This window comes from Capricornis sumatraensis, chromosome 1 (genome assembly GCF_032405125.1).
Source record: "Capricornis sumatraensis isolate serow.1 chromosome 1, serow.2, whole genome shotgun sequence".
Taxonomy (NCBI): domain Eukaryota; kingdom Metazoa; phylum Chordata; class Mammalia; order Artiodactyla; family Bovidae; genus Capricornis; species Capricornis sumatraensis.
Window position 1 is genome coordinate 259,136,009 of NC_091069.1, and position 68,468 is coordinate 259,204,476.

Below are 68,468 nucleotides of genomic sequence, written 5' to 3' on the forward strand. Positions count from 1 at the left end.
TAAGAATGTATAGCTAGGATATTCTAAGGGAAGCAAAAAGAGAAAGGGCATAGAAGAAGAAGAGGAAGTTGGGAGAGGCGTTCCCTGCTTCTTTAGCATACATTCTGGCAAATTCTGGAACAAAGGCTTCCCATAGACCTTCCTGTGATGATGAAAATGCCCTTATCTTGGACTGCCCAATATGCTGCGAGCCACAGAAGCACGTGTACATGAGTGCTTGAAATATGGTAGTATGGCTGAGGAACTGACTTCTTAATTTTATTTCATCTCAGCTTCAATGTAGATTTTACAAGCCTCATGTGGCTAGTTTCTGCCGGTTGGACAGGGCGGATCTGGAATGCAAAGGCTGTGCTAAGTGTGTCTTGAGATGTTAAGGCCAGTAACTCAGTTCAGTTCAGTTGCTCAGTCGTGTCCCACTCTTTACAACCCCATGAACCGCAGCATGCCAGGCCTTCCTGTCCATCACCAACTCCCAGAGTTTGTTCAAACTCATGTCCATCGCGTTGGTGATGCCATCCAACCACCTCATCTTCTGTCGTCCCTTTCTCCTCCCGCTTCAATCTTTCCCGGAATCAGGGTCTTTTCCAATGAGTCGGTTCTTTGCATCAGGTGGCCAGGACCTAGTGGGCCACATCTGCCACAGACCTGGGCTGAAGGGCCCGCAGGCGGCATTCGCATGTGGTAGCCTGCTCATTTGGAGAGAGGACACGGGGCCAGGGAGGTTTTGGTGCACCTAAGGCGGTGGCACCCCACTCCAGTGCTTTCACCTGGAAAATCCCACAGACAGAGGAGCCTGGTGGGCTGCAGTCTATGGGGTCGCTAAGAGTCGGACACCGCTAAGTGACTTCACTTTCACTTTTCACTTTTCACTTTCATGCATTGGAGAAGGAAATGGCAACCCACTCCAGTGTTCTCACCTGGAAAATCCCATGGATGGAGGAGCCTGGTGGGCTGCCATCTATGGGGTCACAGTCCCGCCAGCGGGTGGGGCCTGAGCTGCCCACACCCATATCCCATAGGGCTCTGGCTCTCCCACAGGCCCTGATGACTGTCACTCAGGGTCACTCTTGACAGGCTGTCCCCTCCCCTGCTCTCTGTTTGTGCCCTCTCCCAGCCCAGGGCACGGCAGTCACCTCCAGGTGGCCCCTTCAGGTTGCCAGAACAACTTCATTGGAGTCTGAGAATAGTCACCTTATCAAAGTCACAGCAGAACAGAGCTGACAGACCTCTGAAATCCTTCATGCCCCTCTCGCGTTACAGCAGAGAGACTAAGGCCAGGACAGGTGACCAACGCCGTCCTTGGACGCTTTGCCCAGGGCCCTGCCACACGGAGCCCACAGACGGGAAGGAACACGTGTGAGAGCTAGGAGAACAGAAGCCATCTGGCTGAGATCAGGGCCCTTCTGCTTCATTATGTTCATACGGTGCTTAATGCCTCAAAATTTCTGAGGAGGAAGGGGTGTGTTCGGCAAAGAGAGCAAAGCTTCCAATCATTTATAATAACTGCCAACACATATTTGTCACATTGGTGAAAAGCATTTCCATTCTGTTCTTAAACTGTCTCTGTAATATAATTATTTTTTTAAAATCCCCCCTTGGCAGAGAGATTTGGCCCAACTCATAAACAAAAGTGCTTACAGCATCTTTATTGATTGAGTGACATGGCTTATCCAATTTGGTGGCTGAGTAACTACTAATAACCTTAACATTTTACAAGCAGAAAGTCCTTTTCCATGTCTAACTTCACAGATTTTTTTTCTCTAGACCTCAGCATGGTATGATGAGTGCTTTGCCAAGCCAGATGGACAAGTCATAAGTAGGCCGTATTTTGCCAGGAATATATAAACAATAGCTGGCAGGTTCTGTTCAAGGTCCAGGTTCAAGGTTTCAGACCATATCAGACGTGACATGTGAGCTTCTCATCCGATTTTAAACAGCCTGGATAAGAAACTGTTGGGCGCCACCGAAATGTATCAGGGAATCCATTGCAATAAAGACACTCAAAATGGGTCACCCCCAATTCCAGCAACCAGGAAACGACACACCAGTAAGATTCCCAGGGGTATTAGATTTCACTTTTAATGACATTGTATGACCATATATCCCATTTCTCTCTATAATTAGAGCTCATGTATACCTACCTTCCGGAGAAGACAATGGCACCCCACTCCAGTACTCTTGCCTGGAAAATCACATGGACAGAGGAGCCTGGTAGCCTGCAGTCCATGGGGTCGCTAAGAGTCAGGCACGACTGAGCAACTTCACTTTCAGGCAATGGAGAAGGAAATGGCAACCCACTCCAGTATTCTTGCCTGGAGAATCCCAGAGACAGACGAGCCTAGTGGGCTGCCGTCTATGGGGTCACACAGAGTTGGATACGACTGAAGCGACTTAGCATACCTACCTTCACGTGACTATATAGAGCAGACTTTGAAAATATTAACCTAAATTGGTGCTTTTGAACTGTGGTGCCGGAGAAGACTCTTGAGAGTCCCTTGACAGCAAGGAGATCCAACCAGTCCATCCTAAAGGAAATCAGTCCTGAACATTCATTGGAAGGACTGATGCTGAAGCTGAGACTCCAATACTTTGGCCACCTGACGTGAAGAACTGACTCATTGGAAAAGACCCTGATGCTGGGAAAGATTGAAGGCAGGAGGAGAAGGGGACGACAGAGGATGAGATGGTTGGATGGCAGCACTGACTCAATGGACATGAGTTTGAGTAAACTCCAGGAGTTGGTGATGGACAGGGAGGCCTGATGTGCTGCAGTCCATGAGGTTGCAAAGAGTCAGACAGAACTGAACTGATTATTTAATACTAGGGTGAAGTTGCTTTAAATTTGAATACAGAAATCACAGCCAAAGCCTTGCTCATCTCACAACATAAGTGTACCAAAAATTAATCCTACAGGACTGTTGTCTGATGTCTGGCCAGCAAAAGAGACTGACAACCTAGTATTTCAGTTAATACGGGGATGATGAAATCAACATCACAGTGTAATCTAAATGACATCATGCTAGGATCAGTTTACCTGCTTAACAACAAAACAAGTGTCCCATCCCTGCCTTGGCTTCCCCAACCTTGAGTATGGTGACTGACCTGGGACTACATTTCCCAGAACTCCCTTCTCTGTATGGTCCTGGGTGAACACTGACCTCCTGGCAATCCAGTGGTTAGGACTAAGCTCTCTTATGGCTGGGACCTGGGTTCAATCCCTGGCTGGGGAACTAAGTTTCCACCAGTCATGTGGGCAAGAAAAGGGAGCAAGAAGGCAAATGGCAGACGTGTTTTTACGCTCAGAAGGTTGGAGAAGGGCCCCTGCAACAGTGAATGGCCGCAAACACTGTTCCCATCTACTAGCTTGCCTTGTTCAGGGCTAACTACTTGCACAGCTCCCTGGGGAATGGTGCCAGTCTCCCTCGAAAATCACCCACGGTGCCCAGGTTGGCAATGAGGAGACAGTTACACCTCCGTTTGTATTTTGTCTTCTGCACACCAAGCTTTTCTCTCCTCACCTACGTGTTGGGCTGACCTGTAGGTGGCTTTCGTCTCAACATCAGGCGCAAGATGACAGGCTTGATACCTCCTTCTCACTCCTGCAGTCACGTGAAGCCTGCCTGATCCTCTAACAAACCCCCCATTCTCTACCACTCATGGCTCTTCCACTTCTCCGGATTGAACCCTGACATGTCACGGCTAGGTTCCCTGTGGTCTTGGCCTTGGAATTCAGGCAAGTTTCTCAAACCGTGGTCCTGGGTCATTTCTGATGCAGCAAGAAATACGCACAATTAAACGCTGTTTACTGAGCCCTTACTGTGCGCAGACACCACGCTCCCTGCTGTGTGCATCATCTCACTTAATCTCCTTACACGGTTCAGAGTCCCCTCCACGCTGCTTGACTCTTTCATCATCACCGTTTGGTGGCTCAGAGTCCTGCTGGGCCCAGTAATAGTCCAGGCTTTGGCATTTGGGATTGTAGACCGGGACCCACTGCTCTCTGGGGTGACCCTGGGTGCCCTGTCCCACTTTCATGGAAACAGCCTGGAACACAGGAGCTGCCTATTAAGAGTGCGTTTCCCCTCTTCCACACCCTCAGTCTTGGCATTAATTACTGCCCAAATGGACAAACTTTGGCCCTATCCAAGAACAAAGAATGAAGTATGGACTCAAATCTCTGCCTGGGGACTGGGTCCTGCTTGCCTGTCGCAGTCCCAAATGTTGACCCCCTGAAGCGGTGTCTGGGCTCAGGGCCGCTTACTAGGATACCCCAGCCCTTACTAGACAGTCACTCTATTTGGGAGTCACTTTGTATGGAACCCTTTCCCCATCAAATACCCTTCATCTGCCAGACCGGGGTGGCTGCCTTCCTTGGATGTATCCCTCCTACATTTTAAGCATGCTGTGAGCTACGGGACAGTATTTTTAACTGTGATTTCTTTTTCATGTGTCCTTTGTTTTAAACCCTTAAAGAGGAATAATTTGAAAAATTGTTTCCCAGTCAAATATATAATCATGAACAATTTGCTCTGTAGGAAGAAGGGGATGGCAGGCGCCCTCGAATGCATTAAAGGAATCCTAATTTCTTACACCTGCAGAAGCTGTCACTTCTGTAAGGTGTGCAATTAGCTGCCCAAGTGTGTGCTGGGGAAATGTGATTGTTTAAGCCTGGGGCACAGCTCAGAGCCCGCCCAGACTGAGGCTCTCCTACTGGGGTCATTAGCCCAGCGTGGGCTCTGCAGGCATTTGTTAAGGTGTATTGCATGCCTGGACATGAAAGCAGGTGGCCGAGCGAGCCCACACGCCTGTTTCACATGCAAACAAGCTGTGACCATTGAAAAAAACGGAATCCTTCTTACTTTGTGATTGTGAATTCTCTTTTCCAGCTGAGTCTGGTGGTTCACAGTGTGGCTGGCACGTTAGAATCACCAGGGAGACTCTACAAACCCTGATGTTCAAATTGCACCTAGACCAAGTAAATCAGCCTCTCTTGAGCAGCAGTTTTATCTTCTTTTTTTTAAGTGCAGGAAAATTGCTTTATAATGTTGTGTTGGTTTCTGCTGTACACCAAAGAGAATCAGTCAGAATTATATATATTCATATCCCCTCCCCACATCCCACCCCTCCGGGTCATCACAGAGCGACAGGCTGGGCTTCCTGTGTTATATACCAGCTTTCCACAGCTACTGTGAAATGGAGTATTTCCTGCCATATCAGTAAACAAGGATGTCACGTCATTGCGATTTCAGGCCTCCAAACATAAATTTCTGAGTCCAAGGGGCACCCAAAAGGGAGAACAATGCCTGCGATCCAGCAGCTGTCGGCTGCTGCCACTCCCTGCGGTAAGCGAGGACCAAGGATGGGCAAAAGCAAGAAGCAGGACGCTGGCCCTTGACAGCTGAGATGCGTATGAAGGGAGTGACGTCAGTGAGATCACTGAGTCACTGAGATCACTGCTTGCATCTTCCCGTACCTAGACGAGCGCTAAATTCCTTAGTTTCAGGTATCTGGTTTTCCTTAATTATCAGTAATCTCTAATGTCCAGAATACCTGCCCGCTTTGCTGCCAAACTTAGATACAAACTGACTCCTCCGTCTGCCTGCTCAGTTCTCTCAGTGTAACTTGCGATGCTGTCTCCCAGGCTTGAAGTCCTAAGAATGACCACCAAATAAAACGTAACTCTCAACTTCTGGGCTGCAACTCCTTTTTAAGTCGACACTGTCTGTTTTACACACGATGGTGGGTATATGTCAACACTGCTTTCTCAGTTCATCCTACCCTCTCCTCCCCGTCCTAATTTGTCCACAGCAGGGCCGAGTAACACGTCATTGTAAATGTGCACCACATCTTCCTTATCCGTCCATCTGCCAATGGACATCAAGGTTGCTTCCATGTCCTGGCTATTGTAAATAGTGTTGCAATGAACATTGGGGTGCATGTGTCTTTTAGAATTGTGGTTTTCTCTGGGTATACGCCCAGTAGTGGGATTGCTGGGTCATGTGGTAGATTTATTCCTAGTTTTTAAAGGAACCTCCCACTGTTCTCCATAGTGGCTCCATCAGTTTACATTCCTACCAACAAAGCAGGAGGGTTCTCTTTTCCCCACATCCTCTCCAGCCATTTATTGTTTATAGATTTTCTTTGATGATGGCCGTTCTAAATGGTGTGAAGAGAGGCCTTATTCTAGTTCTGATTTGCATTTCTCTAATAATGAGAGTCCCTTGGACTGCAAGGAGATGCAACCAGTCCATTCTAAAGGAGATCAGTCCTGGGTGTTCATTGGAAGGACTGATGCTAAAGCTCAAACTCCAATACTTTGGCCACCTCATGCAAAGAGTTGACTCATTGGAAAAGACTCTGATGCTGAGAGGGATTAGGGGCAGAAGGGGACGACCGAGGATGAGATGGCTGGATGGCATCACCGACTCGATGGACACGAGTTTGAATAAATTCCGGGAGTTGGTGATGGACAGGGAGGCCTGGCGTGCAGCAATTCATGGGGTTGGAAAGAGTCGGACATGACTGAGGGACTGAACTGAATTAATTAGAGATGTTGAGCATCGTTTCGTGTGTTTATTAGCCAGCTGTATGTCTTCTTTGAAGAAATGTCTGTTTAGGTCTTCTGCCCATTTTCTGATTGGGTTGTTTTTCTGATATTGAGCTGTATGAGCTGCTTATATATTTTGAAGATTAATCCCTGTCAGTTGTTGCATTTGCAGTTATTTTCTTCCATTCTGAGAGTTGTCTTTTCATCTTGTTTATAGTTTTCTGTGCAAAAGTGTTTTATTAGGTCCCACTTTTGTTTTTATTCCTATTAATCTAGGAGGTGGGTCAGAATCTTGCTGTGATTTATGTCAGAGTATACTGCCTATGTTTTCCTCTAAGAACTTTATAGTTTCTGGCCTTAAATTTAAGCTTTTAATCCCCTTTGAATTTAGTTCTATGTATGGTGTTAGGAAGTGTTCTAATTTCATTCTTTGACATATAGCTGTCCAGTTTTCCCAGCACCACTTATTGAAGAGGCTGTCTTCAAAGACTCAAATTGTCTAAATGACTATACTACCCAAAGCAATCGCAATTCCTATCAAAACAAAAAAATTCACAAAATATATGGAAACAGTTCAGATCAGTTCAGTTCAGTTGCTCTGTCATCTCCAATTGTTTGCCACCCCATGGACTGCAGCACGCCAGGCTTCTCTGTCCATCACCAACTTCCGGAGCTTGCTCAAACTCATGTCCATCGAGTTGGTGATGCCATCCAACCATCTCATCCTCTGTCATCTCCTTCTCCTGCCTTCACTCTTTCCCAGCATCAGGGTCTTTTCCAATGAGTCAGTTCTTCACATCAGGTGGCCAAAGTATTGGAGCTTCAGCTTCAGCATCAGTCCTTCCAATGAATGGTCAAGGTTAATTTCCTTTAGCATTGACTGGTTGGATCTCCTTGCAGTCCAAGGGACTCTCAAGAGTCTTCTCCAACAGCATAGTTCAAAAGCATCATTCTTTGATGCTCAGTTTTCTTCACAGTCCAACTCTCACATCCATACATGACTACTGGAAAAACCATAGCCTTGACTAGACAGACCTTTGTCAGTAATGTCTCTGCTTTTTAATATGCTGTCTAGGTTTGTCATAGCTTTTCTTCCAAGGAGCAAGCGTCTCATAATTTCATGGCTGCAGTCACCATCTGCAGTGATTTTGGAGCCCCCCAAAATAAAATCTGTCACTGTTTCCATTGTTTCCCCATCTATTTGCCATGAAGTGATGGGACTGGATGCCATGATCTTCGTTTTTTGAGTGTTGAGCTTTAAGCCAGCCTTTTCACTCTCCTCTTTCACTTTTATCAAGAGGCTCTTTAGGTCCTCTTTGCTTTCTGCCATAAGGGTGGTGTCATCTGCATATCTGAGGTTATTGATATTTCTCCTGGCAATCTTGATTTCAGCTTGTGCTTCATCCAGCCCAGCATTTCACATGATGTACTCTGCATATAAGTTAAATAAGCAGCGTGACAATATACAGTCTTGAGATACTCCTTTCCCAACTTGGAACCAGTCTGTTGTTCTATGTCCAGTTCTAACTGTTGCTTCTTGACCTGCATACAGATTTCTCAGGGAAACACTAAAGACCCCGAATAGCCAGAGCAATCTTAAGAAAAATGGAGCTGGAATAATCAACCTCCCTGACCTCAGACTATACTACAAAGCTACAGTCATCAAAACAGTATGGTACTGGCACAGAAACAGGAACACAGATCAGTGGGGCAGCAGTTTCAAAAGCTCCTCAAGTGATTCCAGTGAGCTGCTGGGCTTGAACCCCAGTGCTCAACCAGTGGTTCTCAAGCTTCAGCTGCATCAGGACCACATTGAGGGCTTGTCAAAACCCATGCCAGAGATCAGTAAAGGTGGAGGGTGTTCAATATTTTGCATGTTTCATATAATGTTGTCAGTGCTCAAAAAAATGAATTCATTTTGCATCAGAATAGGTTACCTTTTTGTTTTTGCACATACAACGGGCAGTATTGAATGCTGTCATTAGCTAATGTAGTCATTTTTACGGGACTGTTTCATTCTTATCCTTCAGGTCTCAGAAAAGGTGCCAGACTGAGATGCCTTCAGTATGCCCTTCAGAAAGGCACCTGTATCACATCACCTGGGCCCTAAACACAGGCTGCTCTCTTTTTTCCTCTCTTCTTGTTGCAGGTAAGCTCCATGATGACAGAAGCCTACCTGCCTTCTTCACTTAGTGGCAAGCATTCCATAGACCCTTGCTGAATGTGGGTCTGTTGCCCCCTCAGAGCAACCCTGGGGAAAAGGCACCATTATGGCCTATATTTCAGACTAGGACATAGAGATACACAAAGACTAAGAAACCTGTCCAAGATCACAGTGGAGAAACTGAGATTCAACCTGTGTCCTGACCAGAGCTGGGCTCTTAAACCACGATAAGAACTACCATGTCTTAAGCAGCAACCTTCCTTCCCAGCAAGAAACTGAATCACTCACCTAAGAATGTCAATTATATCTGCCTTACTGCCACTTACTCCGAAGCTTATTTTTTCCCAGATAACTATTAAAAATCCAGAACCAATACCCATGTGGCCCACCTGTGGTAATCACGGCAATTTCTTTCCTATTTAAAAACTGTACCGTCCACAACAGAAAGCTACCTCCAAAGTCCCAAAGCAGGTTAAAGATTTTCCATCTCATATATAATCACATTACAATATTTAAATACATAATGCTGGTATCTAGAGGAGGAAAAATCACATGAAAACAAATGGATGTGAATAATGTGACTTTATTCAGCATGCTAATACAGTTTAAACTGGTAATAAATTAGTACATACAGTTATCAAAAATGTTGGGGGCTTTCCAAGAAAAGGGTTTCTGAATGTGTATAGTGAAGTATCTGCAGAAGCCTCTGATGTGGAGTTACTGAAGAATGGAGTCTTTCTCTGTAACTCATCTTTAGCATTTAGTTTAGAAAGGTTTCGATTACCATTCCAGCTCCTGCAAACTACGAAGCCTGAAATTACAGTACTGAATTTAGAAATCCCGATTCAGTCTCCTGATTTTAACAGATGAGGAACCCACTGGTCTTGCCGAAGATTACAAAGCTAGCAGGTCATGGAGCTGGATTACAAATTAGTCCTCAGAGGGCTCTGAAATGTCTGTGAAGCCAAGCAAGGGACACCACAGAACCCTAGTCATATCTGCAAGACCCTGGTTTTACCTTCTGCTTAACAAAGGATTAAATCCTGATGTGTTCTTTGTGGTTAACAGACGTAGTGACTCAGTTGCTTCTGGGAATGAATCATGCCCGCGATCACATTCCTGAGTATCATTGATCACGAGTGCCTTCAATGTCTCCTGGGACGTTTGGACTTGGGCACCTTTTCTTCCTGCTCTTATGCTCACAGCAGAGGTGACATTAAAGATATCTATTCTTTTTCGAAATTCATCATTGGTTATCGATATCGACAAAGCCATCAGATCTGAGTGTGGGACAGTCTTTTTCTCTTTGCAATTCATCCCCACCAGTTAGCACACACCCTGCTCTGTCCACTTGAGCCACCACTGGTTTCAAAGCAACTGTGGATGACTTCTGGGGTGTCAGTGACCCCAACAGTGATTTCTCAACACATCAAGAACATGCCGTACACTTCTTATAACGTACCAAGCAGTTTTGGCATACAATTTTTGGTGATTTACTTCTCAGTCTAATGGCTTCACGTAGCTATGCTACTGGCAGGAGAAAAAAGGCCACTGGCCTGTTTTAATTTAAACCCCCAATGAGTGTACAAAATATTTATCAGTTAGTAATAAAATGCTCACATTCTGGCAAGCTATTTTTCTTGTTAACTGCAGGAGCCAATTCCACAACCCACCAGACACCAGTTAATTTTATGTACACACAACAAAGGTGTGTACATAAAGGGAAATTTGCAATTTCCATGCAAGTGATTCTATTTCTTGCTACTCTCACGGCTGTGGCAAAGGAAGACCAATGGCCTATCTTTGTATTTTTTTCTCCAGGGCAACAATTCTCTACAAGAGTGAATATATGTGTGGTTGCAGCTTATAAAGGCTTACTATACATGCCCTTAGGCTTTCCTGGTGGCTCAGTTAGTAAAGAATCTGCCTGCAATACGGGAGACTTGGATTCAATCCCTAGGTTGGGAAGATCCCCTGGAGAAGGGAATGGCAACCCACTCCAGTATTCTTGCCTGGAGAATCCCCATGGACAGAGGAGTCTGGCAGGCTGCAGTCCATGGGGTCAGAAAGAGTCGGACACGACTTAGTAACTAAGCGCAGCACGTCTATGACCTCAGGGGCATATTTAATTAGAACAGGCATCTCATTTTCAAGTTCATCCTTAGTAAATACAAGGGCTATTATCAAAGCTTTACCTTTTAGGACTAGTGACTTGATTTGGTGGTAGTGCTGAAAGCACGGCCGCCAGCCATGAAGACTTGATGTTAACCCGTCTAGAGTAAAATTTCATTAGCCTTATCGAAAAACAAATACACACACAAGAACCCAGATACAGAAATATTAGTTGCATCAATCTCGCAAAACCACTCAAGCATTTAATTAAATAACTAAGTAGGCCTAGTTTTCTCTTCTCGTTACCAGTTTCACTTCCTTTTGCTGTTTTTTATGTCCTGATTTTCAAGGAAAACGCAGAATATTGATAAGGAAAGTCCATATCCTCTGACTGTTTTGTTTTTTGACTTTTCTTCTTAACTCACTAACTTTGTGAGCTCAGTATATGTTTTCTTTGCACCACCACCAGGACCCAGTATATGAAGCATAATGAAACGGCACGTTTAATGGAACACAGATCCCTGATGAAGGTCAGCATGGTGAGGGCATAGAAGGCACAGTCCCAACGGACTAGAGGCAACTGACTTCCTTCAGTTTATAACAGCAAAGCTGACGTCAAATTGCACAGAAACGGCTGATTTTAAAAATCTTCATAAGCGACTAAAATAAAAATCTTTTTTAAGTTAAAGAAACCTAATGCTTTGAGGTAGACGATGCTGTTGTCAGATAATGAAGTAATAGTGTAAAGATATAAAAATAAAACTATGGGAAAAAAGCACTGATTTGAAATTATCTTCTTTTATGTTTGGATGGAAACACTTCCAATTCAAGGTTTTAAGCACAAAATCCAGGTATGTCATGTGGTGGACTTGCTTCAGCTGGAGATGAACTTGGCACCCGATGGAAAGAATCCAGACTCTCATGAACAGCAAACCACAAAATGACTGTCCCTGTGAAGAAGCCAGTGACTCCACATTTGACTTTTCCAGCTTGCCTCATTCCCCAAGTTCAGGTTCTAGAACCTAAAAGTCTTCTTCAGCATTTAACCAGTTCTTTGCTGGTGGAAGGGGCTGGGACTGTCTCTCCACACGTGAACTGATCCTAAGACAGAACAAGAAATCACATTACTCACCGAGTGTCTGTCACAGGTGCACCAATAGTGAGATTTCACCTTGTTACACAGTCAGTCTTGCTCTGTTAAGGTGTTCCTTTGCTCTATGACTTCATCCTTGGTCAAAGTCAGCACTAGAAACATGATCTTGCCCAGGTTTAGACCCAAATTCATATTTAATGCACCATATTATTATCTTAGGTGGCGCTAGTGGTAAAGAACCCACCTGCCAATGCAGGAGAGGTAAGAGACATAGATTTGATCCGTGGGGCTGGAAGACCCTCTGGAGGAGGGCATGGCAACCCACTCCAGCATTCTTGCCTGGAGAATCCCATGGACAGAGGAGCCTGGCGGGCTGAAGTCCATACGGTCACACAGTAAGACACGACTAAAGTGATGCCGCACGTACACGCCTTACCTTAGAAACAAACATGTCCATCTTCACGACAGAGCTCCCACTTCTCAGAGATCACATTTATGAAACACGTTACATCTCTTAAGGTTCTGTATTAATTACTATGTGCACTATCACTTCTCCACGTCAATATTTGGTCGCTCAAATACCTGTTCTCTTCAAATTAATTCTTCCAGCTAAAGTGGGTAGCTCTTTATGTTTCCCAACACAGATAATCTGTAAATTAGCTACTCTGTAAACGAAGTTCAACCTCTGATGATTTATCCTGGCTTATGCCAGCCATCCTAGGAAACCTCTGCCTCCCAGGTTACTCCTCATCTCCTGTAGTCTGATCCCTGTTAAGGATCAGCCTTATTCTGTCCCTGTCAATCTCTGACTCCTGCCCAGCCCCTGGAACCCTCTCATCGTGCTCTTTGAAACTTATGGTCCACCATCAACATGAGGCTCCATGTTCTCAACCTCTGTAAAACAGCCTTCTTGCTCTAACACAGGGTTCTCAATGGGTGGTAGAAAGGAGGCGTTACTTTTATCTTTGGGGACATCTGGCAATGCGCAGAGACATTTTGCGGAGAAAGCAATGGCACCCCACTCTAGTACTCCTGCCTGGAAAATCCCATGGAGGAGCCTGGTGGGCAGCAGTCCATGGGGTCCCGAAGAGTTGGACATGACTGAGCGACTTCCCTTTCACTTTTCACTTTCATGCATTGGAGAAGGAAATGACAATCCACTCCAGTGTTCTTGCCTGGAGAATCCCAGGGACGGGGGAGCCTGGTGGGCTGCTGTCTATAGGGTCGCACAGAGTCGGACACGACTGGAGCGACTTAGCAGCAGCAGCATGAATGGCTCTTTAAAATTCGTTTAAAAAACATAGCATTTTCCTAACACACCATTAGAAAACAATCTCCTGCACTAACATATCACAGGCAGACTGCTCAAGGTTCCTGCAACCCTCTCCCCCCTCACCCATTTTAGAACCTGACTCCTTACCTTGTCATAAATCACTTTTATAATGAGAGAGCAGCTAGGGCACGTTGCCACATCTTCTCCATTTTCCAAATCTTCCTATAAATAAAATTAAACACCATATGGTCAGCACAGCCTTCCCTTGGCGATTTCCTCCTCCCCAACCCTCTCACTTCTGTGGGCAAGCTCCTCGGAGGTTGGCCTACCCACAAGGCAGTTCAGTTCAGTTCAGTTCTGTCTGACTCTTTGCAACCATATGGATCACAGCACGCCAGGCCTCCCTGTCCATCACCAACTCCTGGAGTTTACTCAAACTCATGTCCATTGAGTCAGTGATGCCATCCAACCATCTCATCCTCTGTTGTCCCCTTCTCCTCCCACCTTCAATCTTTCCCAGCATCAGTCTTTTCCAAGAAGTCAGTTCTTCACATCAGGTGGCCAAGGTATTGGAGTTTCATTAGAGTCCAAGGTATTGGACTATTCATAGTCCTTCCAATGAATATTCAGGACTCCCTTAGGATGGACTGGTTGGATCTCTTGCAGTCCAAGGGACTCTCAAGAGTCTTCTCCAATACCTCAGTTCAAAAGCATCAATTCTTCGGCGCTCAGCTTTCTTTACGGTCCAACTCTCACATCCAAACATGACCACTGGACAAACCCACAAGACACGTGAGGACCAAAAGCACCTCCCGAGAGAAACGCCAGCCCCATTCTTCCCTGGAAGCGTCACTTGGGGAAAAAACACCCAGGAGGGTGAGTCATGGTTCAGTCGTCTAAAAACTCACCCCCACCTCGGAAGACAAAAACACACTCCTTCGTCCAAAAAGCATCCTAGGGAGGGGAAGCTTGAGTGGCGGGGGTTGGCGAGAAGATTGGTACTCGCTGCCATCCACCCTCTTCCCGCTCTCCTAAGGCTTGACTGAAGGCCAGAACCACAGACGGCGCAAGTCCCGACTCTGGGAAAATTCAGAAAGGGATGAAAAAAGGAAGCGTTTAACTCTGAGCCGCGCGGGTCCGCGGCAGGAACTCGGCAGGCGAACGCGCGCCCGCTCAGAGAAGCCTCCTGTTACCTTGGTGATGCAGAAGTTATCTCCACACGGGCAGGGGTAGAAGTAGGTCTCCGAGTCCTCGTCGTATTGGAAGTCCTCGATCTCCACCTCGTCGTGAAATACCGCCATTATCACTGGAACGGGCACAAGTCTGTCAACTTCGCCGTCCGACGCAAGCCGGGGACCCGGGCCAACTTAGCTGGCGCCCGCCCACACGGGCGTCTGCACAGAGCACCGGCCCGCGGAGGCCCGCTTCCGGCCCACGGAGGCCCGCTTCCGGCTCAGGGACAATGACGCAACTCCGGGCGTGAGGCCCAAGGGGTGACCGGGCAGCGGTCACCATGGAGATGGCGCCTCTAGGGGGCGGAGACACGGGCGGATAGAGCGCGTGGCTCGGGGTCGGTCGAGCGTCGCTCCGCCCATTGGGCGACAGCAACCAATGGAATATGGGTTTTGCTCGCGCGTCTATGCGTCACATCGAGGACGCCGGAAGCTCTCCGGCGCCGGGGCGGAGCTTGGCGCTAAGCAAGCGGCTGGGTTGGTGCGGCGGCGGCGGTGGTGTGGAGACGCCTCACTGAGGCGTAGTGTCCTGTGTCTCACGTTCGTGGGCCTCAGGCCTTAAGCAGACTCCGTAGGAGGCCCCGGTCGGCCTAGGTAGTGTCAGCCCTGCCCTTGGCGCCGCTGGCGGAAAGCGCTTTGCGGGGTAAGAGGCGGCGGCGGAAACTGCTCAGCCCCCTTGACCTCCGGGGTGAGGGACGGAAAGCTCCTCAGAGGTCTTGATTCACCGAGTGACTTTGAGCTCCGAGCAGCGCGTGGCTTGTGATCGGGCCGCGCTCGGCTGTCCAAGTACAGTCGGGCCTCTCCCTCAGCCCAGCTTCTCTTCAGAGGCCCGTGAGGTGTGTGGTCGAAAGGACTAAGCGAGGTCTGTTACGCGGGGTTGACGCTCAGTATCATTCTTCCACCAGTGCTGGGAAGCTAGGTGTCATTCATTCCGTGTTAGTAGTCTTTAAACGGAGATACAGAGAGTCAGATGTCTTGGCCCAAATCGCACACCTGGGAAATGAAGAGCCTGGCTGTCCCCAAAGCCTAGGAACGAATGACTTAACTAGTGTTGAACCACAGCTCCGGGAGTTGGTGATGGACAGGGAGGCCTGGCGTGCGTGGGGTCGCAAAGAGTCGGACACGATTAAGCGACTGAAGAACCGAACCACAGTTTCTTCTTTGAAAGAGAAATGGAATCAGCACGCAGAGTTATTATAATACCGTGAGGCCTTGATACACGTTAAAGTGAAATGCAGATAAAAGGTGATACGTCTTGTGTTGGCAAAGTGGGGTTTCATGGGAGTTTTACTCTATTACTAAGCATTTATCCAAATCTTGGCAGAGTAGGAAGGCAGTGGGGAAAAGCCCTATTGAGAAGCAGATTTGGGCTAAGGAGATGACTGGATCTCGATCTGGGAGCTGGATATTTAACATTCTTTGGCCTTATTTCCTCTTCTGACTGAGGAAGAGTTGGATTAGAGATGATTTACAAGATTCCTTTCAGGTCTAACATTTTACTTTTGCGTGGAAATTGCGAGTTTTACGTGGTTCAGCAATTACATGTACCATATTTATGTTAACATAATACATATGCATGCTACAAATGTCCACGTCCCTATGCTTATTTATGAATACACAAACGTTTGCATGAATTAATTTTGTGTGTGCTGAAGTCCCAGCTGGTTTAGCTCTTTTAAAGCTTGAAAACCTAATGGCAAAGGAGTCTTTGGGAGAAAATTTGGAAGTTACATTAAAAGGGTTTATAGAATATAGCAGAGGCCTCACAAACATTCTGTTTTCCTTAATTGGAGATCTAACCAGCAGTTGGAAAGTGTTTGTTAAACGTTTGTTAAACTCATTGCGGGTTAACTGGACTGATTCTGCTTTGAGCAAAGGAGCAGAAAAGCCCTTTTGGTAAAGTCTATGTAGCTCAGAGGCTGCTCTCTGTGTCTGTGAGTGAAGTGAAAGACTCTGTGACCCCATGGACTGTTCTCCAGGCCAAAATACTGGAGTGGGTAGCCTTTCCCTTCTCCAAGGGATCTTCCCAACCCAGGGATTGAACCCAGGTCTCCTGCAGTGCGGGCGGATTCTTGACCAGCTGAGCCACAGGGGATGCCTTTGTAGACGAGGTTTTCCCAGGTAGCCTCTTGGAGAGAGGAGGACGGAAGAGAGTTGTTAGTGTCAGAATTGTAGTCCCAGTGATCATTTTGAGGTTGGGAATCTTTTCTGTTCTTTAGTACTTCTGAGCATAAGTACCTCCAGAATAAAGGTGAGTTGGTTTTGAAGGTCTGGAAATGGGTGCATATTTGGTTCATGGAAGTATAAATTGGTACACTTTTTAGGAAGCAGTCTGGGTCTGTCAAAAACAATTTGCTGAGGAATTTTGAAATCTGAAGTTAGTAATCCTAAAAGTTACAGGAGTTGTTGGGTAATTTTCTTTATAGTTTCTTTGTAAGTTTCCAACTTTTCTTTGAGTATGTATTACTTCAAATAGGAGAAGAAAAGTGAGTGAGCCACTTTATTAATAGTAGTTGACACTGTGTGCCAGACCCTGTACCAACTGGTGTTTACATGCATCGTGTTATTAAAACAACGAGGTATAGGCATCACTCCCATTTTCAACATTGGGAAACCTGAGGGTTAGAGGCTTAGGTTTAGAAACTTGCCTAAAAGGGCCAAGCTGGTGAATGGCAGTAAGCTATGGTGAGAACTCGGGCCTGGCTGAGCCCAGAAACTGGGTCTTTGTGACCTTCAGCGCCATCTGTGATCTGATGCTGCTTGAAGCAGAGCTGGGTTAAACAGGCAGCTCTGGCAGTCTGCAGAGGGCTCAGATTTTCCTCTAGAGTGGTGCTGGCTCCCTTGAGACCTGGTTTGGGGGTCTCCTTGGCCTTACGTACTGCTTTCATCCTGCCGTCTGTTGCCACATCCCTTGTTTGGCCAGAGGTGGGTCTGCTTACCTGCCAGTTTGAGTGCATACTGTGCTGAAGAAAGTAAAACTGTAGCAAAACCCGTGATGCATTATTTTACGCCACCCAACATTTTTGAATAAAACATAACAGTGACTGCTGAACTACATTTATTCCTACAAAAGAGTGGACACATTTCATAATGAGATATCTTTGGACTCAGAGAGTATGACAAAAACAAGTTTAATAGTAGCTATATGGTCATTTGAGATCACAAATTTATGGTTTAAAAATAATTTTTTAAAAATCGTAATGCTGCTGATTTGGAAAACAACAGTGAACAAAATTCTTAGCATGAGATTGACTTTAGAACTAGGTCATACTTACGTCATAGCAGCTGTGTTTTATGAATGTTGTTGTAGGTCAGGCTGGGCAGTTGTTTTTTGGGCACATAACCCACTGCCTGTCTAGATTGGGGTTGATTTTTAGTGATCCTCCTGCGTGCCAGGTATTTCCCCAGACATGTACCCCTTTCAGCAACCCAGTGAGGTAGTCTTGGCATTTCCATTTAAAAAGGGGAAGAGGTGACTGGCCCAAGGTTGAAAGCCAGGAGGGAGTCAGATCTGAGCCCGGTTCTGCTGGTTCTGACTGCAGCACTCTGCAGTGACTTGTGTCTCACTCAGGGCCCCTTTCGGAATGCCGAGAGCCTGCGCTTCCTCACTGGCACCTGGGGCTCTAAGTCAGCAAGGGCCAGCTCTGAGTTTAGTTCTGCGCTCCCTGCTCTGTGAGGCATTCTTGGCTTTTTTCTCTTTCTCTCACTGCCTGTTCACACGTCATCCTGTCTCGGCAAGTGATAGGGCTCTAGCTTCAAAATCTAGTCCGTGCTCATCTGTTTCTGTCTTGGGTTTATTCTGTCTGAGCTCAGCCGGGCACCTTCTAACTGAACTTCCCGCTTCAGTCGGTGCTTTGCAAGGCAGCCGGAGTGGCCCTTTAGCGTGAGTGAGATCACGCCCCTCCCCTGGTTTGTTCAAGCCCTCCAGTCGCCTCCCTTTGCCTTTGGAAGAAGGCCTGCCCCCTGGCCGTGGGCGGCCGTGGCCTGGCCCTGTCTCGCGCTGGGGCTCTTGCGCTGGGGCTCTTCCGTCTCGCCCGGCTCTCTGCCCTGCAGTCGCGCTGGCTGTGCTCCGTCTCACACACCAGCCTCGTTTCTGTGACGGGGCCTCTGCTCCTTGGCTCTGCACTTACCCTCATCGTTCAGGTCTCTGCTCAGACTCCTCTTGAGAGAGACCTTTCCTGATACTCCCCAGCCTCCGTCACTCTTATTTCCTTTGCACACTTACTGTAATCCGTGTCTTTTAATTATCTGTTTATTAGCTGCTGTAGACATTGCGATAAAAGCTTCATGTAATGGCAGAGGCCTTGTGTCTGGTTCTTTGTTGTGTCTCCGCAACCTAAAACAGTGGTGGATGCCCCAGTAATTGTTAAATGAGTTGAATGTACTTGTTGAACAGAAACTAGTATAGTTCATTTGAAATCTTAAATGTAGTCTGTTGCTTGTAGGACTGCTTAAATGGCTATATGCCCGCTCCAGCACTCTTGCCTGGAGAATCCCATGGACGGAGGAGCCTGGTGGGCTGTAGTCCATGGGGTCGAGAAGAGTCGGACACGACTGAGCAACTTCACTTTCACTTTTCACTTTCACCCATTGGAGAAGGAAATGGCAGCCCACTCCAGTGTTCTTGCCTGGAGAATCCCAGGGACGAGGGAGCCTGGTGGGCTGCCGTCTGTGGGGTGGCATGGAGTCGGACACGACTGAAGCGACTTAGCAGCAGCAGCAGCAGTATTTATGATACTTTTCTCTGTTTCAGAAATAAAATAACTTTTTGGTGAGGTAAGGGCCAAATGAGGATACAAACGTTGATGGAATGTTCTTTTTTGTATGGTTTTGAAAATTACTTAATATATGTTAATTTTCTATAGTTAATTAATGTTTACATTGAATGAATAAAACCACTGGACACGTTTCAGGATATGGGTAGGTGTTTTCCTTTTTGTCCCGTATTGTTCACGTCCTGTTTTTTTAATGTGGCCTTGTGTTAATTTTTTTAACTGAAGTGTGAGTGCATGCACGCTCAGTTGTGTCCTGCTCTTTGCAACCTCCTGGATTGTGGTCTGCCAGGCGCCTCTGACCATGGAATTTTCCAGGCAACAGTGCTGGAGTGGGGTGCCATTTCCTACCCCAGGGGATCGAACCTGCATCTCTTGTGCCTTCTGCATCGGCAGGCCACCTGCAAAGCCCTTCCTGAAGTATGGTTGATTTACAGTACCCCTTAGCTTCAGGTGAACACCACAGTGATTCAGTTATATCATACATACATGCGTATGTATCAGATTCTCTTCCCTTACAGGTTTTTACGTAATATTGAGTGTGGTTCCCTGTGTTAACAGTAGGTCCTCACTGGTTATCTGTTTTATATTTAGTAGTGTGTATATGTTAATCCCGAGCTCCTGACGTATACCCCCCTTCCTCTTTGGTAACCGTAAGTCTGTTTTCTGTGTCTGTGAGTCTGTTTCTGCTTTGTCGATGAGCTCATCTGTATCATTTTAGATCCATGTGTAGGTGATGCCATACGATTGTCTTCCTCTGTCTGACTTCACCTAGTCTGTTAATCTGTAGGTCTGTCCTTGTTGCTGCGGATAGCATTCTGTCATTCTTTTCTATGGCTGAGTAATGCTCCCTTGCGTATTTTATCCACGGTTTTACCCGTCTCATGCGTCAGTGGACATTTAGGTCGCTCCCATGTCTTGGCTGTTGTAGATGGTGCTGCACTGAGCACTGGAGTGCCTGTGTGTTTCCAGTTGTGGTTTTCTCCAGGTACATGTCCAGTGGGATTGAAGGATCACGTGGTAGCTCTATTTTTAGTTTTTAAGGAGCCTCCGTGCTCTTCTCCATAGAGGCTGCGCCGATCTGCATTCCCACCTGCCGTGTAGAATGGTTCCTTTTTCTGCACATGCTCTTCAGCGTTTAGCATTTGTAGACTTTTTGTCGATGGCCATTCTGACTGGTGTGAGGTTATACCTCATTGTAGTTTTGATTTGCATTTCTCTAATAATCAGTGATGTTGAGCATCTTTTCATGTGCCTTTTTTGCTGTCTGTGTGTCTTTGGGGAAATGTCTGTTTAATCTTATGCCCAGTTTTTGATTGGGTTATTATGTAGAGCTGTTTGTGTATTTTGGAGATTAAGCCCTTGTGGGTCAGTCACATTGTTTGCAAAATATTTACTCCCATTCTGTAGATTGTCTTTTTATTTGGTTTATGGTTTCTTTTGCTTTGCAAAAGCTTTTAAGTTTAATTAGGTCCCATTTGTTTATTTTTGTTTTTATTTTTATTACTGTAGGAGACAGATTTTAAAAAATCTTTCTGCTATTTCTGTCAAACAGAGTGCTGTCTACGTTTTCCTCTAGGATTTTGATAATATCCAGTCTCACATTTAGGTCTCTAATTCATTTTGAGTTTATTTTTGTGTGGTGTGAGGACGTGTTCTAATTTCATTCTTTTACATGTAGCTGTCCAGTTTTCCCAGCACCACTTATTGAAGAGACTGTCTTTTCTCCATTGTATATTCTTGCCTCTGTCATAGATTAATTGACCATAGGTGCCTGGGTTTGTTTCTGGGCTTTGTATCCTGTTCCATTGATCTCTATATGTCTGTCTTTATGCCAGTACCCTACTCTTTTGATGATTGTAGCTTTGTAGTATAGTCCAAAGTCATGGAGTCTGATTCCTTCAGCTCTGCGTTTCTTTCTCAAGATTGTTTTGGCTCTTGAGGGTTTTTTGTGTTTCCATACAAATTAAAACATTTTTTTTTTTGGTTCTAGTTCTGTGAAAAATTCCATTGGTAACTTGAGAGATTGCATTGAATCTGTAGATTGCCTTCGGTAATACAGTCATTTTGACAGTATTGATCCTTCTAACCCAAGAACATGGTCTATCTTTCCATTTGTTTGTGTCATCTTTGATTTCTTTCATCAGCTTCCTGTAGTTTTCAGAATGTAGGTCTTTCATCTCCTAAGGTAGGTTTATTCCTAAGTATTTTATTCTTTTTGATGTATGTTAATTGCAACTCTTTTCTTGCTTTCTCTTTCTGATCTTTCATTGTTAGTGTATCGGAATGCAACAGATTTCTGTGTATTAATTTTGCATCTTGGGACTTTACCAAATTCATTGATGAGCTCTAGTAGTAAATTACTTAGTATATGTTAATATTCTGTAGTTCGTTAACACTTTCATTGACTATATAAAGCCACTGGATGTGTTTCCAAATATGGATAGGTTTTTTTCTTTAAATACCTTATTGCTTTAGAAGGCGCTTTGAACACAGTTTGATAAAATACCTTTTATTTACCAGTAGGTGGCACTCTTGGTCATGGTTATTGCTGTTGTTAAAAAACAAAGATTTTAGAATTTTAAAGAAAACAGCTTTTAAAAATTAAGTTTTCTTGTTTTCTAGTTCAAGCTGAGCAGTAGACCAAACAGTGTAACCACTGGAAGATGTGTCTTAGCTGAGGGCAGCTTGTTGCAGCAGTAGGTGCCCGAAACTGAGCAGGACAGTGTGTCCATGTTTGCCTGCACACCAGTTAAACTTTGTCAGGGAGTTTGGGCCCAGATGACATGTACCTGTTATCAGCCCAGCCCCTGGACTGGTTGTTCATGGGGTGGAGACCCTAAGCAGCAGGAGATACAGACGGTTCAAGAAAGATGAGTGGGCGTCCCTGGTGGCTCAGCGGTAAAGAATCCACCTGCAATGCAGGAGACGCAGGTTTGATCCCTGGGTCGGGAAGATGCCCTGGAGGAGGGCTTGGCAACGCGCTCCAGTATTCTTGCCTGGGAAGTCCCATGGACAGAGGAGCCTGGCAGGCTGTAGTACACGGGGTCGCAACAGAGTCGGACATGACTCCGCAGTGAAACAACAAGAAAGATGAAAGAGAGAAGCAGCAAGAGAAACAGACGAGAAAAGTGGGACCATGAGGAGTGGGTGGAAGGGGGCTGCCACGGGGGGGCGCCACTGAGAGGAGCTTGGCTGTGAGGTGATGCTTGCCTGCTGCATTGAGCCTTTGCTTTTACAGCTAAGAGACAGGAGTGATTTCCTTTCTTTTCTTTTTAAATAAGTTTGATTATCTGTTTATCTTTGGTCGTGCAGGGTCTTGGTTGTGGCTCAGGGGCTTTCTCTGGTTGTGGTGAGCGGGGCTTGTGCACGCGCTTCTCATTGCGTCGGCTCTAGGAGCACAGGCTTCAGTAGTCGTGGCGCACGGGCTGAGTCGCTCCTAAGCATGTGGAGTCTTCCTGGACCAGGGGTTGAACCCATGCCCCTGCATTGGCCGGTGGACTCCCATCCGCTGTGCCACCAGGAAAGTCCCGAGATGGTATTCCTTTTGAACAGCTTCCCAAACGTTGTTCTTACATGTTGTCTCTGCCTTTGCAGGAACTTGGTGAGAGTTTCAGTGGATGGTGCCGTTTCTGTTCCAGCCTGTCTGTGTGCCAAAGGTCCCAGTGTGATTCCAGGACCAGAATATTGCATGTCAGCCAGCCAGCTGTACAGTTAACGGCTCCTAAACTCTCATGGGCCTCTGAAGTAAGTTCTGCCTTCTTTAATATACCATTTTTGGTTTAGCACATTCAGAGGAGAGGAACTACGTTTTACGTGAGGTGGAAAGAGGCCTTTCACTTCTTTCATTTTACTAGACAGAAAAATAGCAAGTAGCATGTTTATTATCCACAATGGCAAGAAATAGATCTTTTATCTGAAGGCTAGTTAGAAAGCAGTGGCTTTTTAATATGATTTGGTTGTAACTGAATGAATTACATATGATAATTGTCACCTCTTAATTTATTTACTTTTATTTCCGGTCTGTATCTTCTAAAATATCCTCAAGCTCCCGAAGGTCTTTGTTTTGTTCATGTGGCCCCAGGGCCTGCCACATGATGGACTCTTAATAAATGTTTGTCAAATGAAGGGCTAAATTAGTGAGTGTGGTATAGGAATGTGGCACACTTCCCTTGGAACAGGAATGTAGACTTCACTTGAATATTTTCTAACATTGTATTTGTTACAATTCATTTATATAGCACCTCCCAAAGAGCTCAGGAAATCGTGTCCACATACATTTTCGTTTGTTCTGAAGCCAACTAAGATAGGAAAGGACAGATATATATGGCAATATAACTTGTTAAAAGTGGCCATCCTAAGCAGTGTGCTCGCGTGCTAAGTCACTTCAGTCATGTCTGACTCTTTGCGACCCCATGGACTGTAGGGTTAGACGCCTCTGTTCTTGGGATTCTCTAGGCAAGAGTACTGGAGTGGGTTGTCATGCCCTTCCCCAGGGGATCTTCCCAGCCCGGCGATGGAACCCATGTCTTTTATGTCTCCTGCATTGGCAAAAGGGTTCTTTACACCTAGCACCACCTGGGAAGCCCATTTAAGCAAAGAAAGATTTAAGAATTAGCACAGAAAAAACAGAGTGATAGGAAGCAAAAAAAAAATACATCATCTGACTCCCGATCAGTGGTTTTCCTGATAGGCAGTAGTTTTTAGAATTTGATGTGTTAATCTTTCTGGTTTTTTTTTTTTTTTTCCTTTAAACTTGTTATTGAAATTCGACATGTAAATGGAAGTACATAAATCCTAAGAAGACTGCTTGGTTGAATTCTTAGGACAAACTTTTGGGGGAGCAGTTTTAGGTTCACAGCAAGATGGAGGGCAAGTAGAGAGTTTCCCTTCCACATCCACAGCCTCCCCACCGTCCACAGCCCCCGCCAGAGTGGGGCCTTTAATCACCGACCTGTAATCGGTGAACCTGCACTGACTCGGAGAGTCATCCCAAGTCTAACAGCACGGCTCACTCTTGGTGGTGTGTGTTCTGTGGATGTGGACAAACGTATGATGACTTGTATCCATCATTATGGTACCATCTGGAGTATTTTGACTGCTCTGAAACTCCTCTTGTGTTTGAGGAATTTTTTTCAAAATGAAAATACCCATATAATCAACATTCAGACTAAGAAACAGCTTTGTCACGGTCACCTTGCCAAGGGTGCCTGCTGATTTGATTTCCAACTCCACAGATTGGTCTCTTCCTGCTTTTGTACTTTGTATGACTGGACTCGTAGACTAGGTGCTTTGTGTAGGTGCTTTTTTGAGTCTTCTCTGTCATTCTTTTCATTTACTGAGGTGTTTGTGTTGCTCATTTCTGTTACTGCCTGTGGTTGGAGTCTGTTTATTCTCATTGCTGTGAACCTCAGAAAATTTGTCTGCCCTTTTCTCTTTATCTCATAAGAAATATTGCAGACTTATGTGGGGCTCTGGGTGGAATATAGTTACTAGGCAGTTACAGAATCCACTGTCCTCTTCTGTGATAGCGTAAGATCAGTGCCATGAGCTCGGTCAGAGATTTTGGAAACTAATGGAGGACAGGAATATTTGCCAGCACCAATAGTCACTGACACATGTGCATGTACTGTGGGGATCAGAGGACTCAGCTCTAAATAGCAGCCGCAGTTTTGTTGGGTGAAGTTAGGTCTTTAATCGTTTTGCTGTTAGATCAGCTCATAACATCAGCAACAAAAATCCAAACTCTTCTTCACTGGCCCCTAAGACAGTCTGATGTTTCCCTTCTTATTCTTGGAATGTTGTGACTTTGAGTTTGCTGGCTCCCAGGAAGCACCATGGTGGGCGTGATCCCCAGGCTGCTGCGAGGCCCTCTGGGCACCATCTTCACTCAGGCGGCTCCACTGAGATCAGCGCCCAGCGCTTTGCGCCACCTCACGCGGAGCAGGTGAGTGCTCACCTTCAGTGTCGTTTACGGCGGGTATTCTGAGAGCCCGGACCTGCTGAGGACGGTGGGAAGCAGGGCGTAGCATCCTTCCTGACTGTGCTGCTGTCAGTGGGTCGTAAGCTTTAGTTAGTGTATAGATTTCCAGGACTGTTCTCTAGGATCCATAATGTTCTGTTGTATCCTGGACAGCCAGTTACATTGTGTACTGGATGGCATTCCTTTCCAATCACAGGTACTGGATAGTCACGGTAATTAATACTGTAATGAATTTTTAGGAGGATAATGCTTAATAACCTAATCTTACTTTCTGTTAAAGTGTAATGGAATCCGAAAGGAGGCCTGATCACTTGGAGAGAACCGCAGACGTCGTTCGGCAGGAGGTTTGTGTCTCGGGCCAGGGCAGGCTCTCCTAGCTTGCAGTCTGCACACGGTTAGGCCCGGCTTACCACAAGGGCTTTAGATGAGCTTGCGTCCCTTTGAGGGACAGTCGGGGCAGGTTTGTTATATTTCTCTCCAGAACTTCTCCAAATGTGACTTGGGACAACTGATTTGAAAAGATGATAGCCAAATACTCCGGTCATTCCCTTTAAACTCAGAAGGGATGGATTTGTTTCTGATGAAGGGAGTGTTGTAGCAACGGAGGGAGCTACATTTTATGAGTAGCTTGCCTTTTCTTTCTTTTTTGGCACCATGTCTCAAAGTCCTTGTTCTTATCCCTACTTTAGAACAACTTCTTATTTCATCAAAAGGGAGAAAGCACTAACATCTGAGAAAGGAAGGTGAATGAGCTCTCGTTACCTTCCCACGTGCAGATTTTTTCCTCCATATTCAGACCATGGAAGGGCTAATCCACCAACCCGAAGGGGTGTCACGGGCTGGGAAATAAAGGATCCTCACCCTTTACCTCTGTGAGTAACCCCATTCTCTTTTAAAAACATAATTAGATATTTGATTTTTCTTTTGAATGATTCTTCAAATACTTGGATTGTGTTTAGCTTAGTTTTATAGGTGTTTTTAAACTAATGGTTAAAAAACTATGTATTTTATATAAAGGAGGATTATCCACTTCTAGAAACATGGTCGGAAATTGTATTGTTGTTACAGTTTAATTTTTAGTGTTAATAATAGAGTTTAATATAAGAGAGCATTATTTAGGCTCCACTTTTCAAGCTTATTCTACTTTCAGAAAATTGCTTTGGGACCAAGAGTGGTATATTTGTGAATTCAGCTTTAAGCCTGTGTGTTTTTGAGGAGTCTGTGTAAAAGTAGTTCAGCATAATAGATTTATGGATGTGTAGGAAAATATGCTTTTCCCACTGATGGTAAATCTGAAAATACTTTTTTTGGTTTGTTCAACACACAAAAGTGCTTATTCTGTAAGTGTGATATTTGTTAGAATTCTTTTTTGAAAAGTGAAACCTTGCCAGTTTTGAAGAAAAGGCAGTTTCTGTAGCAGCTCGGACTGTCCTTTTTTCTGTTGCATTTTGAGGCAGGTAGAATTAGAGTTGAGTTTGGCAGTCTTCCTTAAAGGGCCCGACAGTGAGTGTTTCAGGCCTCCAGGGCCGGGCTGTCTTGGTTACAGCCGCAGAACTCCGCCTCTGTCGTGTGAGGGCGGCCCTGGGCAGCCTGCGCGCGGATCGCTGGGGCTGCCTTCCGGTGAGGCGGTGTTTACCAGGACACCCGGATCTGGCCCGTGGTTCGATTGTAGTTTGCCAGTCCCTCAGTTAGAGTAGCATTTCAGAATTTGCCAGGACAAAACTATTGAGACTGGTGAGAGGTTATTTTGAGCCGAGTTGAAGAAAATGCGACAGAAAGTCAGTGTAAGCTCCGTTAGTGTGATTGAACAGCTGAGAGTTTTAATGCGCGGAAGTCAGAGATTTGTGGGGCAATTCCAGCTGCGGCATCACTTGCAGGGAGCTGGGGCGGATTTTTTCCAGCGGCCCCTCCTCTCCTCTCCACTCCTCCACACAGAAGAAGGAGAGCAGAAGCTGAGGTGACCAGGGGTGAGCCCAGAGGGCAGCCCCTCGCCGTAGAGCAGGCCCTCAACTCGGGCACGTGGGCACCACTGGCTCCTCAGGCCTGGCCGGATCACGTCCTCGTTGCCTCATCTGCTGGCCCTGCCATTTGGTGAGAGCACTTCACAGAACTCCCCACGTGTCATTTCCCAGCAGCTCCAGCCTGGGAGGCAGCCTAAGGGTAGCGTGGCCCCTGCCTCTTCCGCACAGGGGGTAGAGCCTGGAGCCAGAGGGAAGCCCCGCGTCTGATTCCTGGTCCCCAGGACCCTGCGTCCAGAACGGGGCCCTCACCCGCCAGGAGCGTCCCTTCTGTACTCCCGGGGTCCCCTCTGCAGGATCCCCTGAATGGCCATCCCGTGACAGTGACACCTCTTACCCGGGGCCTGTCGAGGCCTGTCGAGGCTGACGCAGGGAGCTGAGCTCTGAGCTCGGGTGCACGTGTTTTCCTCTTAAGGATCCAGTGTAAGCAGTCTGGGTAACCTTAGAGATGTCAAGGAGATGAGAGCAGAGGTCCCGCAGTGCAGTAAGGAGTATCCACGCAAGACCAAGCTTTCACCCCAGGAGCCACTCCCTGCTTGGCCTCTACACAGGGCTGGCCCCTGAGCAAGACCTTTTCATCAATTACTGGGACATTCTGGTAATGAAGGAATTTTAAACTTACTGATCCTTATGTTTTACTTTGAGAAATGTACCAGACGCTAGGCACCCCACTCCAGTACTCTTGCCTGGAAAATACCACGGATGGAGGAGCCTGGTGGGCTGCAGTCCATGGGGTCGCTAAGAGTCGGACACGACTAAGCGACTTCACTTTCACTTTTCACTTCCATGCATTGGAGAAGGAAATGGCAACCCACTCCAGTGTTCTTGCCTGGAGAATCCCAGGGACGGGGGAGCCTGGTGGGCTGCCGTCTGTGGGGTCGCACAGAGTCGGACACGACTGAAGCGACTTAGCAGCAGCAGCAGCCTCAGACTAGGTCCTGGGGCTGCAGTGTTGAAAACGATAGATAAGGTTCTTCATCTCAGATTCTCAGTGGTCAGAAGAAGCTGATTCTGTGTGGCTGATTAATTCTAATGTACTAATCCTTCTTCTCCCTCCCTCCCTCCCTTTCTTTTTTAAAAAGTTAAGTTTATTTTTATCAAAGTATAATTGATCGACAGTGCTGCATTAGCTTCTGGTGTACAGCACAGTGATTCAGTTATATGCACACTTACACTTACACTTACATATGTGTGTGTCTTTTCAGATTCTTCACTCATAAGTTACTAACAAAATGTTGAGTATAGTTCCCTGCGCTATACAGTAGGTCCTTGTCGGTCATCTGTTTTATATATAGTAGTATGTATATCTTGATCCCTAACTCCTAACTTATTCCTGCCCCTCTCCCTTTGGTAGCCATGAGTGTTTTCTATTTCTATGAGTCTCTTTCTGTTTTGTAAATAAGTTCATTTGTATCATTTTTTAGATTCCACATATAGCTGATACCATACGCTATTTGTCTTTTTTTCTCTGGCTTCAGTTCATATGATAATCTCTAGGCCCATCCAGGTTGCTGTAAATGGCATTTTCATTCTTTTTGATGGCTGAGTAATATTCCATTACACACACACACACACACACACACACACACACACACGTATTTATATACGTACCAAATCTTTGTCCGTTCACCCGTTGATGGACATTTAGGTTGCTGCCATGTCTTGACTGCTGTAGCCATTGGGTTGCATGGCCAGGGATCAAACCTGTGTCCCTTGCATTGAAAGGCAGATTCCCATTGGACCACCAGAGAAGTCCCTGGTGGTTCTGATCTGCGTTTCTCTAATAATGAGCGTTGTTGAGCATCTTTCCATATGTTTGTTGACCATCTGTATATCTTCTTTGGAGCAGTGTCTGTGTAGATCTCCTGCCCAGTTTTTGATTGGGTTGTTTGATTTTTGATTTGAGCTGTGTAGTCTGTTTGTATATTTTGGGGATTAATCCTTTGTTGGTTTCATTGTTTACAATTTTTTTCTCCCATTCTGTAGGTTGTCTTTTCATTTTGTTTGTGGTTTCCTTTGCTTTGCAAAAGCTTTTAAGTTTAATTAGGCCACATTTGTTCATTTTTGTTTTTATTTCTATTACTCTAGGAGATGGATCCAATAAGATACTGCTATAATTTATGTCAAAGAGTGTCCTGCCTATATTTTCCTCTAGGAGTTTTATAGTGTCCAGTCTTACTTTTAAGTCTCTGATTCATTTTGAGTGTATTTTTGTGTGTGGTCTTAGGGAACATTTAAATTTAATTTTTTTACATGTAGCTGTCCAGTTTTTCAAGCACCACTTATTGAAGAGACCATCTTTTCTCCATTATCTATTTTTGCCTCCATCATAGATTAATTGACTATAGGTCCATGGGTTTCTTTTGGGGCTTTCAGTCCTGTTCTGTTGATTTATATGTTTGTTTTTATGCCAGTACCTTACTCTTGATGACTGTAACTTTGTAGTATAGTCTGAAATCATGAGTCTGATTTCTCCAGCTATACTTTACTTCCTCAAGATTGTTTTGGCTCTTCGGGGTCTTTTGTGTTTCCATACAAATTAAAACATTTTTTTGTTCTAGTTCTGTGGAAAATGCCTTTGATACTTTGATAGGGATTGCACTGAATCTGTAGATTGTATTGGTTAGCATAGTCATTTTGACAGCACTGATCTTTCCAGCCTGGGAACAGGGTGTGTCTCTATCTTTGGTTTCTTTCGTCCGCGTCTCGTAGTTTTCCGAGCACAAGTCCTCTTTCTCCTCAGGTAGGTTTATTCCTCGGGGTTTTATTCTTCTTGATGGGATCGTGACTGTGGTTGTTTCCTTTCTCTTTCTGATCTTTGATTGTTAGTGTATAGGAATGCAGCAGATTTCTTGTATTAATTTTGTATCTACAACGGGACTTCATTCACTGCTGAACTCTGGCAGTTCTCTGCTCGCATCTTTAGGGTTTTCTATGTATCATGTAATGTCATCACCAAACAGCAACAGTTTTACTTCTTTTCCAGTGTGGACCCCCCTCCCTTTTTTTCCTCTCTGATTGCAGTGACTGGGACCTCCAAAAGTATGTTGAATGAAAGTGGCAAGGGTGGGCCTCTTTGTGTTGTCACCAAGTTTAGAGGGAAGTGCTTTCAGCTTTTCGCTGTTGAGTATGATGTTAGTTGTGGGTTTGTCATATGTGACCTTTATTATGTTGAGGTGGGTTCCCTGTAACCCCACTTTCTGGAGAGTTTTTATCATAAATGGATGTTTAATTTTATCAAAAGCTTTTTCTGCACTTACTGAAATGGTCCTATGGTTTTTATTCTCCAATTTGTTAATCTGGTATGTCACACTGATTGATTAGTGGATATTAAAACATTGATCAGGGGTTTTTGGAGAAATTGATGCTTGTAGCCAGTGATTTATTATGTAAGTGAATATTGAAACATGGTGGTCAATAACATTCAGGTAACAAACGACATATTAGTACTCCTCTTGTCAATGATGTGTTAAAAAATTCTTGCATCCTTGGGATAAATCCCACTTGGTCGTGGTGTGTGATTCTTTTAATGGATTGTTGGATTCAGTTTGCTAGTATTTTGTTGAGAATTTTTGCATCTATGCAAAAATTTTTTTTCATCCCAATCAGGGATGTTGGCCTGTAATTTTCTTCTTTTTGTGGTATTTGTGTCTAGTTTTGAAATCGGGGATGGTGGCCTTATAGAATGAGTTTGGAAGTATTCCTTCCTTTGCAATTATTTTGGAATCGTTTCAGAAGGATTGGTGTTAACTCTTCTCTAAGTATTTGATAGAATTTGCCTGTGAAGCCATCTGGTCCTGGAGTTTTCTTTGTTTGGACTTTTTAAATCACAGTTTCAGTTTCAGTGCTTGTAATTGATTTGTTCATATTCTCTCTCTCTTCCTGGTTCACTTTTGGGAAATTATACCTTTCTAAGAATTTGTCCATTTCTTCCAGGTTGTCCATTTTATTGGCATATAGGTTTTTTGTAGTAGTCTCTTACGGTCCTTTGTATTTCTGTGATGTCAGTAGTAACTTCTTTTACATTTCTAAATTTGTTGATTTAGGTCCTCTTCCTTTTTTCTTGATGAGTCTTGCTAAAGGTTTATCAATTTTGTTTATCTTTTCAGGAAATCAGCTTTTAGTTTTATTGATTTTTGTATTTTCTTTGTCTCTATTTCATTTCTGCACCAATCTTTATGACTTCTTTCTTTCTACTAACTTTGGGTTTTGTTTGACCTCTTTCTCTAGTTGCTTCAGATGTCAGGCTAGGTTCTCTGTGGGTCCTGACCCCTCAGCTGGGCTTGTGGTGCTGTGAGCTCATCTCTTAGAACTGCTTTTGCTGCATCCCACAGGTTTTGGACGGCTGTGTCTTCATTTCACTTGTTCTTAGGTATTTTTTAATCTCTTTGATATCTTCAGTGATTCATTGTTGGTTTAGTAGCTTATTGTTTAGTCTCCACGTTTATGTTTTTTGCAGTTTTTTTTCCTTGTAATTGATTTCTAATCTCATAATGTTGTGGTTGGAAAAATTACTTGATATGATTTCAGTTCTCTTAAATTTACTGAGGCTTGCTTTGTGGCCTCGCATGTGAGCTCTCCTGGAGAGTGTTCCATGTACATTTGAACCTTGCTACTTTCAGATGGAATGCTCTATAAATGCCACTGAAGTCCATCTGATCTAATGTGTCGTTTAAGGTCTGTGTTCTTTTATTCTGTCTGGATGGTCTGTTCACTGATGTAACTATCATGGCGTTATTGTCAATTCTCACTTTTTGTTAACATTGGCCTTATATGTGGAGGTGTGCTGGGCACACATGTTTACAATTGTTACATCTTCTTCTTGGATTGATTCTTTGATCATTTTGTCCTTCTTCAAAGTGGACACACTTTGATCAAAGATCAGAGTGTCCTTCTTTATCTCTTCTAATAGTCTTTTATTTCAAAGTCCATTTTGTCTGATCTGAGTATTGTTACTCCAGCTCTCTTTTGATTTCCATTTGCGCAGAATCTCTCTTTCCATCCCCGCGTGTTCAGTCTGTGTGTATCACTGGATCTGAATTGGGTCTCTTGTAGACAGCATATATGTGGGTCTTGTTTTTGTATCCATTCAGCCAGTCTGTGTCTTTTGGTTGAAACATTTAATTCATTTACATATAAGAGAATTATCATTTATATATGTTCTTACAGTCAGTCTCCTACATGTGAATGAGGTGCATTCTGGGAGTGCGTTCATAAGTCCAGTTTGTAAGTCCAACAAAGTTAACCTAGGCATCCAGCTTTTACAGATAACTTTTACAGAGATGTGAACTCACGTGATTGGACATGTGAATGCATGTTGCATGTTTGAAAGTTAACAACTTGAAGGTTTGTATGTTGGAGACTTACTGTGTTGCCATTTGGTTAATTGTTTTTGATCTGTTTTTGTAGATTTTTTTTTCTTTCTTTGCTGCTCTTTTGTTCTGTGATATGATGACTATCTTTAATGTTGTGTTTGGATTCCGGTTTCTTTTTTGTGTGTATATCTATTATAGATTTTTCAGTTGTGGTTATCGGGTTTTGATACAGCAGTCTGTATGTGTATATATATGATTGTTCTAAGTTGCTGGTCTCGTAATTACACGTGCGTTTCAAATACCATGGGCTTGTGTCCTCCTCTCCTCATGATTACTGGCTTTGAGGTCGTATTTGTGGGGGGGCTTTTCCTCCCTTTACTGTGTTCATCTTTCCCAGTGAGCCTCCCCATTCCCTCATTTTCTTGTTTTCAGTTGTGGCTTTTCCTTTTCCACTTAGAGAAGGTCCTTTAGTATTTGTTGTAAAGCCAGTCTGGTGGTGCTGAATGCTTTCAGCTTTTGCTTATCTGTAGAGCTTTTGATTTCTCCGTCAGATCTAAAGGAGAGCCTGGCTGGGTATTCCTGGCTGTGGGCTTTCCCCGTCGTCACTTTAAATGCTGTGCTCCATGCCGCTCTCTTCTGGCCTGCAGAGGTTTTGTTTTGCTTTTGGTGTGCTTTGACACCGAGTTGGAGGCTACTGGGGGGCTTGCTTGATGGTTCAGACGGTAAGGAATCTGTCTGCCATGCAGGAAATCCAGGTTCAGTCCCTGGGTCTGGAACGTCTCCTGGAGAAGAAAGTGGCAACCCCTCCAGCATTGCTTGGGAATTCCATGGACAGAGGAACCTGGCTGGCTGCAGTCCATGTGGTCGCAGAGAGTCAGACATGACTGTCCTGGAAGAGATGATGGTGGCTTAGAGCAGGGCGGTGGGGATTGGGGTGGGGCTGATGGGATTCACAGGTGAGTGGGGGTGTACACATAGACGAGGGCGGGAGAGCCAGAGACTTCCAGCTTTGGGGTTTGGATAATCGGGGAAGATGATGGTGGTGGCACATACTTGTTAAAACAGAACACATTTAGGAGGAGGGAATAAGGGGCTCTGTTTGGGGATGACCTGGGGTGGGAGGTGGAAGGTGGATGGAGTTACAGGTGAGGTGAGAGCAGTCATGAGCTTTGTCAGCTCACGTCAGCCATTGAATCTACATGGAGATTCATTATGCTGTTTTTACTGGTTTTGTATGTGCTTGAAGTTTTCCATAGTGAAAAAGAGAAACGTTGAGAGAGAAAAGCGTTCTGTGTTGGATTAAGTTGTTTGAAATGGAAACTGAAGTCGGCAGTTGAATGTGTGAGATTGGAGTTGGCGGCTGGAGATGACCAGTGTGAGCCTCGTGGAGAGGAGGGGGCGGGCTTGCGGGACTCCGCCAGGGATGCGCCCACATCTAGCGGTCAAACGGAAGAGGTTGGGCCAGTGGAGGAAACGCGGCGGGAGGGTGATGAGCAGGTGTGGGTAGAGCCGGCAGGAAGAGCGCTTCCTGGAGGGCGCGGCAGCCACGTGGATGCCGAGTGGCCAGCGCCGGGCGTCGTGCAGTGGGTGGCGGGCAGCCGGAGTGAACACCTTCCGTGCATCGCCGAGTGTGAACGCCTGCCAGGCTGTGGCGGGGAGTCGAGTGGGAAATAAAGTGGAGCCAGGACCGTAGACCGTGCTTCACTTTTTTATGTGGATGGGAGCAGAGACATGGGGTAACAGCTCGATGAAGGGAGAGGCTTGTTTTGTGTGTTGTATTTTGAAAAGAAGCGGAGCACAGGAGTCAGGTGGCTGGGTTCAAGTCTCAGCTTTGCCGCTTAGCAGCTCTGGGACCTCAGTTTTCTCGCGTGCAAAGTGGGGGTGTTGGTGACACTCACTCCTTGGGGCTGTTGTGACAATCGCATCAATTACTGTGCATGCGGCGCCTGGCAAGCTCTCTGGGTGGGCGTTTGCTGGCGGTCTCCTCCTGTGCGCGTGTGTTGTCATGGAGACGGAGGGAGAAGAGGGTGCTGCCTGAGAAAGGGAAGGCTTGCGGGGCAGAGAGCAGACTCGGTCCGGTGGGCGGCAGAGTCTTGGCGAGGAGCGGGCGAGTGCGTGCTCACACCAGGCGGTGGTGCTGGCGGCTCAGCCACTGACGAGGTCCTGCAGGTGGCAGTGTGTGCGCTCTTCGCTCTCCAGTGATTAGCTTCCGCAAACCCGCCTCTTGTCCTCAGATTCCTGCTCATCAGGTCGCTCCGGCCTCAGTTAGAATCATGTCTCTGGGTCTTGGAGCCCTTATGTGTAAGATGACACGCTATCCTTGGCAAGGACTGAATGTTCCTTCAGCCCTGGAACGCTCTCTGCCCCGATTGTTTTTGTCTCAGGTTGTCTCCAGGCCTAGCTGGGTCTCACTTTTTAAGCCAGCGAAAGAATGAATGGGCGTGGACGGGGGAAGGCAGCCGGGTTTCCCAGAGAAAGGCCCGTTTCCTGCAGAGACTTTTGTAGCAGCAGGAACCTCAAAATACCATCACAGAACCTTTCAGTCAGTAGGATGGCATTTCCTTGTAGGTGCTGACTCCGTCAAAGCATGAAAAATGTGTGCTACTGAGAGCTGGCTCGTTATTTTGTTGAGCAGTAGAAGAGTTTTTTTATGGGAAACTTCATTTCCTGCCATGTGTTTTAACTTAGGACGTTGCTGGTTGAGGTTTCAGTTGTGGAATCTTCTGGTTCATTGAGTATGAGAACAAGTACAAATGTTAAAATATATAGTTTCTCCATCACGTTTTCCCTTTTCACTAAAAGTAGAGAAAGAATAACATATAACCAGAGCCATGATTACAGATCTTAATTACATGAAATCGTTTTTAGAATAAAAGTGATGTGGCCTTCAAAAAGATTTTGCTAGTGTTTTTCACTCTATGTCACCAGGAATCTGTTTATAGTGAACAGTATTTGTATTGAGAAAATAAAATGTTAAGAGGGAGACGTGTTTAAAAATCAGGGATTGTGCAAGGTAGTTTGCATTTTTGCCCAGATTATTTAGACTCACCACGGGAATGTTGCCTTTTATAGTAATATAAGTAGGCAAAAAGCATCTGGGGACATTTTCATGAAGGCTATCCAAATGAAAAGTGGACCTTTCCAGTAGGAGGTGTAACTTCTTTCCCTTCTTCATTGAATTCTTTATTTGGACTTTGGCAAACTGTTGTTGATGGTATTTTACATGGTCTGGCGTTTGCTGACCAAGCAAACTTGTGTTTCAGCTCAGGTTCTCTGTGCCTCCAGGCCACCCCCCCACCCCTCCTGGCCCATGACATGAATGTCACTTCCCTGCCACCAGGTGATTCTTTGGGATGTGTTTAAAGCTTGCACTTACCTAGATTTTAATGAATCTGACAGAAGCCCATTAAATTGTTACAGGTGAAATAATCGAGCTCTTGGCTGTGTTTTCACAGATTATTATACTGAAAGAAAATAATGAAAACAAATGTTTCTCTTTTGTAAACCTAAAAAAAAAAATGAGATTAGTCATGTAATGGAGAGTCCTCTGATGATCGTTGTTACTTGTCTTTGTAATAAGATGTTCAGAGCGGGTGGCAAACAAAGAGTCCTGTCCCACTGAAAAGATCCCCGTCTTCCCCGCCCTCTCCTGTGTCTTGAATATGAACTAGGCCAGGCTTTCTTTAACGGTCTCCCATCTCCTTTCTTCTTTCTGTTTTGACCATAAAAAGCTCCTGAATTTCTACTAACCTTTGTTTTAGAAACCAGTTTTAGGTCACTTTGAGTTAGAGTTTTGATCCATTCTGCAAATATTTGCTGACTCTTAACTGTGCATTTAGCCCTGTGCTTAAGGTTGGAAGTTGATCTAGATATCAGTTCTGTCTCCTCCTACCTGCAGGAGGCTTGTGGTCTGTGTGTGGAAAAGATATGTTTATGAATATTTCCATTTACATAAAACGTGCTAAATAGGATAGACAGGCGGAAACGACAGAAGTTCAGGCGAGAAGAGTGGGATTCCTGGCTCAGGGTGGTGGTGGGTGAGCGGGGGAGAAGGCGTGAGGGGAGCTCATGGAGCTGGCTCCGGGATGAGCCAGGCTGTGTGTGCCTGTGCCCAATGTGGGTTTGACATGCTGAGTCCCGGGTGGACCCAGAATGGAAGCCCCAGCTGCGGGAGGCGGCTGCTTTGGCAGGGCCCCTGAGTGAGGCACACAGCCTTCTCCACCTCAGCCCCGCTGGGGCCAGGCCCTGGGCTCCAGAAGGGTTGTGGAAGGAAGGAGCGTGGTGGGTTTAGTCGTGCGTGTGGGTGACTTTGCCTTTGGGACAGAGCTCTCAGGTGGCCAAGGGCCGGGCAGACCTGGGTGTGACTCTGGGCTCAGCCATGCCCGAGTGCTCGTGAGCACATCACCGACCCTTTCTGTTTGCTCTTCTGCAGAATGGAGGGTAATAGTCCTGTCTCTTGGGGTGGAATGTGGTTGTCTGTATTAGCTGCATGAATTAATGTGCATTAAGCGTCTGCCTCAGAACCCGGAGTGCTCCTGCGCTGGGTGCCCCTCAGGTGCTGTCTGTCATCACGGAGAGTGTAGCTGTGAGCTGGCAGTTGGCAGAAAAGGAGTGCCGCGTCGGGGTGAAGGGACGGTAGCTTTGGGAGTGCTTGAGGGCCTTGGCCCGGAGGCAGAGAGCGAGCGGGGGTGAGGCTCCTGGTGAGGAGTGGGAGGAGGAGCAGAGAAGGGGCAGGGGGACCAGGTCAGGGGGGCAGGGGGGCCGGGGGAGTTCTGTGTCCCATGTCCCAGGCAAGGAGGAGGCCTTGGGACGTGCAGAGGAAGTCGGAAGCGTCCGATTCAGAGAGATCAGGGAGGCTGAGAACTGAGGCGGGGCGTTGAGTTTGGTTGTCGGAGAGGATGCCCCCAGCCCTGGGGGAAGTCACAGGAGGGCAGCAGCCAGGTGACCGTGGGCACCGAGAGCGTCACGGGAGCAGGGACGGTTTTGTTGGATAGAAGAGTGTCAGTAGATTCTGGGGTTAAAGTCTGGATTTCCAAAATAAAGACAGTATGGCTTTTAAGTTGGTTCTAAGCAAAATAACGTGGGGACTGTGGTTCCAAGGCCACCGGGCTGCCCATGAGAACCGCCCCCTGGGGTTGGGTGCTCGGCCTTTGAGGCCCTGTGTGGCGGCAGCAATGGTGTGACCTGTGCAGTGGTGCATGGATCGAGTATAAGATTGCCCTGTCATGGCAGATACACACTGGTGGACTCACCATTAATGTAGTAAGCTACAGTCGACGCTTACTGAGCACTTCCTCAGGGGCAGCAGTGCTGCTCACACAGGCTTTGCGTGAGGCGCCCCTCCCGCCAGCTCTGTGAGGGGCGAACACTGTTCCTGTCACCGAGCTGAGGGGCTGGGCTCACACGTGTGTCCAGGCTCACACGGCTGGCCCATGGTGGAGCCAGGCTGCGGCAGCTGCACCGTGGCTGTGGGGCCCTGGCTGCAAACAGCCATCCTCTGCCGCTTCCTCTTGTCGGCTGAGTTGTTGAGGAGGGGCCGCTAGTTGAGGAGGGGCTGATGAGTTGGAGGATCTGGGGCACAGGCTGGACGTGGGGGAAGGCTGGTGGGAGCTGAGTGAGGCGGCCTTCCAGGCAGGGTGAGTGGGGCTGGGATCACAGAGGCGCAGGCAGAGGCTCCGCAGGGCAGACCAATCTGACTTGCTCTCAGGGACAGGAGAGAGGGCTGGTGAGAACGCTGAGAAAGGTCCTCAGTGGCGGGGGTTTTACAGGAGCACGAGAAAGCCAGCACCTTTTCAGAGGTGCTTTGCGGTTGGGGAGACCACCAGCATCTGGAGAACTTTCTGTGGAATTTTAGGAGTTGTCTCCCACTGCTCGTTTGACTAGACTTGGTCCTACTGGAGAAATGGGGCTGGATGAGGTCACATTCGTTGGAAGGACTGATGTTGAAGCTGAAACTCCAATACTTTGGCCACCTGATGCGAAGAACTGACTCATTAGAAAAGACCCTGATGCTGGGAAAGATTGAAGACGGGAGGAGAAGGGGACGACAGGGTGAGATGGTTGGATGGCATCACCAACTCGATGGACATGAGTTTGGGTGGACTCTGGGAGTTGGTGATGGACAGGGAGGGCTGGCGTGCTGTGCGGTCCATGAGGTTGCAGAGTCGAACATGATGGAGCGACTGAACTGAAACTCCCATTAGGAAGGGAGGCCCCCTGACCGTGACCGAGCCCCGGGGCGCCCCCTGGTGGAGCTGAGAAGGTAACACAGGCAGAAAGGCTGTATTTGAACACCTGCTGCTGGTGGGACTTGCTGCCAGAAGTGGAGCCCAGAGCGGTAGGAGGCGGGGAGTCTTACCGTCTTCTCTCTCCTGTTGTGAAGAAGTCCCAGCTCTGGGAGGAGGAAGAAACAAGGAACATCGGAAGTAGAACCATGTGGAGCTTGAGGAATGTGGGGCGTGGATGACACTGGACTGAAGAGAGCCTGACTCAGGCCTTTTTAGGATTTTCTGAAAATCAGACACGTCATTTAAAACAGTGCTTCTCTAGCGGCCTGTAGCAAAAGGCTGTTTTCGTTGCTGTTTGAAGGTTGTGAACTGTTTATATCTTGTAAAAGACAATAAAAATGAGCTGGAAAAGATAAATGAAGGAAACAGAGACACAGTTTACTCTCCGAAATTGCTAAACACAGTTTCTAAGTGTTTGCTTTTCATTTCTGAAATCAGCGTGACTTGGACTTAGGCAGGCTTAGGACAAACACAGGCTTGCGGCTGACCATGGCTCTCATTAGCGTACTTGCGCCAGAGCGGTCAGGCTGCAGGCAGGGCCTCACGGGGCTGGCGGGGAGCGGGGGGTGGGGGGGACCGCTCTTTCCAGAGCGCCCAGCCCGGTGCTGGCACACGCTGCACACTCAGCAAATACGCACTTGTTAAACAGTCCCCTCGAGACAGTTTTTATACGCAGAACAAAATTCAATGAGTATGATAGCAAGTCTCCCCAAATAATTGAAGTTTGTTCATCTGGTGGTGGGCAGAATTCTGAAGCAAAGTATGCTTTACCTTGTTTTACAACTTTTGAAAACCACATCTTTGTAGAGTTAAAAAAAAAATGCAGTTACTAGAAAGCCAGTTTGTTTCTGAGTTGAGCACCCCTATGGACATGAGTCTGAGTGAACTCCAGGAGTTGGTGATGGACAGGGAGGCCTGGTGTGCTGCGATTCATGGGGTCGCAAAGAGTCGGACATGACTGAGTGACTGACCTGAATGGAACCTCAGGCAGCATCATCTTTTGGTTCCAGGTCGTTTCGGCAGCCAAGGTGTGTGGAGTAGCCAGCGAGTCCCCGTCGGTGAAGAGGCTCCGCCTGCTCATCGCGGATAAAGACTTTTCTTTTAAGGCCGGCCAGTGGTAAGTGGCTCTTCTGTTTTTTTAGCATGTGTGGTCAAGGTGCCATCAGACATCAGAGCTACTTTTTCCTTCTCGGGAGGACTTCTGTGACTGCTGTTTCTCCCAGGGAAGAGGAATTCTAGGGTGTCTCCCTTCAGCCTGAGCTTCTGCCTGGCTTGGAGAACCTGACTCCTTTCCTAGCCTCAGGGCCCATCTTGGTTCTGAGCCCCGGAGCCTCTCAGCCGTAGATGAACGTTGCTGCCTTGAGTTTCCAGAGGGAGGCAGAGCGGCGAGTCGTAGTCCGAACCCGACAACTCTGACAGCTGGTTCTGCTCCGCAGGCCTGGCTGCCGATAGAGTGCACTGCAGTCATCTCCTCTGCTTCCCTTACGTGTTGCTGAGGGTGGATACATTCCTAAAAGATCAGCCTTTATGTCAAACGCCTAGTAAACGCAGAAGTCTGAAACTGGTTATGGCAACCAGTCTTGTCGCAGAGGTGCCCACCCTCTCTCCTGAATTCTGCAGTCTTCACGCCTTGTCTGGGTTGAGTTGAAATAGCTTTTGCAGAATTTGTTAGCAGGACCCTCCCCCCGCATTGGACCCAGCCCGCGTTGTGCTCATGGCCGAGGGCTGGTCAGTATGCTGACGGGGGAGCAGCCCAGCTGTCTCAGTGTTCCTGCGAAGGGCCTCACTGAGCGGCTGTGGAAGTTGGATAGTAAAGAACGCAACCCGTATTTCCTTAGGAAAGGTGTGTTTGGGTGTCTGTTTCCTTTATTTAAATCCAGCTTTCATTTCTAAATGAGTTTCTGGCATGTCAATCTTGGTCGTCTTTCTTAGGAGCCACTTGACTAATTTTGGCAGTCCATCTGGAAATGTGGTTTTGTTAGGAGGAGGATGTGTGATAATAGCAAGAGTTAGCAGGCTTGTGTTAATAGTTTGCTTTGAATTTAGAACCAGAAAACAAGATGCTGATTGCAATAATTTGCGCTTGTGAAGCAATTTACTGCAATCTTTGCACATGTTCAGTGATACATATTAAGTGCATTTGGGCTGTTTCGAGGGGGGGTTGGCAACGTTTTTACCCTTCAAAACTAGTTTAGCAGTTATTGTGTTGAAAAGTGCAAACTTCAGTTATAAGGATCTGCCTTTCCACGTTTCCCTCGGGGAGGCGTTTGTGTCCTGTGCACACCGTTATCTGTGTGCCTTCCGCTTGGAATGGTGCCGACTCTGACCCCGGTGTCCTGATTAGAGAAAGCTGTGCCTTGGTTATCCTGCTGCTCCCGCGGTGTGCGTGCGAGTATGGTAAGAAAGCGTCATCATCTCCTAGCGATATGCACAGAAATAGGGTCTCCCCCTGAGCCTCAGCGGAAGACTCCCGGGGGTGGCGCCGCGTGCGCCGCGTCACTGGATGGCTCTCGTAGCCCCGTCCGCGCGGGCGCTGGCTCAGTGCATGCCGGACAGAGGGCGGCGGGGCGGGGTCTGCTCCAGCTGGCCCGTGTTTCCCTGCCAGGCGAGTCGGTCCCTCGTCCCTGGCGTCGACCGTCTTCCTGAGAAGGCTGCTGCCTTAACACCGCCTCTCCGCACGGCTCTGGATGCTGTGAGCTCTTTGGCCGTGTGACTTGGTGGTTACCGAGGTGGTGGGCACTGCTCCGTCGGCACCGTCGCTGGGGCGGCTTGCTCGCAGGCTCTCTTAGATGATTGGCTCACCCGTCACCCCACGTGGCACTCGGAGGGAGAGAGGAGGGGGCTGCCGTGCGCTCACGGGGTTGGGATGGTCGGAGAGAGAGCTGCTGGAGCCGTGACCCCTCGTCCCCGGACTCTGGACCGGTGGTCCCCGCCGACACCTGCCACACTCCAGGGGACGTGCGGAGCCGCCTCTGAGTGCGCGAGTGCACTCTCTGCGGCCTTAGGCCCTGACCCTTGGGTGGACACTCCCAGCCTAGACCAGGGGTGGTCGTCCGGGGCTGTTGGCTGCTGGGGTTCCTGTACTGGGAGACAGCTCTCAGATCTCACGCCATCCCATCCAGAGAGAAAGGGAGAACTCCTTCAGACCAGTTTCCCGCACGAGCAGGGCTGAACCTTCCCAGCTTCTCCCACCAGGAGCTCACGGCTTAGCACACAGCTCCCTGGGGAACCCTGTTCTGGACCTTGATTGGAGCTCCCCCGACTGAGGGGGGAAGGATGGAGCTGGGCATGGCCCCAACAGTCTCCCCTCGCCCGTGAGTGCCCGGGGCTGCCAGGTTCAGTGCCCCTGGGTGCTGGTGAGTGCCCGGGGCTGCCAGGTTCAGCATACCCAGGGGTCGGTTCTATGGGCGGGTCCGTCCCGGGGTCTGTGTCATGCGTCCCAGTTTGCCGCCCTGCCTTCCACCTGCCGCCCTGCCCCCCACCTGCCGCCCTGCCCTCCACCTGCCGCCCTGCCCTCCACCTGCCGCCCTGCCCTTCTGCCTGCCGCCCTGCCCTCCCACCTGCCGCCCTGCCTCCCACCTGCCGCCCTGCCCTCCACCTGCCGCCCTGCCCTCCACCTGCCGCCCTGCCCCCCACCTGCCGCCCTGCCCCCCACCTGCCGCCCTGCCCTCCCACCTGCCGCCCTGCCTCCCACCTGCCGCCCTGCCTCCCGCCTGCCGCCCTGCCTCCCGCCTGCCGCCCTGCCCTTCCACCTGCCGCCCTGCCTCCCACCTGCCGCCCTGCCTCCCACCTGCCGCCCTGCCCTCCCACCTGCCGCCCTGCCTCCCACCTGCCGCTCTGCAAGGTGGGTGGCTTCCTTTTTGCTCGGGGCTTCGGTTTCCATGTCCTTGAAGAGGAAAGAGTAACGCTTCGGTGTTGTAGGATATGGCAGGCATTTGGCACAGTGCCTGGTGTTTATGTGTTTGTTTTGGGTGTCTGTTGTAGCCAGTGCTTTGCTCAGGCCATCAGAGAGCATGCGTGCTGGTGAGGTCCCCTGTGAGGAGTGTCCGTGGGGTCCTGGGGACAGACTGAGCTCCTTGCCAGCCTCCTGTGCACCGAGGCTGCTGTGGGAAGAGCAGCTGGCCTGCGAGGAGTGGGCAGGCGCACGCCGCCGGTGCCCGCTGCACGCCCGGGCTCTGTGCAGAACACACCGGGGAGCAGGCAACGCATTTCTGAGTGGGGCAAGCTGTGTCTCTGACTTCATATGAGATAACAGGATTTCACGCTTGAAAGTGCTCGGGGTAAGGAGGTGAGAGGAGCCAAGTCAGAGAACTAGGACTCTCCGCCGCCTGCCAGCGGGGCAGCTGCACTGCAAACGTAAGCGCGGCGGCGCCACAGCCCCGACTCAGGCCCACGTGGAGGCGGTGCCGCCTTCCTGGGAGTCTCTGGGCAGGTGGTGTCCTCCTCCACAGCCTGTCTGATGAGCACTGCCTTTCAGGACTCCTCTGTGAAGTCTTTCCTGATGCCTCCATCCCTGGTGGAATTAACTGCTTTCTTTTTCCTCTCCTCTCCTTCCCTCCGCATGTCCCACCCACCCCCCAGCAGATTTTTCAAAAAATAAAATGCAGTAGCTTTCTATTTCCCTGATAACATCAGGATCACATGTTGGAGCTAGCAGGTGTCTGCGCTAAGCACGAGCGCTTCCAGACACATTTCAGGTGACGCTGCCTTCTCTCTCCCAAGCGGATTCTTTCATGCTAGTGGTCCATCGTGTCTGATTCTGCGACTCTCTGAACTGTGGCGTACCCGGCTCCCCTGTTCATGGCATTCTCCGGGCAAGAATACTGGAGTGGGTTGCCATTTCCTCCTCCAGGGGATCTCCCCGGCCCAGGGATTGGGTCAGACCCAAGGGGTCTTCTGTGTCCCCTTTATTTCAGGCAGATTCTGTGCCTGCTGAGCCATGAGTTAACCTTCCTCCCGTGAGGGAGGTTTGTGAGGGCAGGAACCAAGACAGACTTGTGTCTTCACCGCCAGCACCGGCCCCTGCGCCTGTACATGGCCGGCAGACGGGCAGGCTGTGCCGAGTCGGGTGGCTGAGAGTGGGGATCTCAGGGTGACGCAGGGTCCCTCGGCTGCGGCCCGTGTGCCCGCTGCGTGCTGGGCCCTGGGGCGGGACGAGGCTGCCTGTGCCACCGTAGACGCGGACACGCGTGCTTCGCTGCAACGAGGCCCTTTCCCTCTGCTCTTCATGTACTCGCTTGTGAAGGACGGCATTTTTAACGGTGTGTGCGTGAGTGTGTGTGTGTGTCTAAAACTCACTCTTTCTTGGAAAGATGTCTCACTAAATAGGCATTGTGATATCTTCTTAAGCCTATTCAGATGCGGTTCTTCTGCAGCGTTTCATGAAGGAGCCCTTCTCCCTCACGGTGGAGGGTTTCCAGAGTTCCTAGAGAAGAGGGATTCCCCCTCAGGCGCCGAGAAAAAGGTCTCTATCAGCATCAGGCAGCAGAGGGCGCCACAGCTCAGGAAATAAAGCCGCGAAGTCAGCGCAGACATCAGGTTTTTAAACAGATGCTGTGGAAATGCCTGCCATTCACCTCTTCTCTGACAGCATGTAGCAGCGGTGTTAGTAAGTGCCGACTGTCGTCTTTTAAAATTTGTGTCTTGTCTGAAATGGAAGGGAAATTATTCATGGGAAAGAAGTAAATACAGGCAGAAATAACCTGGGGACCTTTTCTGGAGCACTTCCTGCCCAGAACTTGTTTTCTAAGACTAAAAAATGACCAGGTACCTAAGGCCAGAGTTGAGAAGAGAACAGCTTCTAAGGCTATAGATCAGATCAGGAGAGGATATCAAGTGCTTTTTTCTCCCGAGGGCGGGGGATGAGACTGTCGCCTTTTTTTGATTATACTGTCTGTCCTTCGATGGCTGAGGATCAGCCCTAATGGATACATGAGTTTCCTGGACGTGGGGATGGGAATTTTCTGTGGTCTCGGTAGTAAATTTCTCTTTCCTTGGTATGTGACTAGATTTATTGCATTTCCTAGAACCCTCACCCAAAAAAAGTTTGTGGCGTGCAGTTATTGAGGGCTTGAAACTCACAAGAGTTCTCCACTCCAGGAGAGTGCTTAGAAGCGAAGAAGGCAACGTGAGACTGTCAGAATTTAGGAGGCTGCATCAGCCTATTCAATGCCAGCAAGAGAGTTTTTGTTGGTTCTTTTTCACATTTAGGAAACTCTTTTATCAAGATAAACGTATCATAAAATTCACCATTTAAAAGGTACAGTTCAGTGATTTCCAGTATATCCACAGAACTGAATTCACAGTATATTGTAGAATTGTGCGGTGATCAGCCAGTCAGCTTTCAGCACATGCCCGTCATCCCAGAAGGAAGCTCTGCCCTGACTACCATTCCCTCCCCATCCTCACCGTGGGCACCCCTCTTCTGGTTCCTGTCTTCCCTGGATTTCCTGTTCGGGACACGCTGTCAGTGGAATTCTGTAGTGTGTGGTCTTTGTCGTGACCAGCTTCCTGCACTTCTCTCAGCTCTCTGACTTCCCTGGGGGCTCAGACGGTAAAGCCTCTGTCTACAGTGCGGGAGACCCGGGTTCAATCCCTGGGTCGGGAAGATCTCCTGGAGAAGGCAATGGCGCCCCACTCCAGCACTCTTGCCTGGAAAATCCCGTGGGCACCGGGGCCTGGCAGGGGGTCGCAGAGTGGGACCCGGCTGAGCGACGTCACTTCTTCCACTTCACGCGGTTTCGCTGCTCATCTGCCTGTGGCGTGCTTCAGTACTTCATTCCGTCCCGCGAACGTGCCGCCTTTGTTTACCTGTTCATCAGTTGCAGAACATTTAGCTTGTTTGGAACTTTTAGGCTGTTATCAGTAATGCTGCTGTGAACATTGGTGTGCATATTTTTAAGGGGATATATATTTTCTTTCTTCTTGAGTATATACCTCAGAGTAGAAGTGCTGTCACATCTTAACATTTTCAGGCACTGCCAAATTGTTCTTTAAAGTAGCAAGGCCATGTTACGTTTCCGTCAGCAGTGTACTAAGGTTCCAGTTTCTCCCGATCCCCGCTGACACTCGCTGTTGCCTTCTTGATCAGCCGTGCGTCCAGGTGAGAGTGACGTAATGGCTCATTGTGATTTTAATGTGCATTTCCCTAATGACAGATGAGGTTGAGCGATTTTTCATGTACTTACTATCCATTTATGTGTCTTCTTTGGAGACATGTTTGTAAAGTCCTTTGCCCACTTCTGAAATGCGATTTCATCCTCCATGTGACTGTGCTGGGTCTTTGTTGCTGTGTGGCCTGCTCTCTAGTTTCGGGGAGCAGGCGCTCCCAGGTGTGGTGCGTGCGTCTCTCATTGCTGAGGCTTCTCTGCTTGTGGAGCGCAGGCTCCAGGTGTGTGGCTCAGGAGCTGTGGCTCCCAGGCCCTAGAGCACGGGCCCAAAGTTGTGACACGCAGGCTTAGCTGCTCCTTTCCCAGACCAGCGTCTCCTGCACTGGCAGGCAGGTCCTTTTCCACCGAGCCACCAGGGAAGCCCCCTTTACCCATGTTTTGAATCTTCTTTTTATTACCATATTCTGTATATAAATTACTTGTTAGATACATGATGCAGAAATATTTTCTCCCATTCCAAGGGTCATCTTTTAACTGTCCTGATGGTGGGTACTACACACAAGTGTGCGACACAGAAGTTTTCGTTTTATGCAGTCGAGGTTCTCCAGTTTCTCTTTGACCTTTGTGTTCTAGTGTCATTTCTGAGTAACTGGCCGTGAAGAGCCGCTCCTGTGTAAGTCTGGGTTTATGATTTTAATGTTTATATTTAGGTCTGTGGTCTAATCAGAGTTAACGTTTGTATATGGTATAAGGTAGGAGTCCAGCTGTATTCTTTCCCAGTTACTATTCACTTGTCCTAGCACTTTTTTTTTTTAATTGAAGTATAGTTGATTTTCAGTGTTGTATTAGTTTCTGGTGGACAGCACAGTGATTTAGTCGTGTGTGTGTGTGTGTTTATTCTTTTTCAGATTCTTTTTCCTTTATAGATTATTATAAAACCATCACCACTTACTGCAAAGACCCTTCTTCTGCATTAAATTGTGTTGCTAGCCTTGTTGGAAATCAGTTGAACATAAAACTAAGTTTATTTTTTGGTTCTCAGTCTTTTGCCTTTGATACCTGCCTGTCCTAACACCAGTACCACAGTGTCATCATTACTGTGACTTAAAACAATTTTCAAACCAGAAGGTGTGAATCCTCCAAATTTATTCTTCTTTTTAAAGATTATTTTGATGATTCTAGGCTTGAATTTCATATCAGTTTTATGATCAACTTATCAAAGAAACCAGCTAGGGTTTGATAGGCATTGTATTAAATCTGTAGATCAATTTGGGAACTATCGCCATCTTAATAATATTAAGTCTTCCAGCCCATGAATATAAGAAGCCTTTCTGTTTATTGAGATCTTCTTTCTGTTTATTTAGATCTCTTTGATTTTTTTCAATAATGTAGTTTTTAGTGTATAAGTCTTACACTTTTGTGAAGTTTATTCCCAATTATTTTATTACTTTATTATAAATAGGACTTTTTCTTAATTTTACATTTAGACTGTTCATTGCTTTATTATTTATTTTATATTCTGCAACTTTATTTGAAGTTGTTTATTAGTTCTCATATATTTATAGTAAACTCATTAGGATTTGCTGTATATAGTGTCATGTCATCTGCAGCTTCTTACTCTTTAGTCCGGATGCCTCTTATTTCATTTTCTTGCTTAATTGCCTTGGCTAGAATGTCTGGTACAGTGTTGAGTAGAATTGGTCAGAGCAGACATCTTTGTCTTGTTTCTCTTCTCAGGTGGGGAATTTTCAGCCTTTCAGGGTTAAATATGATTAGATATTTTGTAGTTGTCTTTATCAGGCTGAGGAAATTACCATTTATTCCTTGTTTGTTGAGTATATCTATTATGTAAGGGTGTTGAATTTTGTCAGATGCCGTTTTTGCGTCTGTTGAGATGATCACATGGATTTTGTCCTTTATTGTGTTAAGTGGTTTAAGTCATTGATGATTTTCTATGTTGAACCAATATTCCTGAGAGTTTTGCATCTGTATTCATAAGGGATGTTGATCTGTAGTTTAGTGATATCTTTGTCTGGCTTTAGTATTAGAATAATACTGACATGGTAGAGTGAAGTGGAAAGGGTTTTTTCTGTGTGGGGGGAAGTATTTGTGAAAGATAAGCATTAATTCTTCTTCAGATGTTTAACGGAGTTCACCTCTGCTGCCATCTGGACTTACCCTTATGGGAAGTTTTTAAATTATACTAATTCAGTCCATTTATTATGGATCTGTTCAGATTTTCTGTTTCTTCTAGAGTCCAGTTTGGTAGTTTGTGTTTTTCTAGGAATGCATCCATTTCATCTGAGTTAGCCATTTTTTTGTCTTACAGTTATTCATAGAATTCCTTTATAATTTTTTTTTTTTTGGTGAAGTTGGTGATAATGTCCCATCTTTCATTCTTGATTTTAGTAATTATATTTTTCTCCTTTTTTCTTAGTCATTCTAGCTAAAATTTTGTCGGTTGTGTTTACCTTGCACTTTAAAAATTGCATTAACGATAGTCGATTTATTTGCCTTTCCTTTTAGGGTTGATTTTTTTATCCCAGGAGTCTCTGTGGTTGGTGGATTCTCAATATGCTCCAGCCCTAGGCTGCTGGAACAAGAGAGAATGATAGAGCTGGCAGTGAAACATACAAACCACCCTCCTGCTCTCTGGATCCACAATCAGGTGAGCAAACCTCTGTTTAAACCTAGAGATCTGGGCTCTGCCTCTCGCAAAATTCAGCTCACTTAATCCACCTAGGGAACCTAGGCTTGGGTGCAAAGGGTACACGCTCACAGAGAGCTCCCTTCCGTCCAGAATTGGATTCCAGAAGGGGTACAGGAGCAGCATATTTGTTTATTTTTTACTTTCTGGCCGTGCCACGTGGCGTGTGGGGTCCCAGCTCGCCCACCAGGGACAGAACCTGCACCCCACGCAGTGGAGGGTGGGGTCTTAACCCGGGGCCACCAAGGAGGCCCCCAAGAAGCAGGGTCGTGTTGGTGCACTGAAGGATGATGCGAAAATACCCTGGGGTCGGGAAACTCCTGGGTCCCCAAGCGGTATTCAGTGGGATCCTGCTGTAGAATGAAGGCATTTTACTTTATATGTAACTTGTTGAAAATGGGCTCTCTGGGTGTCTTCTCAGTGGTAATTCTATTAATCAGATTATTTTGTCCTCACTGTCCTAAGTGAAGGGAATTAAGCTACCGTTCTCTCATTATTTGGGGGGGAAACAATCTCTGATTACACACTTGTCCTGCCCAGACCTGAACTCTGCTAACCCCGTGGTGCGGTCGCCTCTCTATTTCAGTCTCTGGAAAGCTCTTCACTCATGAGTCTGAGACAGAGTCCACGTTTTTTGCTAATAACTCAGGGTTCACCGTGGGACTCAGCACAGCCCTATGCTGCTCCTTACTACCTACTAGAATTCTGATAACAAAGAGTGAGCTCAGGAAAGATTCGTCTTCTTGATGTTTGATCCTTGTCTTTTTTTTTTTTTTTTACTGCCATCCCCTTCATTTCTAGGGTGTGCCCTCTTTACTTATCAACAATCTCCATCCCATCCCAGGCACTTTCTTCTCCTCTTTACTAGAAAGGAGAATGGGGGTGTGCCTGCTCAGTCCTTAAATCTTGTCTGACTCTATGCGACCCCATGGTGTGTAGCCCACCCACCAGGCTCCCCTGTCCATGGGATTTTCTAGGCAAGAGTACTGGAGTAGGTTGCCATTTCCTCCTCCAGGGGATGTTCCTGACCCAGGGACTGAACCCGGATATCCTGCATTAGCAGGCGAATTCTTTACCACTGAGCCACCTGGGGACACAAAACAGAGTGTGCTGTATTGTAAATATTGTAGATACAGACAGACTGATGTTGAAATTTATATGGAAGAGAAAAGAAACTGGGATGGCAAAAGCAGTTTTGAAAAAGAAGCCTAAAGTGTGAGGAGTCACATGGCTCAAATTTAAGATTAAAATAAGGCTACAATAATCAATGCAGTGTAGTATTGGTGAAGGAGTAGGCTTAGAGATCAAAGGGACAAATTAAAGCATTCAGAAAACTTTGCAGAGGTGCTAAAGAAACTCAACGGAGAAGCAGTGACCTTTTCAACAAACCGTGCTGAGTAGTTGTCTGTCCATATGCAAAAATAAAACAGAGAACCCTGACCTAGATCTCACACTTTATATTCAAAATTAAAATATGTTGTAGGCATAAGGTCCAAATTGTAAAACTATAAGGTTTAGAAGACATAGGAAATACTTTGAACAGCAGGGCAGGCAGATAGTTATTAGACATGACACAGAAAGCAAGAGCCACAAAAGGAAAGATTTAGATATCGAATTTAATCAAAACTAAAATTTTTTTTTCTACAAAATACACTATTAACAGAAATTTAAAAAACAAGCCACAGCCTAGGAGAAAGTGGTTGCAAATTAGGTATCCAACAAAGGATTTGCATCCAAAATGTATAAAGAACTCAAAAGGCAGCAAAAAGAAAACCTAATTTTTAAATGGACAGAGGATTAAACACTTTCCTAAAAGGAGAGAAGGATGACAGATAAGCGGCGAAATGACAGTCCACATCATCCATCATCAGGGAAGTGCAGGTGAGAACCACACCTGGTGGGCTGCGCCTGCAGGCCTATTAGAATGGCTGCGATCTAAAGTGCCGACCACAGCTGGTGGTGCTGGTGGCGCGGAGCAGCTCGAACTCTCACGTTGCTTATAGTGCCAGCAGGGCTGCAAGGCTGCAGCCATCCCGGGAAGCATCTCTGCAGTCTCATGTGCAACCAGTACACACTTGACCGTAACACCTAGCAGTGTGACTCCTGGGTATTCATTCTAGAGAAACAAAAGAATTGTTCATACAGAAATCTGAACGGGAGTGCTTATAGCGGTTCTGTTCATGGTCCTCGAAACCTGGAAACAATGCGAATGCCCCTCAGCAGGCGAGTGGGTTAGGAGCTGCAATGCGTTCATACGGCGCACAGGCAGACCTTGCCGTGCTGTGTTCCACTTTACTACACTTTACGGATGATTGTGTTCTTGGGGACGACAGAGGATGAGGCGGCTGGATGGCATCACTGACTTGATGGACACGGGTTTGAGTGGACTCCGGGAGTTGGTGATGAGCAGGGAGGCCTGGCGTGCTGCGGTTCACGGGGTCGCTAAGAGTCGGACACAACTGAGCAACTGAACTGAACTGATAATTGAATGTTTGTGGCAACCCTACGCTGTTAGATGGTTGTTACCATTTTTTTTAGGTTTTATAGGGTTTTCTATGAAGAAATATTTTTATTAATGTAATCTACAACATTGTATGGGTTTCCGATGTACAGCAGTGACTCAGCTATTCATAAGTGCGTGTGCGTTCCTTCTCAGACTCCTTTCCATTATAGGCTATTAAAAGGTATTGAACATAGTTCCCTGCACCGTGTTGTAGGTCCTCGGTGTTTACTGTCTTAGTCATAGTAGCGCATGGATGTTAATCCCAAACTCCTCATTTCTCTCTCCCCTGCTTTCCCCTTTGGTGACCGTAAGTTTGTTCTGTATGTCTGAGAGTCTGTTTCTGTTTCGTAAATACATTTTTTATATCCTCTTTGGACTTCATATGTGGTACATGATATTTGTCTTTCTCTCTGACTGACCTCACTTACTATGGCGCTCTCCAAGTCCATCCCTGAAGCTTCACACGGCATATTTCGTTCTTTCTTGAGGCTGAGTTGTACTCGGTTGCATTTGTGTAGCACCTCTTCTTTATCCATTCATCTGTGGAGGGACAGCTCGGCTGTTCCCGTGTATTGGAGACTGTGAATACTGCTGCTGTGAACATCGGTGCCTGTGCCCAGGACTGGGGTTGCAGTGTCACATGGGAGTGCTAGTCTTAGTGTTTTAAGGGCCTTCCATGCTTTTCTCCATAGTGGCTGTATCAGTTTATATTCCCACCACTAATTCTTTAGTATTTCTTATTTGTAGACTTTTTGAAGATGGTTATTCTGACGGGAGTGAGGTGAGGTGGTTCCTCATTGTAGTTTTTTGATTTGCATTTCTCCAGTAATCCATGCTATGGAGCGTCTTTTCCTGGGCCTGTAGGCCATCTGGATGTCTTCTTTGGAGAAATGTCTGTTTAGGTCTTCTGCCTGTGTTTTAATTTTTTTTTTTTCCTTTTTTATATTAAGCTTTATGAGCTGTTTGTATATTTTGGAAATTAAACCCTTGTTGGTAGCAGCATTTGCAGATGTTTTCCTGTAGTCTTTTTGTTTATGTTTTCCTTTGCTATGCAAAGGAAAGCTCTTAAGTTTAATTAGGTCCTATTTTTTTTTTATTTTTGTTTTTTATTTCCATTACTCTAGGAGATAGATCCAAGAAAATATTGCTGTGATTTCTGTCAAAGAGTAGCCTATATTCTCCTCTAGTTTTATAGTATCTGGTCTTAACATTTAGGTGTTTAATCCATTTTGAGGTTTTATTTTTCTGTACGGTGTTAGAGAATGTTCTTATTTCATTCTTTTACATACAGCTGTCCAGTTTTCCCAGCACCACTTTAGTCAAGAGTCTGTCTTTTCTCCACTGTGTATTTTTGCCTCCTTTGTCATCGATTAATTGGCCATAAGTGTGGATTTATTTCTGGGCTTACTGACCTTTTCCTTTGATCTATCTGTCTATGCCAGTACAAAACTGTTTTGATTGCTATAGCTTAGTATTAATAGTGTAAAGTATTTTAAAATTAACCTATGTACTTTTTTTTAAGACATAATGCTGTGGCACACTTAAAAGACTAAAGTATAGTGTAAGCATGGCTTTTATACTCACTGGGAAACCGAGCAGTAGCTGTGATCTTCCACGTGGCCCAGCGATAAAGAACCTGGCTGCCAGTGCAGGAGATGCAGGTGTGATCCCTGAGTCAGGAAGATCCCCTGGAGAAGGGAATGGTAACCCACTCCAGTATTCTTGCTGGGAAAACTCCATGGACAGGGGAGCCTGGCGGGCTACAGGCCATGGGGTCACAAAGAGTCCAACATGACTGAACATGCTCAAGCAAGCACGCTTGATTTCAGTACTTCATGGCAGTGGTCTGGAACCAAGTCCGAAGTACTTCCCAGGTCTGCCTGTATTTGTTATTCAGCAGTAAAAACAGATCAGCTGTTGATGCACACAGCAACGTAGGTGACCCTCAGGGGCGCTGTGTTGCGTGAAAGAAGCCAGTCTGATTCATGCTCCAGTCTGGAAGACAGAAATACAGCAATAAACCAGATCAGTGCTCGGCGGGGTCGAGCGGGGAAGGGTGGGAGCAGAGAGGGCTAGCAGAGTGGAGTTTGGGGGCTAACGGGACTGTTCGGTGTCTTGGTGTTGGTGGTAGCTGCACTTCTCTATGTTTGTGTTACAATTCATTGAACTGTGTAACAAAAAGAAAAGCGAAACTGTTACTGGAAGATAATTTTAAAATCTAAAAGATTTCTAAACCTACAGCAGCATAAAAAATGTATTCATAGGTTTTACACGGCACATTGTGTCAGTTTAGACACATCTCCAGCTGCTTGCCTTAGTGTTTCCATTGTAAGTGTATCTTGTCACATTTCTTCCCTGCAGCCTTCTGTGTCCTTCATTTGGTGTGGCCTCGGCTACCTCATTGCTTTTAGATTCTCTGTGGATTTGCCCCTATTGCTATCTCCAGAATATCCTGAGCTGATAACACATACCCTGGGGGCGGGAGCGGCAGGGGCGCCCTGTGCCCCGAGCTCTGTTAGAAGGAGCTCAGCCACCCTGGCCCATAGTGCCACGCGCCGCCTCCAGCCACCCACATGACCTGAACCTGGTCCTGGTCCATAGCTCCCTGCTTGGTTTCATGGCTCATTGACGTTTCAATGAAGGAATTTATTCTAAGAGGCCGTAGAAGATCTCCACGTGGCATTGCTTGAATGCACATCCTGATTGTGGAGCCTGCTCCACTCTGCCCAGTGGGAGTTGCAGGCAGCCTTTATGAAGTCAGGTTTTTCTTGGAACCGTTCTCACGTGGCTGTTTTCCTCCTGAGGATTTGTCTTATTAAGCTATTAGAGTGGACAATAGAGGCATGTGAGTGTCTGGGTGGCAGCAGGCTGCTCTGCTGAGACATGGAAACGTCTTCCTTTACTGTATCTACTTTGGCTCAGGCTCCTGGCAGGGTAAAGGGTTCTAGACAGCTATTGTGTGCTGGGCTCCAGTTGCTGTGAAAAAGTGGTTTATTTCACAAGTAGAAAATCTACACCCAAGTTAGATACATGGCCGTGTAATTGGAGGTAATGTCCCGTTACGTGCTTGTGTTTTATGCTCTACAGTGCTTTTGAGTCTCATGTTCCTGCTACCCTGGCGGTTTTCATTGATCAACAAAAGACAAAGATGGCTTTTGATTCTTTCCAGATGCCAGCAAATTAGGAGATAGGTCTCCTGAAGATCATCTTGTCACGAAAGAGACGACAGGCTTCTTGAGTATTATCTTTTCCTGGGGCACGTTTTCTCGCCAACTTTAGGGCTGAAAATACTCTGGTTTCTAAAAACGATAACCTAAAGGCTTTGCTTGTTGTCATCACTAAGCACGCTGCAGGTGACCATTGGGTAAAGTGTCTTCTCTCCTGTTTCTTAGCCTCTTTTACGCCTTGATTCTTACAGATAGAGAGAGAAATAGATATAAATATATATAAAGAGAGAGGCAAGCAAGAAGGGGTGGGGGTTAGACAGGGATTAACTCCCCTGTCGTCATGAGGTTGAGCCTCTGCAGATTTCTGTTTTTGAGACTTGTAAGGAAGGAGCATTGTAAAAGCACGTGGTAGCCGGTGTCGCAGTTCCTAGGTTTTAGTTATGCCATCACTGACTTGATGGACATGAGTCTGAGTGAACTCCGGGAGTTGGTGATGGATAGGGAGGCCTGGCGTGCTGTGATTCATGGGGTTGCAAAGAGTCGGACACGACTGAGCGACTGAACTGAACTGAATGGAATGTGCCCTTGCAGCTAATTTCTTCTGTCAAAAATGAAAACTCACTTACCATCCTTCATGTAAAAATCTTGTATATATTTAAAATAGTTCAGTTCAGTCGCTCAGTCGTGTCTCTTTGCGACCCCATGAATCGCAGCACACCAGGCCTCCCTGTCCATCACCAACTCCCAGAGTTCACTCAAACTCACCTCCATCGAGTCAGTGATGCCATCCAGCCATCTCATCCTCTGTCGTGCCCTTCTCCTCCTGCCCCTAATCCCTCCCAACATCAGGGTCTTTTCCAGTGAGTCAACTCTTCACATGAGGTGGCCAAAATATTGGAGTTTCAGCTTCAACATCAGTCCTTCCAAAGAACACCCAGGACTGACCTCCTTTAGGATGGACTGCTTGGATCTCCTTGCAGTCTAAGGGACTCTCAAGAGTCTTCTCCAACACCACAGCTCAAAAGCATCAATTCTTCGGTGCTCAGCTTTCTTCACAGTCCAACTCTCACATCCATACACGACCACTGGAAAAACCATAGTCTTGACTAGACAGACCTTTGTTGGCAAAGTAGTGTCTCTGCTTTTTAATATGCTGTCTATAGTACAAAGTATAATACAAAGGAGAAGCAAAGGAAAGTGATCCATAATCAGACTGTGCTTCAGCACAGAAATGGTGAGTGACGTGAAAGTCCCTCAGTCATGTCTGACTCTTTGCTACCCCATGGACTATACACTCCATGGGATTCTCCAGGCCAGAATACTGGAGTGGGCAGCCTTTCCCTTCTCCAGGGGATCTTCCCAGCCCACGGATTGAACCCAGGTGTCCTGCATTGCAGGGGGATTCTTTAGCAGCTGAGCCACCAGGGAAGCCCAGGAAACTAGAAGGTAGCCTGAGGCAGTCGGTCAGGCTTCTGCTCCTCGTTGTAGGGTCTCTGCGTGTGAATGCACGTCTGCAAATGCAGATGGAGCACCGCTGTCGCCTGGCTACAGGACCACCCATGCGTGCTGCTCTCTCGGGTCTGGTTTTCTAGAACAGTGAACATGCTTGGTAAAGTTCTGGACACAACACCACACAGTCTACATGGTTGTAACATTATGGAAAATTCAGGTGACAGTAGATCCATGCAAATACTCCTTTCAGTTTTTTTTATAAAATGAGTTAGGGTCTAGTCTCGGATCCTTGCGAACTGGTTTCACCTCCATGAACGTCCCGTGGGTCGTTCAGAAAGACATCATGCAGGGCAGCCTGTGTGCGTTGCAGATCACAGTGTGCTGTCAGACCGGCTCTCTGACTTTAAAAAGTCCTCATTTGTTGTATCTGCTGATTCCGGTGGTGTACATGCCCCCCGGATGGCTGGCATCAAACTACCCGCAGAAACTGGCCCACGGAACTCCTGCAGGTTTAGCCGTCTGCTTAGTAGGAGCAGCTTTGGGACACCCCTGAGTTCACATCCGGCATCTCGGGCCCCCTCAGATCACGGCTACACCCTCCAGAATGCCCCCCTTGGGGCAGCGTGCCCGCCCTGGAGAGCCAGCGCATGCAGCTCTGACGGTCACCCTGGTGTAAATGTCCTCACCCGGGAGCAGCCCCTTTGCCTACAGCAGTGGGAGTGGTCCTCACCTCCTGCTTCCAGGCTGTCCCCTGGGCCCAGGGCCTCTCTGCACAAGCCAGCTAGTTCATCACCCAGAAAGTCAGCACGTGGCAGAGTCCCTGAGGTAGGCCTCCTTGTCTCCATCCGGCGTGGCTGTGCCGCCTGCGTCACGAAGGCAGACGTGCAACAGCCTGGGTGACGGGCGAGTGGAATCAGTTCACGGCCCTGCAGCCACTGTGAGTGAGTGAAGATGGGCCTAGAAACTGATAGGTGCGCCGGGGGCGGACACTCAGCCTTACTGCGGGCGAGTATTTGGTGTAAGGCCTTTGCCACAGAGGACTGAAGGCTCTTCTCTGTCCCCCGCAGTGCACCCTGGACTCCGAGGTGGCTGTGAGAGTCGGGGGGGAGTTCTTCTTTGACCCGCAGCCTGCGGACGCCTCCAGAAACCTCGTGTTGATTGCGGGAGGCGTCGGGATTAACCCCCTGCTTTCCATCCTGCGGCACGCAGCTGACCTCCTCAGAGAGCGGGCAAGCAGGGGACGGGGGTATGAGATGGGGACAGTCAGACTGCTCTACAGCGCGAAAGACACCAGCGAGCTCCTCTTCAAGGTAGGGAGCAGTGTGCATCTCGTTTAGCTGGGCGTGAGCAGGCTTGCGCACGGGCCTTTCTTCTCTCCATTCGCTCTTCACTCCAACAGTTCAAACCAGAGGCCTTAAGTGAGAATTAACCAACACATCCTATCCTGCCCAGAACTATTAAAAAGCTAGTGCTAAGGAGCTCCCAGTGCAGTGACAGAAGATGGCAGGTCTGGTGGGCTTGAGTCTGGAGGTGGGTGAGCATAAAATTCAGCCTGCCTCCGGGGCTCCCCAGAGGGTCAAGAGGCCTACGAGTGGGTGTGGGTGCCCAAGGAGTAGGTGTGACCCAGCTCAGTACGTGAAATCCCCATCGGCTGCATCTGCAGGAACTAAGTCCATCTGACAGGAGAAGGCTGTCTGTCGCTCTGGGTAGCCTTGCAGCTGCAAGGATGAACAACAGAAGAGAAACAGTTAAAAGACACAACTGTGGTCAGGAAACTGCTGCTTAATTGCCCACGCCTGAGAGAGAAGAAAAAAGCAAAAACTCCTGGAGAGTTAGTAATATGCTTGTTAGCATATTCAGATTTCAATTAAAGGCAGATAGCCCCCACCCCCCTCAGATTGCTCTGGCCTGCCCGGCTGCAAACAATGCCTCCCTAAGTGGAGAGCTGAGCGCGGACGTGTGCAGAATTGGCAGTGGAGCTTCGGCGTCCGGGCGGGGGGTGGGGGGTGCACATCTGTTTTGATTTTTTAAAATTGTTGTGTGACCAAATACATTTGACATTCCAGAAAAATATCCTCGATCTAGTAAATGAATTTCCTGAGAAGATTGCCTGCAGTTTGCATGTTACAAAACAGACTACACAAATCACTGCAGACCTCAGACCATACATCACGGGTGAGTCTCCTAAAAGGTATTTTGACTGTCTCCATGCCGTTACCGTGTGGATGTACCAGTTGGTTGAGTGTAAATGCTTTATTGTTGGGATTTGCTGGGTGGGAATGTCACTACCTGGGGGATAGAGAGATGATTCATCATGGAAACATAAGGAGAGATTAGTTGGGTTCACTTAATATATACAGATCTCCTGCTGCCTTTATTAAAAATTTATTTTCTGCATTTTTTAAGGGGACCTTTGCGTCATTGCTGTGATATGCATACAGAGAATTTATCCTCCGGCTTTGACTGAATCAGTTCCATTTGCCATTAGTAGTCATTTAAATTTCTCATGGTTTCCCCTCCTGGAAGGATTTCTCAGAAAGCAGTCTAGTTACTTTGCTGAGGGCAGTTTTGAATCTGTCCCAAAGACCAGCACGCTGCCCGGCCCTGTCTGGAGAGTGCGTGGTGACCGGCTGCCCGCGTCGCTCGCTGTGGCTTCAGGAAGCCTGGAGACACGCTCTCGGCTGGGGTCTGGCCTGGACACCTGCAGGAGCCAGTGCGTGGATGACTCGGGGCGCAACCTCTGGGCCCAGTTATTGAAAATAAACTCTGTTGCCAAGTTGTAGTCAGTGCTTCCTCCTTTCAGTACAAACTCATCTGGCTCAACTTGGTGTTTATTCTGTGTTTTCGGCAGAAGGAAGAATAACGCAGAAGGAGATAAGAGATCACATTTCGAAAGAGGCCTCGTTCTACATTTGTGGCCCACCTCCCATGACAGACTGCTTCTCCAAGGAGCTGGAGAGCAGCCGTGTCCCCAGAGAGCACATCTGCTTTGAGAAGTGGTGGTAGAGGCAGGTGGGGCCGGGAGAAGGAGGCAGACGAGGTCCGTAAGGCTCACACACAGGACGCTCTGTGGTTCGGCCCATGATTTTCCTCTGCCCACTCTCCTCTTAAGGCTGTGGACTCTGCCCAGTTGGAGAAACCAGTAAAATCAGCTGACAGTTAAATGATAAACTTGTTGCAAAAACTTCATTAATTAAACTTATTTTTACTGCATTGACTTTCTCTTATGAATAACTGATTATCTCATGGTGTACCTTGAACTGGTCAATACATATTTTCTCTCCTTTTAAGGGAAAAAAGACACATCCTTCAACCATATGAAACCACGGTTTTGTGTGTGAAGTGCAGGCTCTTTAAATTATTTGACAGCCACCTATGTATCTTTTGTTGAATAAACGTAAATGTAATTTCATTTGAAATGGTTTCTGTTTAACGTCTTAGTTTTCCTTCTTGTGGCCTGCAGCCTCGTTTCTTCAGACCATTAAAAGTTGGGTTTGGAAATAGAAAGCTGTTAGGAAAACTGCTTTAGGGTATTGAACATCCAGCTTATTTGTTTCTGTTAATGAATATCCTAAGTGTGTATCCTGACTGAGTTTCTTCTCAGATGAAACCTTTTCTGAGGCCCGTGACTTGGCTGGCTGTCTCAGCGCTCCACGTGGGAAGCGGCTTCTCTTTCAGGACCAAGGTGACTATGAGTGCTGCGTTCTCTGTGATTCTGCCCTCAGTGGCTGAGCTTGATGGGCTATAGAAGTGTGCTCAGGATTGATCCGGGGGTGCAGAGCTGATTCCAAGACCTGCTGTTCTGCCTCGTATTTCATTCTTTGGCCAGGGTTGTTCCTGGCACCACGGCTGTTGAGTGGCTGAAAGAGAGCAGCTACCATTTAAGCACCTGCTAAGCCTGGGGTCAGGAGGCGGTCCCCAGAATGGGTGGATAGAGTTGAGAACCTTGTCCGAGGCTGCTCTGGTGGAACTGCTAGGAAAGAGACTATACTCTTTAACTTGTGTAGATTTTTAAAAATCTGAGAAATGTCCCCAGGCTTAGGCCAGGCCCTCCTTTTTGTGACAAGGACCGCGGCTGGCTTCTTAGAGAACCTCATGAGGTGCACGGGGTCTGGGAAGAGAGGCAGACCAGTGTGGAGGTGCAGAGACCATGGAGAGTCCAGTCCTCAGCTGAGGAGAGAGGGCAGGGGCCCTTTCTCCTCTCCGGGGCAGGTCTCGGGGACTCCAGGGCGTTAAATGCATTTTCCATCTGTGGGGCCCCGTGATGGCTGGCATCACCGCGTTAGCCTCGACTAGGACATTTTGAATTTTGTTATGTTTTAAGCAAAGATCATTGGTCAGCTGTTTCAATCCCAGATTTGATTTCACTAGGAGCAGAGAAGAACTGAAGAGTCTCTTGATGAAAGTGAAAGAGGAGAGTGAAAAAGTTGGCTTAAAGCTCAACATTCAGAGAACTAAGATCATGGCATCCGGTCCCATTGCTTCATGGCAAATAGATGGAGAAACAGTGGAAACAGTGAGAGACTTTATTTTGGGGAGCTCCAAAATCACTGCAGATGGCAACTGCAGCCATGAAATTAAAAGACACTCCTTGGAAGAAAAGTTATGACCCACCTAGACAGCAAATTAAAAAGCAGAGATGTTACTTTACTAACAAAGGTCCGTGTAGTCAAAGCTATGATTTTTCCAGTAGTCATGTATGGATGTGAGAGTTGGACTATAAAGAAAGCTGAGCGCCGAAGAATTGATGCTTTTGAACTGTGGTGTTGGAGAGGACTCTTGAGAGTCCCTTGGACTCCAAGGAGATCCAACCAGTCCATCCTAAAGGAGATCAGTCCTGAATATTCATTGGAAGGACTGATGCTGAAGCTAAAGCTCCAATACTTTGGCCACCTGATGCGAAGAGCTGACTCATTTGAAAAGACCCTGATGCTGGGAAAGATTGAAGGCAAGAGAAGGGGACAACAGAGGATGAGATGGTTGGATGGCATCATCGACTCAATGGACATGAGTTTGAGCCAAGCTCCAGGAGTTGGTGATGGACAGGGAGGCCTGGCGTGCTGCAGTCCACGGGGTCGTAAAGAGTCGGACACGACTGAATGACTGAACTGAACTGAGGAGCAAAGGGGGCCCCGTGACCTGATGGGAACGTCGGAGTCTGTTCAGGGCAGCGGTTGGCACTGTTCAGAGGTGGTGGGTGCACGGGGGGCTCTGGCTCCTTGGAGCCCTGAGTCAGGAGGCCCCGGGGTGTCTAGGCAAGGGCTGGGCCTGGGGGCCACGCACTCAGGAGGCCGAGGAGCAGGTGAGGGGAGGGGCGGGGATGGGGGCAGCGTGCTCGGCCCCAGGCCCAGGCGGCCCTCCAGAGGAGATGCTTGTACAGGGGGCCGCCCCGGGCCTTTACGTCGTCGCGGGGTGCTGGGGCATCTGCAGCGCGGCCTGGGGCAGGCTCTGTGCTGTCAGAGAACAAGGGCCTCCCGCCCAGGGGCACCCAACTCTGCCCGGCACGCTGCCCGCGACAGCTACAGTGAGCCGCGGCGCCGTGTCCGTGGTCTCCAGAGAAGACTCACCTCTGGGACCAGAGGCCGTCTCGTCCGTGACAGCCTTGGGCAGGTGTCCATCGGGAGTGAAAGTGGGATGAAGCTTCGGACAGGGACATCGGAAGGGGACAGAAAGAGTACCCGCCCCCACTGTTTCAGGCAGGGCATTGGATACTTCTCAGCTGAAGGCTGAGAAGAGAGGAAAAGAATACCTCGGGGTCCTAAGAGCTCCCCCAGACCCTCCCCCAAGGCAGACACCCTGAGAGAACCGGCGAGACCAGCCAGGGAGAACGGCTTCTGGGCAAGGTCTCGGGGCGAGGCAGACTTGCTGTGTCGTCAGGGGCACAAGTCTTGAGAAACAGGTCCCCGGCAAGATTCGTTACAATTACAGTCGTTAACACACAGCCTAAGAAAAGCATTTCCACGAGTAAGACCTTGTGCCGTATGACCCTTAGCTCCTCAAGAAAGCCCAGTTCTCGGGCAGGATCCAGCGCTGCACACGCTTAAGGAAGGCATGGGCGGGAACGTTCGCCTCCTCCCGGAAGGGCCCGGACTTCCGGACTCCCGGCCTGAGTTCACTCACCAGCTGCTCACCGCCTGTAAGCCCCTGGGGGGCCAGGTTGTGACCTTTGCCTGGACGGCGGCCCCTTCCAGCTCCGACCTTTCTGGCGATGAGCAGGGAACGGTGCTTCTGGTCCGCTGCTCAAGGATATTTGTTTGCCCTTGCCCGCCAGGCCGCTCAGGATCCCTCCGGGAGCTCCTAGCTCGTCTCGGGGAAGCCCAGCCCCGGTGCCTTGGGACTGCTGGCGCGGTGGCTGGGGAGCCCTGAGCCGGCTGGGGAGCCCTGAGCCGACCGCTTGGGTTCGCGGCTCAGCCCCGCCCCGCGCCGGTGGGTGACCTGCGCGATGCCCTGGTTTGTAATTACCCACGTCTGGGCACAGACTTGCGCCCGCCTGTGAGACAGAAGAGCGCCACCTCCCGCGCGGGGCCGTTCACGGGGCGAGGGTGAAGGTGCCCGGGGAGGGCACAGCAGGGCAGGGTGGGAGCAGGAGCGCGGCGTGGCTCCGCGTTCCCCTTTCCTGCTCAGGATGTGTGAGGCTGGACGCCCGGGGTTCGTCCGCCGGCCTGGAGCCTGCAGTGAGGAGGGCTCTGCCTCGGTCAGCGCTGTCCTGAGCGGGCGATAGGCACTTAGCAGATACTTCATCCATGGGTGAAAGGGCCTTCCCAGAGCTGATGAACTGGCCTTTTTTTTTTGTTGTTTGTTTGTTTTTAATATTAGCTACACCTGGAGAAGGCAGTGGCCACCCGCTTTGCTATTCTTGCCTGGAGAATCCCACGGGCAGCAGAGCCTGGCGAGCTGCTGTCCCTGCGGTCGCAAGGAGTCGGCCACGGCCGAGCGACTACCAGGCACACACTGGCATCACCCGCTCCTCGCTGGGCTTCCCTGGTGCCTCCGCGGTAAAGAATCCGCCCCCGCCCATGCAGGAGACATGCGCTTGATCCCTGGGTTGCAAAGATGCCCTGGAGAAGGACATGGCAGACACAGCAAAGCAGAGAAGACAGGAATTCGCTCTTACACGCCCATCGCCAGCGTCATTGATTGCCGCGTGCTGCTGTCTCTGTTCTCCAGTTCTTGGGTTTTGATGTTTCAGGGGTATTTTAAAGCAAACCCTAGAAATCATACCTGTGATCCTCGGGCATGTAACCGCCGTATCGCCTCAGCATGACCGCGCCGCTGTCATCATGCAGCACAAACAACAACGCCCGCTGGCGGTCGTGAGACGTCCCCACGTCGTTCTCCCCGCATCGCGCGAAGCCCGCAGCTCGCAGCTCTGTTGGTGCCTCTTGGGAGCGTGTTTCAATCCGCAGCCCCCTCCCCCTCCCCACACATGTACCCGGACACCTTGTTGAAGAAGCCGGTCGTCCTGCGGGCTTTCCCATGTTGTGAACCCTGCCCGCGGTACCCTCTCGGTGTGGTTGAACATGGCCCCTCTATGCTCTGTATGTCACATAAACTGGTAAGTAGATCTGGAGCTTATTTAGAGTCAGACTCAAGATTTTTTTTTCTTATGGAAGACTACGTCGTAAGTGGTGGCACGTATTTCTGTTGCATCCTGAGGTGGCATCTAACGTCCGTCCAGCTTTCAGTGTTTTTAAGATTGGTCAGTGGCTTCAGCTTTTGTCAGCCTGATTTCCCCCCAGTATACAGTTCTCTCTCAGCCTTTCACCCGAGTTGTCTTAGTAGCTGTTGGTCACTGTGTGCTGGTTCATTAAGGACTGATTGCCCATTTCTATCGTCTTGCCTGCATTTATTGCCCATGACTCTTCTAAGAAAAACTTTCTCTCATTGACTTTGCCCTGAAATGAGTCTGAACTGGAAAGGCAGGATCAGCGCTTGATTCTTTCCCTTTGTTCACTAACTAACCTGCTATGAGTTGGTGTCCAAGCAACCTCCGAAGTGACAAGGTTTTTCTGTGTCTCCCTGTGAACTCTTGGCTTTTTGTATGTTTGATTGCTTGCATCCACTGTGCTCAGATCTTCAGTGTTCAGCTTGTCTGGGGCTGCCTGGGCTGAGTTGCCCTCAGTAAGCTGTGGCGGGTTGATGAGGTTCGGCGCTTCTAGAGCTGCAGAAAGTGCTCGAATAGACGCGAAGAGCGTGGTGTCAGAGCCCCGCGTGAGGAGAGTGCTTCAGGCAGGACGGGCCGGTCAGCTGTATCGTGCTTGAAGTAACAGGAGAGCGAGGTCCCAATGAGCAGCGACTGACGCAGCAACTGGAAGGTCACCAGTGGTTGTGATAAGAGGGATGTTAAGAGGGAATACAAATTACAATGAGTGAGTGTCAAATTGTAATTGCAAAGAATTTTACTGTTAAGGGAAGGAAAAAGATAGGATGGTAGCTGGAAAGGGAAATAGGGTCAAAAGAGCTCTTTTTTTTTTTTTCACTCACAAAAGTTTTTTGGAGTGTAGTGATTGCCCATGGGGTTGCAAAGAGTCGGACCCAACTGAGCGACTGAACTGAACTGACAGTTGGTTTTCGATGTGTTTATTGTTGCTGTACAGCAGAGCGATTTGGCGGTGCGTCTGCACATTCTCACACTCCTCCATTATGGGTTATCACAGGACACTGAGTACAATTCCCTGCGCTGTCCAGTAGGACCTTGTCGTTTATCCATCCTATACATGAGTGTGCACCTGCTCACCCCAGACTCCCTGTCCGTCCCCCACCGCCACCCGCCTGGAACCGCAAGTTTGATCTTTATGTTTGTGAGTCTGTCTCTGTGCACAGGTATGTTCGTGTGTGTAGTATTTTATATTCCACATATAAGTGATAAGTGGTATTTGTCTTTCTCTTTCTGACTTGCTCTTTTATGAGTGAGTAATATTCCATTCTGTCTATGTACACGGCAGCTTCTATATCCAGTCGTCTTTTGATGGACATTCAGGCTGTTTCCATGTCTTGACTATTGTAAACAGTGCTGCAGTGAGCTCTGGGGTGCGTGTGTCTTTCTGAACTATGCTTTTCTCTGGGTATGTGCCCAGGAGTGGGCTTGCTGGGTCGTGTGGTGGACCTAGTTTTAGCTTTTTGAGAAACCTCTGTACTGTTCTCCACAGCGGCTGCGCCGGTTTCCATTCCCACCAACAGTGTAGGAGGGCTCCGTTTTCTCCACACCTCCAGCATTTATTATCTTGCAGACTTCAGCCATTTTGACCAGTGTGAGACAGCCCCTCACTGTTGTTTTGACTTGCACTTCTCTGATAATTAGCGACGATGCGCGTCTTTCCGTGTGCTGGTTGGCCTGTATTTCTCTGGAGAAATGTCGGAGTCTTCAGCTCGTTTTCTGATTGTCCTTTGGTCATTTGGTCTGAGCTGTTTGTAGATTTTGGAAATTAAGCCCTTGTTGGCCGCATCATTTGCAGATATTTTCTCTCATTCCACAGATTATTTTCGTTTTGTTTCTGGTTTCCTTTGCTGTGCAAAAGCTTATAAGTTTGATTGGGTCCCATTTGTTTATTTTTGCCTTTATTTCTGTTGCCTCGGGACTGACCTAAGAAAACCGTGCTACGATTTATGTCACAGAAGGTCTTGCCTGTGTTCTTGTAGTTTTACAGTGTCATGTTTCACATTTAAGTCTTTAAGCATTTTATTTATTCTGAGTTTATTTGGGTTTATTTCTGAATATGGTGTGAGGGTGTGTGCTCTAACTGTTGATTTGCACTTGCTGAGGAGACTGTTTCCCATTGTCTGTTCTCTCCTCCTTTATCCAAGATTCACGGAGCACAGGTGCACGTGTTTGTTCCTGGTCTTCGTTCTGTTTCTGTGCTGATATCATGTCATTTTGATGACTGTTGCTTTGTAGTATTGTCTGGAGTCCGAGGGGGTTATGCCTTCAGCTTTGTTCATTTTCTTCAGTGTTGCTTTGGCACTTTTGGGTCTTTTATGGTTCCATGTAAATTTTAGGATGACTTGTCCAAGTTCTGTAAAAAATGTATGGGTGACTTGGTAGGAATCGCATCAAAGCTATTTATTGCTTTGGGTAGTATAGTGCTTTTAACAATATTATTTCTTCCAACCAAAGAGCATGTGATTTTACTCATTTCTTAATATTTGTTTTTTTTTAACTTTATTTGAAATAATTTAGATTTATAGAAGAGTTACAAAGATAGTACAGGGTTCCTATGTACCCTTTACCCAGCTTCCCTGAGTGGCAGCATGTTTATAACCATGGTCTGGTTATGGTCTTATCAAAACTAAGGACCAATAGCGCAGTTAAATTGGTACAATACTTTTAACCAAACCACAGTTGTTGGTTTTTTTTGTTTTTTTTTAAGATGAGGGAGGTAACAGCCTGATTATATGAAAACCTCTGAAAGAACCATTTAGCAGGCCGCCAGTTGGCCTTTTTCTAGAGGGTGGTAACTTAGCTGTTGTTTTCTGAGTGTCTACTGTGTGCTGTCACTGTGCTAGAAATTTAAGACAGGAAAATATAAGATATAATTATCTTGAGGAACAAGTTAAATACTTTGGGAAACTTTTTTTATGATTTAAAGCAGATATGCTTTGCAGGAAATTTTTTTTTTTTCTCGCAACTCGTATCTGATTGAGGGAAGCTGTGGATTGTGGTTGACTGGACAAGTCACTGGGTGATGGGGCGGTGGGAGGGGGCAGTGGAGAAGGTTTGGCCCACTCTGGCGACATGCTCAGAACTGCTCCCGTGGGACGCAGAGCTGCAGGCAGGCAGGTGCACGTGCAGGTTCCAGTGTGTGAACACACGTGGTGACTGTCAAACAGCATCCAGCCTTCGCCTGAGATTTTTTTATTTTAACTTTCTGAATGGAAAACAGCAGTTTCCTTCATTCCTGGGTATTGCAGATGGTCCTATCCAGATAATTCAACCTGGGAGCTACTATTTCACTGTATTTTCAGTGAAAGCCAAAGAGGCATACTGCTCTCGCTTGAGAGAAATAGTGAGCTGTCTTGTCTTTTGATCTTACTCTTTCCTAATACGCACATATGACGAAGCCTGGTGATGACCTTTAAAGGTATCTCCTGACCACCGTCAGATCAAAGCACGGATTTTCAAATGCCTTGCGCTCAGGAACCGAGAACCATCCTGGATGTTGAGCAGCCGTCTCGATACAGTCTGTCCGAGCTCTTCCATACCCTGTGGGGCCCGTTTAGCCTGAGCTGGTCTCTTCCATCCCACCCGTGTCCCCTTTTGCTGTGCCTGAGTGTACCAAGATTCTGTCCATTTCTTTGTTCTTTATAATTACCTGATCAGTATGATTATAAAATATCTAATAATATGAAGGTATGTAAAGCGAAACGCTGAAGTCATTCCCCGCCCCATGCCACTCACTCACCCGGAATGAACTTCTGTGTAAAAAGCTTGCTGGGTACCCTTCTAGAGAGTTTAAGGTATAATAACATGGGGTACGCATGAAATATCCGTGCTTGTATCCGTCATTCACACACTCCAGATCACGGATATGTATCAGAATGTACTTTACCACGTCCTTATGGCCTACATCTCGATTGCTCCCAGTCTGGGGCTATTGCAAACAGTCCGCAGTGCATACACTTTTTCATATAATTTTGGTGCACAAACTACAACCACTAGGGTTGTCATTTCTGAATCAAAACCTGACTGGTATTGTCACACTGCTTTGTAAAATGCCTAGTCAATTTATAGTGATGGAGCATGAAAGTACCCACTTCCCTACCTCTGGCTACTACTAGGTATTCTAAGTCTTTATAAGGTTTTTCCTAGTCAGTTGGGTGAAAGTTGCCTTTAACAAAAAAAAACGTATTTTCTGACTGCTCTCTAACATTCTTACTCCTTTAAGTGTTTTAGCCATTTCTCTTTTTTTCTTTGGAGAATGGTGTGCTCGCATTTTCTATACATCTTGATATCTGATTTGTAACTCCTTATAAAATAGAATGTGTGCTAACCCTTTCTTATAGATATTGGAAATATCTTTTCCCAGTCTACTGCTTGTCTCTGAATTCATTTTTTATAATGTATACCAGGATTTTAAATGTGTCTGTAATAAAGTATGTCAGTCTTTCCCCCCTTTTTTCTTTCAGGTTCATTATTTATCTATGCTCGGGCCTGCTGGGCCTTCCTCGCTGCGTGGGCTTTTTCCTCGTTGTGGCGAGCAGGCGCTCCTCTTTACTCACAGCGCGCAGGCTTTCCACGCAGCGACTTCTCTTGTGAAACATGAGCTCTGGGTGACTGGGCTGCAGTGGGTCTGGCTCCCAGGCTCCAGAGCACGGGCTCAGAGGGTGTGGTGCACAGGCCTAGCTGCTCCGCGGCCTGTGGCATCTTCCCGGTCTAGGGATCGAGCCCAGGTCTCCTGCATTGGCAGGTGGATTCTTTGCCGTTGAGCCACCTGGGAGCCCCTCCCTTGGTTTTTATGGATATACTTTCTTCTGATACTTCTGCAGGTCTTTAATCCACTGGGAATTAATTTTGTCTGACTTTTTCCATATAGTGCTCCAGTTGCTCAGCACCGTTCATCAGCTATTCCACACTTTCCCCCCTGCTTTGAAATTCCCCGTTTATCACATGCTTAAATCCCCTCACTGCTCTGATTCCCAAGTCTTCTGATTTATTGCAAGTTTGAGACCACACTGTTTTCATTACCTTTATTCTGCCTTCTCTCTACCGCATCTGTTTCATCTTCTTCAGGAACAGT

The 68,468-nt window shown here is 47.3% G+C and overlaps 2 protein-coding genes across 4 annotated transcripts; one reads left to right on the forward strand and one right to left on the reverse strand.

The window, feature by feature from the left end:
* Positions 1-9,371: 9,371 nt before the first annotated feature.
* On the reverse strand, positions 9,372-14,559 carry DPH3 (diphthamide biosynthesis 3). Of its 2 annotated transcripts, XM_068976318.1 has the most exons (3): positions 14,383-14,559; positions 13,337-13,411; positions 9,372-11,924 (listed from the first exon to the last, which is right to left on the reverse strand). In XM_068976318.1, exons 1-3 carry the CDS (start codon positions 14,488-14,490, stop codon positions 11,859-11,861), a joined length of 249 nt encoding a protein of 82 aa, XP_068832419.1. In that variant the 5' UTR covers positions 14,491-14,559; the 3' UTR covers positions 9,372-11,858. The 2 variants fall into 2 exon arrangements, with proteins under 2 accessions (XP_068832419.1, XP_068832428.1); XM_068976327.1 differs by lacking the exon at positions 13,337-13,411.
* Positions 14,560-14,921: 362 nt separating this feature from the next.
* Positions 14,922-59,091, forward strand: OXNAD1 (oxidoreductase NAD binding domain containing 1). 2 transcript variants are annotated; one of them, XM_068978861.1, is made up of 9 exons: positions 14,922-15,257; positions 22,791-22,940; positions 25,023-25,140; positions 25,457-25,520; positions 39,807-39,913; positions 48,432-48,573; positions 56,802-57,044; positions 57,801-57,909; positions 58,586-59,091. In XM_068978861.1, the coding sequence occupies exons 3-9, from the start codon at positions 25,031-25,033 to the stop codon at positions 58,738-58,740; spliced, it is 930 nt and encodes a 309-aa protein (XP_068834962.1). In that variant the 5' UTR covers positions 14,922-15,257; positions 22,791-22,940; positions 25,023-25,030; the 3' UTR covers positions 58,741-59,091. The 2 variants fall into 2 exon arrangements, with proteins under 2 accessions (XP_068834962.1, XP_068834970.1); XM_068978869.1 differs by having other exon boundaries at positions 14,922-15,064.
* The last annotated feature ends 9,377 nt before the right edge of the window (positions 59,092-68,468 follow it).

Bases quoted from the DNA above. Each gene is read 5' to 3' on its own strand.
- DPH3 (XM_068976318.1), bottom strand. From the start codon at position 14,490: ATGGCGGTATTTCACGACGAGGTGGAGATCGAGGACTTCCAATACGAC. The intron at 13,412-14,382 runs GTAACAGGAGGC...TTTTATTTATAG, and splicing joins ATAACTTCTGCATCACCAAG to GAAGATTTGGAAAATGGAGA. The intron at 11,925-13,336 runs GTAAGGAGTCAG...GTTCTGTCTTAG, and splicing joins TAAAAGTGATTTATGACAAG to GATCAGTTCACGTGTGGAGA.
- OXNAD1 (XM_068978861.1), top strand. From the start codon at position 25,031: ATGGTGGGCGTGATCCCCAGGCTGCTGCGAGGCCCTCTGGGCACCATC. The intron at 25,521-39,806 runs GTTTGTGTCTCG...TTTTGGTTCCAG, and splicing joins CAGACGTCGTTCGGCAGGAG to GTCGTTTCGGCAGCCAAGGT. The intron at 57,910-58,585 runs GTGAGTCTCCTA...TGTTTTCGGCAG, and splicing joins CCTCAGACCATACATCACGG to AAGGAAGAATAACGCAGAAG.